The sequence below is a fragment of the Peromyscus eremicus genome, chromosome 1, assembly GCF_949786415.1.
Source record: "Peromyscus eremicus chromosome 1, PerEre_H2_v1, whole genome shotgun sequence".
Classification (NCBI taxonomy): Eukaryota; Metazoa; Chordata; class Mammalia; order Rodentia; family Cricetidae; genus Peromyscus; species Peromyscus eremicus.
The window spans coordinates 159,886,298-159,958,386 of NC_081416.1; the positions used below are offsets into that span (position 1 = coordinate 159,886,298).

The 72,089-nt window shown below is 40.9% G+C and overlaps 2 protein-coding genes across 11 annotated transcripts; one reads left to right on the top strand and one right to left on the bottom strand.

Moving 5' to 3' along the window:
- The first annotated feature begins 2,207 nt into the window (after positions 1-2,207).
- LOC131922405 (STAM-binding protein-like) lies at positions 2,208-48,219 on the top strand. 10 transcript variants are annotated; one of them, XR_009382270.1, is made up of 12 exons: positions 2,208-2,450; positions 15,998-16,201; positions 23,629-23,711; positions 24,669-24,877; positions 27,337-27,409; positions 27,666-27,755; positions 28,185-28,476; positions 30,809-30,933; positions 31,676-31,813; positions 34,836-34,948; positions 44,200-44,949; positions 47,192-48,219. XR_009382270.1 is itself a non-coding variant. In XM_059277225.1 (12 exons), exons 2-12 carry the CDS (start codon positions 16,180-16,182, stop codon positions 44,212-44,214), a joined length of 1,260 nt encoding a protein of 419 aa, XP_059133208.1. In that variant the 5' UTR covers positions 15,581-15,833; positions 15,998-16,179; the 3' UTR covers positions 44,215-44,325. The 10 variants fall into 10 exon arrangements, 2 of the variants coding, with proteins under 2 accessions (XP_059133208.1, XP_059133195.1); XR_009382275.1 differs by lacking the exon at positions 2,208-2,450 and adding an exon at positions 9,010-9,086; XR_009382274.1 differs by lacking the exon at positions 2,208-2,450 and adding an exon at positions 10,474-10,715.
- Positions 7,650-7,940, bottom strand: LOC131922730 (non-histone chromosomal protein HMG-17-like). The gene has a single exon (XM_059277573.1). It carries the CDS (start codon positions 7,920-7,922, stop codon positions 7,650-7,652), a length of 273 nt encoding a protein of 90 aa, XP_059133556.1. The 5' UTR covers positions 7,923-7,940.
- Positions 48,220-72,089: the final 23,870 nt, after the last annotated feature.

The following is a 72,089-nucleotide window of genomic DNA, read 5'->3' on the forward strand; positions in this document are numbered from 1 at the left end:
CTGTAGGAGTGTGCTTACAGCAAGAGGCACAGGAGCACTGAGCTGAGTGGCTGAAGAATAGTACCCTGTGAAAGAGGGGCTGCAAGCCTCTCCAAAGCCAGTCATTATGGAGCAGCCTTAGTTGTTGAGGCTGCCTTGTTTACTATACGAGGCTTGCTGGTGGGTAGTGGTGGAGACAATGTTTCCATCATAGAGATCTACTGAACTAAACTATCACTCTAGACTTTCACTGGAGTCCATGCTTTTTTAAAAAATCATTTTTTTTTTTATTTTTGAGACAGGGTTTCTCTGTGTAGCTTTGCGCCTTTCCTGGAACTCACTTGGCAGCCCAGGCTGGCCTCGAACTCACAGAGATCTGCCTGGCTCTACCTCCTGAGTTCTGCCCGGCTAAATCAATTTTTAAATGTAGTTGCAGTTGGGTGAATCCCTTGCCAACATCACTTAGATAATCGACAGTGATTCTATCTGAGCAGCAATTACACTGAATAATGTTTTATAGTGTTAGTCTAGTTATTACTTTCAAGTATTATTATTATGTAAGTATCCCATTAGATGTCTGTAATTCATGCAATTTTTGTAATATACATCATATGTACTCACCTATAGAAAGGTGCATGAATGCATGTGTGTGTGCATGTGTGTGTATAAGTTGTATCATATATAGTAAGTAGCTTTATATTGCCACTGTCGTTTTGATGTTGTCAAGTAGAATACGAGAAAAATGACATACCAGTTTACATGGACATAACCATACCGACTTTCTATATATTTATCTTCCTATATTGTTCTCTATGACTTTATAACAGATGTCCACACTCTTGGTGGCATCACACATCTTGTTTTCATCTTACATATCTGTAGGTCAGAAGTCAAAGTGGGCTTCACTGAGCTGCAACCAGGATATCTATTTCCTTTCCTGATCCAGTTTATAAAGGCCACTAATACATGTGCATATATACTAATGTACACATATATTAGTATATACATATTTGCTGTACTGATGATGTACTGATAGACCTCATATATCTCATGCGTTCTAAATACTCTACTGTTGAGCTATATTCCTCACCCCTAGGCTCTACTATTTTACTTCCTGAATGTGCCAACATCCATGCTAACTGTATATTTCTCTTGGATGTTCATGTCTGAGATATTTCTCTGAGTTCTACCCTCACTTTGTTCAGGTCTTCACTGTAATGACAACTGTGTTGATCACATTTCATGCATTACTTCTTACAATTATCACATTCTCTGTGTCAATCAGAAACATATTCAACTGGCATTAAGCATATTTTCCTTATATATTTTTAACCAGCTTGTTCCAGTTCATGTGTAAATATATTCCATTGGGCTAGAAACTTATTTTATCCATTTATTGATGTGATAGTTTGTATATGGGTTGAATGTGGCGATCCTGTGGAAACACTGAAGGGAGAAGATGTTTAAAAGGCAAAAGCAACCATAAACTCCTGCAGTCCTCAGGAGCTACAGTCAGAAGAGATGGTCAGAATGAGCTGTTGTTACAAGTCAACCCCTACCCTCAGCCACTTGCTGGCTTCCTATTTCTCATGAGATGTCTTCTTCTTATATGTTTCCCTGCTGTGTGATCTTAAACTTCACCAGAGGCCAAAACAAATAGGAATCCCCAGTCTTGGAACTTCAGCCTCCAAACTTTGGTGAAAAAATTACCCTCTTTACTATACAGAGTCAGGTTGCCTTAGGCATTTCGTTATTATAACAGTAAGAACAGCAGCAATCCCAAACAATCTGACTGCTATATCCAGTGCAAGTGTGTTAGACAGAGCCCCCATGTCCCCACAGTTTGTACTTGAAGATCCTTTAAAAAGGAGCAAGCTAGTCTTTAAAAAAGATTTATTTTATGTGTATTTGCCTGTAGGTGTGTATATGCTCTACATACTAGTGAATACTACATGTGTCCATGGAAGCCAGTGATATGGTGTCCTCTGGAGCTGGAGTTACAGGAGACTGTAAAATACCTCTGTGATTCCTGACTTCATAAAATCTTAGATACAATTTACTCAAAGAAGTCTGCCAATGCACTCGTGATAAATATTTATCATGTATTTTTTTTACAATTGAGTATCTTCACAAAATGTCTTCTGAGAATTAAATATGATAGTATTCAAGCACCTAATAGCAGGCCTAAAATATCACTAATTCTTCTCACCCTGTCTGGTACCTATTTGTAGTAGAAATACATTTTCTCAATATTTTGATATTTTTTCTTTATGTCTTTCTTATTCTTTTTGTTAGCATTTTGTTTCTTGAAAAATATTCTCCTGGGCCAGGGAGATGTCTGAATGGACAAGAGCATACACAGAAGACCTGAGTTCAGTTTCCTTCTTAGGAACTCACAGCTTCTTGCCACTCTAGCTCCAGGAGATCTGATGCCCTCTTCTGGCCTCTATGGGCACTGCACTCAAGGGCAGGTAACAACACAGACACATAAGCATACACATAATTAAAATTAAATAAATCTTTTAAAAATTTATGCATAAGCACTTGTGTGCTGTAACTATATGCTGAAGAAATAGATATATATAAATATATATAATAAATATATATAAATATATATATTTATATATACACATTATGTATAATACAGAAAATATGCACATATACAATGTATGGATACATGAAACAGAAGTTTTCTTGAAGTAAAACCTTCTAAATAAGTTAGGTGCTTGAAAACTATCACATTTAATTCTTAGAAGATATTTTATGAAGATACTCATTTGTAGATAAATACATGATAAATATTTATTACAAGTGCAATGGCAGACTTCTTTGAGTAAATTGTACCCAGGATTTTATGAAGTCAGGAATCACAGAAGTGTTCAGTTTTGAGTGATAAAGGAGTAAACTCAGTGATGCCTTCAGTACATCACAAAACTTGAAGGTAATCATTTCCTTAGTAATTTTGCTTATTTTCAAGGTCAGATAATTTTTTTAACTTGATGTACTAGTGTAATATCAAACAAGGTAATGCTAATTACTGTACAAATAACCACCTAAATACAATGTCCCAGATAAAACAGATGTTTGGCTTTTGCCGTGTGAGCCAAAGGATCACCATCCCCTTGGTTGTCTTCCCCAGGTCTTCCCATCTCCGTTTCTAACTGACCTGAACTTTGGTACAGATATTGTATTAATCAATGGTTAACAATAATGAGTACCAGAACTTGAAAAGTTTTGACAAATCAGGGCTGGAAGTGAAGCAGTCAATAAATATCCTCATGGTCTATTCATTGGGATGTAATACAGAGCCAAAATCAATAGGATACTGATATTGGATACATAGGATAAGTGTAATATAACTCTGTCCCAGGAATAAGAATGAAGTGTTCTTTAAAAAAAAAAAAAAAAGATTTATTTATTATATATAGAGTGTTCTGCTTGCATGTATGCCTGCATGCCAGAAGAGGGCACCAGATCTCATTATAGATGGTTGTGAGCCATCATGTGGTTGCTGGGAATTGAACTCTGGACCTCTGGAAGAGCAGCCTGTGCTCTTAACCTCTGAGCCATCTCTCCAGCCCAGAATAAAGTGTTTCATTGGTGGTGAAAGACATGAGACATCTCAGGATTTTTGAAAAGTTAATTAAATACTACCAAATGTAAATTATTATTAGTGAACTAGTAAATATTTTAAGATTTTGGGACCACATATGGGTTTTTATTAAAAAAAAAAGAATGACACTAAACATATTCATGAATTGTACATTGATTTCAAAATAATGACATTATAATTAATAGAAAAGAAGGTAATAGGAAAAGGTTACTGGTTAACTTGTTTGTCTAATTGGATGCACTGAGAAATACCCTGCAGGACAGTAAAGCACTCCTCTCAGTGTGTCTAGTTTGGATTATTCACCCCCCTCAAGGCAGAGATGGCAGACCCAGTGGGTTTATCTTGTTCCTTATACCAGTATGAGTGTCTCAGACAGCTGTATAACTGAGAATCCCCACCCCAGCTGGAGGGATGAACACTAGTTGTCTTGATTTTGCTTTTCCTAATAAATTTACATGTTTTTGATATAAAAGAAAAAACCACTCCCTCTTTATGTGTTCCCTTTCTTTTATATTTAGCAGTATACAACTATGAACATTTCCCAAATCTTTCAGTTTTCAAAATGTCATTCATATATTTTCATGTATTCCTTATTTCAGTTTGCTCAGAATATTTTCTATTCTTACATACAGTGTTACTGCTTTAGAGCATGCATCATAATATACACATCACACACACACATGCATTCACACACACACACACACACACACACACACGAACATACACGTGCACACACATGCACACACACAGACACACACGCACATACACACACATGCACATACACATACACACATATGCACACACACAGGCACACACACAGGCACACACACAGACACACACACATGCACACGCACATGCACACACACACACACACACACACACACGCACGCACACACACAGAGACACACACACACGCAGTAGCAAGAACTAACATTGTCCTGATCCAGTGCAGTTGAGCTGCCCATGATACGTTTGCTGCTTGTTTCAGAAGGCATTTTCCCGAGAACAATTAAGACTAAACTCATAAATAAAAACCATTGTTTGGCTAAAAAGAAAAATTCCTCCATATCTATTTATCCCGACAAACTGCTCACTTGTTAAACAACTTCCCAAGGTCCATTTTAAACACTCAGTTTCTTGTATTAATCTTTGAAACTCTTCCATTCCAAGCTTACAGCTTCAGTAACTGTGTTCATTTAAAAGACCCATCACAAGCCCCTGGGAACTTGACCTAAAGAATTCTGTGAAGCCAATGTTTCCCTGTAGGTCGTGAGTTTGAAGAATATAAATGATATTTTCTCGAGGGCTGTCTCATAGCATGTTGTGGGATTCAACAACACTATCTTAGATTTTCCAACTGTATCTGGAGAGAAGTGGATGAAATATACCTGCAGTGTTGTTTGTAATGCTCGCTTTATTATTTTCTATGTGATTGATGTATGTCACAACTGAAAATTATAAAACAATGTAGCGAGACAAGAGGAATGAAAAACTGCATGAGATTCTGTTCTTGATAGCTTTTATACAATAATATATATCATTATCATTAAACTGCTTATGTCATTGGAAAGGCTAATAAATGAATGAAGTAGCCAATATTATTAAGTTTATTTTACACTAAATTTACATCTCATATAGCTATAGGACAATGTATTCCTAATCAGATATTGTGGGATTCATTTAACTAAGTCTTTATAAGACTTATTTTCCAATTAATTTCATTTATGTACAGGAGTGTGTGTGTGTGTGTGTGTGTGTGTGTGTGTTTGCGTGTGTGTGTGTGTGTGTGTGTGTGTGCGCGTGTGTGTGCATGTGCGTGCGTGTGTGTGTGTGTGTGTGTGTGTGTGTGTGTATGTGCACTTGTGAGTACAGGTGGCTGCAGAAGGAGAAGCCAGACATGGGGTCAGGTTCCTTGAATCCAGAGTAAGTGGTCTGTCAGCCGTCCAATATGGGTGCTGGGAACTGAACTCAGGTCTTCTCCATAGACAGCAAGGGCTCATAAGTGCTGAAGCATCTTTCTAGCCCCCAATGAAGCCCTTAAATGCATCTCTGATCGTATTTATGATAACTTTCACTGGAGCGCACATGTAATTTATTGAATAAAGTACGCTTTTGTACTGATCTTAAATTAGCTTCTCAGTGTCTATGTGATGGTGATGTAACTTGGGAGTTGCTTGGGAATTAGCATAGTGCCCTCCTGGTCAACACTTGAGGATGGGGAGGAGACAGAGTGGAGATGAGTCTCAGGTATGTCCTGCGTTGGGAAACAAAACCAGAACATGTATTAGCATACCTTGGGTGCTTCCTCCCTGCTGAGATTTGTTCTTGGACAAGGCACTTCCCTTTCTCTGAGGCAGTGTTGTTTGCATATTTGTTTGCCCTTGAGACAGGGTTGCTCTGTGATAAACTGAAACTCACTTCATAAGAGCCATCAAGACTTTACTTGTTTTCTAAAACTTTAAGATTATCAAAGATCCTTAAGGGGCCCTAGCTTAGTGCTCTATATCACTAGGCTGATAATTTATAGGCAGTAGGACTTGCCTTTATCTATTAAATAAAACCCCAAAAGTTAATAATATTTGGTATAATCCATATAAAGGAAAGTGCTTTAAGCAGATAAAATGAAATTACACATTATTTTAAAATATAAAAAAATTTTCACTTTCAAAATTCAATTGCAAGTACGAAACTGGCAAGCTTTCTTTGAGCAATGTTAATATAAGTTGCCATTTCCAATAGAAATGTTTCTCAGCCTTCAGTAAAATCTATAAAGGTCTTTAGTGTTAAACGGATCTGTAGGTCATGTGGGAGGCTGTTTGTTTCAGTTTCATAGGTTGATAATTCTGAAGTCATAAAAGTTGCTATAGCTAATGTCAAATTGTTGCATAAATTAAGGATGGTAATTCAGGATTCTTTTTTATAACTTATATGTAGCACATTTTCCTCAAATCCATGGTGTGAAAAATAAAAGACAGATAAAGGTCAGATATGATTGTGGTTTAATTTTAGTTTTATTTAATTTCTCTTGAGTTCTTATGCCATATATTTGGCACTGTACATGAAACCATAGTAATGTACAAAGCATTTGTGCTTTAGAAGTTGTATTAGTTGTGTTAGTCAGGGTTGTCTACGTGAACAGAACTGATAGAATGGACATGTATGTGTATATGCATGCATGTTTGTTTGTATGGGACTTATTAGAGTGACTTCCAGGCTGTGGTCCAGCTAGTCCAACAATGGCCATCTTCTGATGGAAAGTCCAGAATGTAACAGTTGTTCAGCAAATAAGGCTGGGTGTCTCAGCTGGTTCTCAGTATATGTCAGAATCCTGAAGAAGTAGGCTCTAATGTCAGTGAAGGAATGCCTTGGCAGCAGGATATATGAATTTACAAGTGAGAATGAGGGCAAGCATGCAAAAAGCAAAATCTTATTTCTCCCATATCTTTTATATGTTCCACAAGATGTGGCCCAGTCTTAGGATGGGTCTTCCCACATCAAATAATCCAGTTAACTAAAAATCCCTCACAGTTGTACCAAGTTGCTTGGGTTTTTAGTGAGTTCCAGATGTAGTCAAATTGATAGCAAATGATAATTATCATAGAAATTTATTACCATTTGACAGGGAAAAAATCTTGTTTGATATTTCACTCCATTACTTCATTTCTTTGTTTTCTTACCTCTTTCCCTTTTTACCTCTATTTTTCTTCATCTTTTTCATATTTATGTTTAATAATTCTTGGAGGGTCAGAAAAGCTGTTTACAGTAAAGCAACACTTCTGCATTTTTATAAAATCTGATAAAAAATAGTATTTCAAACTGTACAGTCACCAGAAGTACACAGTTATCAAAAATGCACACATTTCACTTGGCACTTCTGCATTTTTATAAAATCTGATAAAAAATAGTATTTCAAACTGTACAGTCACCAGAAGTACACAGTTATCAAAAATGCACACATTTCACTTGGCACTTCTGCATTTTTATAAAATCTGATAAAAAATAGTATTTCAAACTGTACAGTCACCAGAAGTACACAGTTATCAGAAATGCACACATTTCACTTGGCATCTCCAGCACCTTCAGCTTTCTGTGCCTGGTCTGTTTTGGCATCTCCATTTTCTGCAGGATTATTCTCATCCTTACCAGCATCGACTTTCCCCTTCTTGTACTTGCGGACCTTCTCTTCCTTCTTTGCAGGGGCCTTGTTAGGCTTGGGCTCTGGCTTTGGAGGAGCAGGTTTAGCAGACAACCTTGCAGATCTTCTCTGTGGCTCGTCCTTCACCTTGGCTTTATCTCCTTTAGTATCCCCTTCAGCCTTTCTTTTGAGCATGGCGGCGGCCAGGGACGTCCGTGCTGAAGGTGGGGATGCAGTGGTGCTCGGGTTTGGTCCGTCCGGGGGTCGTTCTCTCTGCTTCTTCACACTCCTCAAGACTAAGTTACTCTTGACTAGTTCCTCCAATAAATTTCAAATATACAGTGTGGCCTAAGTTTTGTACAGTGTACCACACTGTAAGTAGATAATGCTGGCTTTGTCCAAGGTCTCCAAGTACGTAGAGGCATTGTCTACAGGTGGTACACTCCATATCTTGCAGTTCAATAAACTGATCTAGGCAAGGAAAATTTTTATTCCTTTAAGTTTTTAAAAATGCTATTGTAAAGGCAGGAAAAAAAGTACTTTTAAACCAATAATGTTGGGATAGCTAGATGACCCTGGGGGAGAAATCAAACTCAATTCCTACGTAGTGTTTACAAGATACTTTCAATTACATATATAAAAAAAATCATCCCAAGGTAAAAATTCAGTACTTCCAGATAAATACAGGAGATTTGCTTAAGACTTTGTAGTAAGAAATCAAAATAACCTGTAAGAGTGTCACAGACTTTCCCTAGAAATTTATATACAAAAACAGCCAGTGAGAAAAAATTAAAACTGATATACAATGGTTATACCCTTCATATTTTAAACATTATTTGTGTTTAGGGTACATAAAGAAAATTTACTTGTCAATGAATCAAAACAGGTAAACATATTCATCAGAAACTAAAGATGACAAGGAGGCTTGCTCAGATATTTTACAAAAGAATATATGAAAGTAAATAATTAGATTAGTAGCCATTAAGAGAATGCAAATAAAAGTTACAATTTAAGGAAACCATAATTCAAAAACATCCCAGAGCCATAGAGTAACTGGGATCCCACATCAATTCAGAGTGTGAAGTGGATACCGTGTTTGGGAATCATTGTGGAAGTTTTAACTTAGTGTACAATGGCCACGTGATGCAGTAATTGTCTAATAAATTCATAACTATATCACAAAAGCATAATGTTGAATTAAGTAATGCTCTGGGCAACATAAAGTGGACATGGCATGTGCACTGTGTGTATATTGTTTTTGTTTTTGTTTTGTTTCTACCAGGCTTTAGAACTAGGGAAACTGAAGATAAAAATCAAAATAAGAGCTTTCTGATGCAGCCTGTGGAATATGCAGCAGAGGTATGTGAGGAAACCGTTTGAAGTGTTTTAAGAATTATCAATCTTTGTTGAGACAGCAGTTCTTGGCTGTATGCAATTTTTAAAACTTAGTGAAAACACGTTTGAAATGTGTACATTTTATTGGATCTGAGGCACATTGGCAAATGTGATGCAGATGTTTATTAATGTGGCCACCTAGTTTTCTTAAATATATTACATGGTTTTTTTTGCCTACTATCTAAGTATTGCACTGTAGTCCCCACATTCATTGGATAATGCTGGGTCCAGTAGGCAAAGTAAGGAATAAGAATGGAGATTTTCTCACCAAAAATGTAAAGGACAACAAGCTTCAATTTAGTGCTTCATGATGTCATGATGTAGCTTTCCTTACCTAAGGGAGGAATATATTTTTGATGGGGAAAACACACACACACACACACACACACACACACACACACACACACGCATGCACACACACACACATTTTGAAGGATGGCTGTAGAAGAAAGATAATTCTACCTACTTAGTCATGAGTCTGTACCAGGAAACAAATGAATTTCTTGTGTCTATAAGAAGCAGGACTGGGAATTTCATTTACAGCTGCTGGGAATGGCTAAGCTTTATGAAGTGCTGAGGGAGCCAATTAATGACAGCATCTTGAGTAAAGAGTTTATGGATATGAATAGTTTTCAGGCTCCTTAACAATTGATGCTAGATGCAGCCAGATGGGGTGAATGGAGAAAATTCTCCACGTTCATTATTAATTCCACAAAAAGTATATAAAAGAAAAATAGATTGCATCAACATCTATATTTCTATGATTTCTAGAGAAAGGGTGAAACATGACATTTTAATTGCAATAATATTGAATGATTGATTATTCCATAGAGAAAGATGAAGCCAAGCACAAGTGTGTATTACCAAGTCTAGGTCACGATTGTACCAAGAAGATGCACATCAGTGTAAAGTATCCTTGGAAGAACGATTCATTATTAAAAATAAAACAAAACAAAAAACTTCAACATTATTAGTTTGAGATGGATACATGAAATCAGCAAAATATGTTTGTGTGTATCTGTATCTGTCTATCTGTGCATATGTGTAAAAGGGAAAAGGGTGAGTAAAGGAGAGGGAGGGCATGTGAGAGGGAGGAAGGCAGAGAAACAAGTAAAATTGCACTTAATATGTAGCTCCTCCTTCTCCATAACCCCACACTGTAGCTGCCTTCATTGGAGTTTCATTCATAGACCTTGTTGAGAACCAGGCTACCCTTCTCTCATTCTAATGGGGGTAATAGTACTCAATGTGTGTGGGAATTACAATTCTGCAGAAATGTGATGAGGTTGTATGCTTATGTACTGGGGGTGCTTCACGCTGGCTCATCTGGACAAAATGTGCAATTTTTAATCATTTTGATCCAATGTTTGAAAATTGTTGTTGTTAAACCTTCAATTACAGAGACCTCTCATGATGGTATTTTCATAGCTAAGAAGCGTATAACACATTTTGGGTATCTATTCTTCTGTTGATTGACATCAAAGCTGACTCTTGAATTTAACTGCTGCAGATGGTTTGACCATGAGCATAGAGATACAGTTGTCTCTGTGGCACACCGCCTTAGAGTTCTTCATGTATATATTCACACACTAGGTAAGCTCTCACTCTGTCTTATGGTAGATCTAACTTTAGGTTTTGGAGGAACCACCACACAGATTTTCAATAGCCATGAAATCAATACTACTCTGACACAGGGGCCACTTGGTCCTAACTCAAGTCCCGTTTGGACACTTTGCTTTGTGCTTTATCCCTTGCATTAGTTTAAGGGAATTTTCAATGTCCTGGTAACACAGCTGAAATAAATGCAGCCAGGAGTACTGATTTTTTTCTTTGACAGTAATTATCTATTTTGTCCATTACTATTCTCTTCTCATTGTGTACCCAAGTTTTTGAATTCTTTGGGTCCTAGTAGTAACTCATATGCAGGATTAGTATTTTTAAAATAAACCTGGATTACTCATCAACCGAGGCATGTAATGAAAAAAGAGATTAATGTGTAATAAAATAACTCAGAACACTGGAGGCAAGAACCGAGTCACATGCATGGGAATATAGCTTGTGTGAGATCTGTCACTGAGGTGATGAAAATGAGAGGAAGATGATTAGTAGAGAGTTCACCAAGTGATGGTATCTCAGCTGTCTCCTGAGAAATGACTTAGCTTTGCACAAACTTTCATGAAATTCCCAGATGCATTATGTAAGGAGGAGACCATACACAAGAACAAACTTTCTAACAGAGAGGCATGAAGCAGAGCTATGTTTAATAATTCCCATTTCCAATCAACATTACAATGGGAAAACCTAAACTTGAGGAAAATTCAGGGAAAGAAGTGGGACTCTGTCATTAAGTCAATGGTGTTCAGCTTCAGAGTACTCTAATGGGAAAGGTCCCAACCCTGAGAGCCTCAACTTGGCCTTCTTATCAGAATGCTGGTGAGAGGAGAGTTGGTCCTTATTTGTTCCTCTTCCTTGCCCACTTTTGGTTCTCTCCTACACTACAAAGAGGAGTATGTGTTGCTTATGCCTTTGACATCTTGGACAGTACAGCTTTTCCCCCACCAGAGAGGCATCAACATACAATTGGGTACCATGTTGTTCTCATCTTTGGGAAAGAAAATGGGCAGAAGAGAAGCAGAGTGATGCTCTTCAGTGTATGATGTCAGCCTTTCATGTTTACTATAAAAACCTAGAGAACTTCATGCAAAATACTGTCAGTTACTGAATATGTCAGTCATGAATTAGTGTAAGGCATAATAGGAATAATTTTCCTTGCCTGAGGATGCAACATAGTACTTACATGTCAACTTTCTTAAAAAACAAAAACAAAAACAAAAAAAACCCTTCATTTATGTCTTGTATAGTGTGGCACACACCTTTAATTCCAGTGCTTAGGAGGCAGAGGCAGGTCTATCTCCATGAGTTCAAAGCCAGATTGATCTATGTAGAAAATCTCTTGAGCAGCCAAGGGCTACATTGAGAGACATTATCTTAAAAATAAATAACCTTCATTTATTAAAGTACTGCTTGATAAATGTTGAAGAAAAAAAGAAAAAATGAAGTATGGCTTACAGCTACCATTACAGTCAGTAAACAGCTAAATAAAGTGTACAGAAGCATTGACCAGCTGTAAATTGCACCATGCAGTTCAGGAAGAGAAATTAACACAGGGCTTTATTGTGGGATTTATTAAGGCAACTCCACATAGTTAAAAGTAAGTTTATTTTGGGGTAATTTACAGCCAGTAAAGGGGTTGATTACAGGGTCCGGGAGAGGTGAAGTGCAGTCCAGCAGTGTTCTCTGGAGAACTCTGCTTGGTCTACCATCCAGCATCCAGGATCACAAGGAACCAAGAGAGCCTACATATCCAGATCTCAGGTCTTAAGCACTCCCTTCTCGGCCCTGCCTCAAGGGCAGGTCAGAGGTAGGCATGACAGTTGCCAGAAGCCTCGCTGGGGATGGTACTTTCAGGTCAAAGCTGGAACAGCTACCCACTACAGGGTTTCACAAATTCAGTCTTCTAAAGAGACTCCCCCAGGATTGGGAACAATCACCTTTGATGAAATAAGACTAACAGATCTCTGTGCTGAGCCTCAGGTCACACTGACCCTGAAATATTTGTTCATTTAGTTAAGAAAAGCAAGAGGCCAACATGAGAGGAACAGAACTGGCTTAAACTGGAAAGAGGATCTAAGATGCTCTGGTTCAAACAGATTTTCCAACTGTTCTTTCCAATGTGCAGTGAAAGGATAGCTCTTCCCCACACTAGCTCATACCAGGAGACCATGTGGCTTATAATGCCTCAATTGTTTACACTTTAATGAGGAAAAAGTACCAATTAACCAACTTTACTGTGTCTTTTATTTATTTATTTATTTAAAATTTGTTTTTCATTTATATACCAACCAGTCCCCCCTCTCAGCCCTCCCCCCATCTACTTCTCCAAAAAGTTAAGGCCTCCCATAGCGAGTCAACAAAGCTTGGTACATTCAATTGAGGCTGGACCAACCCCCTCCCCCCCATGTCAATCTCTGTACAAAGAAAATAGCAGAGAGGGGAGACTCAATGAATGAACTGAAACATGTGAAGATCAACCACATTTTCTGTTAACATTTCATGCACTAATTGTGTCTTGACCATTGAAAGCAAGGAAATCCCACTGTTTAGTTACTATCTGTAGAGAGTTTGGGATTTCCAAGTAAGGGGAAGTTAGACAGGAGCCTGTGCCCAACTTTTAGAATAACAGCATTTACAAGGACTTTGGGATACATTCCAAGAAAATAGAAAACAAAGCTCCACTCACATGAAATATGGCTTTTATCATTTATTTCAGATGGTTTTTACACAGCCTTTTTTTTGCCTATGCTGGTCAGCTTAAAGGGCCTGCTCCACAAATAATCTTCACCTGTTGCTTCCAGATGAGGGTTGACTGATCTTTAGTGTCACTGATCTTCTGACAGTGTAAGGAAGTTGTGAACTCTTCCCTTAGAAAAAGGCATTTTGACCCCAACACCTCGTTCAGACATTTTCATGGAGGGAATGCCCATGGTGCAGCCTATGTGTGGGAGATCTTCAGGACCGGGGGACTCTGTCCTTAGCAGTTGTGTGCAGCGGTTCCTGCTATAGCATTACTTGCATGCAGTAGGTACTTACTCAGTGCAGCTTTGGCAAATGCTACTTGATGGAGTCTATGCTTAATATACTTCATGAACTGTAATAGTTACCTTCTTATGAGAAATTGAATCTTCAATACAAAAGATCAAATTCAATTACTTTTTAGGGCTGTGTTTATAGTGAACATTTTCTATAGATTCTGTTATATATGTAGCAGTGTCAACTTTTTGACCAACCTGTGCAGATCTTGTCTTCTGGACCCATGATCTGAGGACCTGAAAGGATGGGGCAGACTACAGTCTAATGCTGTAGACAACTAAAGTGATAAATCCACGGGAGTCTGTTTAAGAAGTATTAGGGAAATTTATTAAGGTGAATTGAGAAAATACATCATGAATACAGACCACGGTAGACAGCTGAAGTCATCCTCTGATCTGACCAGGAGCGAATCCACCTCTCAGGCAGGAGCAGGGAAAAGGGGAATGGGACCCTTCTCCCTCTCCTTTTAAGAGGTCATGTACAGCAGCAGAAAGCATCACCTCCTTTGGGCCCTATAGCCAAAGGTCATTGGCGGAATAAGTACCACTACAGAGAGCCTTGCTTCAGTTTCAGTATACTTTATACATAGAAGTAACAAAAAAAGCAATGATCCAAGGACAGCTGTTTGAGTTCAGCAAAGCATGATCAGAAAATAAATGTAAATAAATGTCAATAACCTCATACTAAATATTAATAGAGTTACCCTTTCCCAGAACTTTCTCAGGTCAGATCAATTTAAACACAATTGCCTGGAATATACTATAGATTATATCTAGGAAAGCAGGAAAGCAAGGCAGAAGGCCATATCCAGATTCAGGTAAACTGAGGATGGCACTCCACACATCCTTTCACCAGATTGGGTTCAATAGCTATGCTCTGACATCCAGCAAGAATAGACATGTCTTGTAAATTGAATGTAAATGTTTAACACAGGAGACATGAAATCACACCCATGACCAATCCAGTGAACAAAATGCACCTGAGATAAAAGGCCCTCTGCCTCTTTTCCTGGAGACTCTCTCCCAGTTCCTCAAGGCATTGTTCACCATGGGTCATTCTTTTGACTGTTTTTGGACACAGTAGTAATGTTTAAGAACATATTCTAGCATCAAATGGTGAAACTAAATTCATTTAGCAAAGTGAGAAAAAATATTTAGCAAATATATTTTTTATGTTAATTAAACAAGTAAAAGCACAAAATTGTAGCTAAATATTTGGCACAGTGTGATTAACATTTAGTTGTAATTATTGTAAGAATGAATTTGTTACATAAGTTTTACTTTCTCATGTCCATGTTTAATAAAGCAACCATCTAGAAAATTATGGGAACTGACAATTTACTTTTCAGCTGAAAAATAAGTGTGTGTGTGTGTGTATGTGTGTGTGTGTGTGTGTGTGTGTGTCGTTCATAGAACTCCTATTGAGAAGACCAAACCTCCTTTGGATTAGGAACTGAGAGAAGTGGTAATTTAATCACTCAGATTAATTTGAAGTTGATGTGAAATAACTGAAAAACTATTGATTGTAGATTCAGAATGGCTGTCATTGATCTCCTGACGAATCAGTCTGCCTCGAATCTTTGGCATTAGCACTGCTAGTTCATTTCCTCAGAAAACTGTGACATTTTTCTTTTCTTTTTAATGACTAAGCATTGCTGGGCTTGGCAGGGTCACTGTTTCAGGGCCTCTTTCCTGGCCCTTCCTAGTTTCCTCCTAAAGCCATTCCATGCAAATGAGAGAATTGGGGGTGTCAGCTGTGGCAATGAAGCTTGGTGATAGATCTCCTCCATGTCTGCTTCTCCTAGTGATGCAAGAGAGGGCACTCAGAGTCTCATGGGCCGTGGACATGAGGATACTATGGCTGACCAGGAAGCGAACAGATGGGGCCACAGTGGCAAGGACCCCAATCACTACAGACCTGCAGGACTGCCTGACAAATACTGAGCATCCTCCTTACTGCCTCAGGAGGCTGTGCTGCGGGCTCTGGGGTCAGGACATGGGGTTCTTCACTTTTGTGTCTACTGTGGGTGTGGAGGACATACAGTGCACAAATAATAAATTTGTAAGAGATGAAGTTTCCTGTCATTGTGTTTTAGTGGGTGGAGCTGTTTGGTATAAAGGGTCAATACTAAACACAGTGGGGAATAGAATATTTAGGCTTAGGACTGATGTTCTCAGAAGTTACATAGAGAGATAGCTCTGATGCCTGCCCCATTCCCCATTTAGGCTCAGGTTCCTGCTTTGCAGAAGAAACTGCCAGATATTCTACAGGACACAGAGAGAAGCAACTAAGAAACTCTAGGCCTATAGGCTGAAGAAAGATGCCCAACATTTCAGAGGAACTTTGAATGACTATACAGGCAAGCAGCTGTCTCTGTCATTTCCAGAATTTTTAGAAGTTGCTTAAAATGGTACTTCCTATTTACTTAGGTAATATTATATCTTTCTGAGGTCTTTGATGTAGTTGAAGACTAGATAGTTATAATTTTCCTTGGCTATGATAAAAGATAAATTGGATATGGAACTTTAGACTCACAAATATAGGATAAATGATAGAATATTTTCTTTAATTTTGCCAAATACAAATAGACTAGATATTGTAACTGTAATTCTTGCTTGATAACAGTTCTATTATATGTAATTTTACTATGTTAACATTAAAATGTTTCTTTTTGATTACACAGAGAAGGGGAAATGCTGTGAGGTATTACTTTTGTACACAGGTTTAATAAAATGCTGATTGGTCAATAGCAAGGCAGAAAGTATAGGTGGGGCAAGCAGATGAGGAGAATTCTGGGAGAAGAAAGGGTTGAGTCAGGAGTCACCAGCCAGACACAGAGGAAGCAAGATGAGAAAGCAGAACTGAGAAAAGGTACCAAGCCACATGGCAAAACAAAACTAAAAGAATTATGGGTTAATTTAAGTGTAAGAGCTTGTCAGTAATAAGTCTGAGCTAATGGTCATAGAGTTGATAATTAATATGTCCCTGTGTATTTATTTCGGTCTGAGTGGCTGCAGACCAGGTGGGACACAGGGAAGCCCCCAACTACACTCGGAGAAAACTAAATTTTCACTTGCAAGTAGTTATCAACTGGAAATAGCTTCTGGGTTATGGATAGGGTTATGTGTCCAAATTTCTTTTCAGGTCTAGGACCCAATTTGGTGTAGACTCATGCAGGCCCTGTGCATGCTGCCACAGTCCTTGTGAAATTCAATTGTACGTCAATCTTCTTGATTTAGAGAACCTGTACTCTTGGTTTTCTCCATCTATTCTGGGTCCCACACTCTATCTGCCTCCTCTTTCAAAACACCCCCTGAGGCCTGAGGGGAAGGATTTGATAGAGACATCTGTTCTAAGCTAAGCAATCTAAATTCTTTCACTCTCTGCATAGTGTCTGACTGTAGGTCTCTGCACCTTAACCTATTATCCACTGGAGAAAGTCCTCTTGATGACTGAGCAGTTAACTATGAGTATGTCATAGATATGCCGTAGATATATTTGAGTATGCCATACTCTGAGTATGTGGAATATCATTAGGCGGTTTTTCTTCTTATGTTTTGTTTCATTTGGAAAGGTGTTATTTGGTTTCATACTAGATCCCCGACCTATCTAGTCACAGGTTCTTGCTTATCCAACCAGTGTCCAGTATATGTTCTATATCATGGTGTGGGCCTTAAGTCCAATAAGATATTGGTTGTTTACTCCCAAAAGATTTGTAGCACCATTGCACTAAGTATATTTTGTTGGCAGAACACCATTGTAGATCAAGGGGTTCATGGCTGTGTTACTGTTTATGTTTCCCCTTCGGTAGAGTACCTCCTTGTACCAAAGATGCTAGACTATAGGTGTGAAGGCTGTATGTAGGCACTAGTTTGACTTCTCTGTGTTCATGTTCAATGAGTTGTTGGTGTTCTATTCAACAGTTGATGTCTTGCTGTCATTTTGTAGATAACAACCTATAGTCCTGGCAATAACCTCAGTTATTTGGAGATTCACAAAAACCCCTTTGGCCAGCAGCTCAATTAGATGTAACCCAATCCTGCTAATGAATGCTTCATTTGGTGACAAGAGATGTCCTGTTGGAGCTCTGTCTCCCCAGTATTTGGTGATTTCATGTACATCATCTGCATATATGTATATATTTTAGGAATCTTTTTCTCTGTCAGATTTCTATACTACCCATTCAGATGGCTCTTAGTTTTAGCTGTCTCTCCATGTATTTCCTTCCTTGTCTTCTTCCCTTCTCCTCTCCATGATCCTCCACTTCCAGCTCCCCCTTATCTATCCATAATTGTTCTATTTTCCTTTCCTAGAGAGATCTACCTGTGCTCAGTTCTCTACTCTATAACAAACCTTGTGGTTATATGGATTTTTGCTTGGTTATGATTATGATTGCCTTAACAGCTAATATTTACATATAAGCTAGTATATACCTTATTTGTCTTTCTAGGTGTGGTATACTTCACTAAAGATGAGGTATTTTTTAATAAATATTTTTATTTTATAATTTAACTTTTTATCAGCCATGATTGCCCTGTCCTCCCTCCTCTCACGCCCCAACCTTACCCCCTCCAATCCACCTCCCATTCCCACCTCCTCCAAGGCAAGGTCTCCACTGGGGAGTCAGCTCAGCCTGGTAGATTCAGTTGAGGCAAGTCCAGTCTCCTCCTCCCTGCACCAAGGCTGAGCAAAATGTCTCAGCATAGGCCCTAGGTTCCAAAAAGCCAGCTCCTTCACTGAGGACAGGTCCTGGTCCCACTGCCTGGGGGCCTCCTAAACAGTTCAAGTTCATCAACTGTCTCACTTATCCAGAGGGCCTGGTCCAGTTTCATGGGGGCTCCTCAGCTATTGGTTCACAGTTTATGTGTTTCCACTAGTTTGGATATTTGTCCCTGTGCTTTATCCAATCATAGTCTTGATATCTCTTACTCATATAATCCCTCCTCTCTCTCACCAACTGGACTCCTGGAGCTCCACCTGGAGTAGTCTTGGCTGTGGTGACTCTTCACAGCAATAAAACAGTATCTAAGATGCTCACCAAGGACATCATCTGTGCATTTAAATACATTTTTATCTGTTGAAATGTGAAAATCATGTGTCAATAATAAATGACTTTATTAATGATCACTTGTGTGAAACACTTGACACTCTTCCTGAACTAAGGGTCTGGGACTAGAAATTGTCATATCTGGGTTATGTGCTTTCAGATTCCCAGATTGCAGCCATGTAAAGCTGCTCTAGTCTTCCTGCAGGTGTCCAACTGTCGCTTTTTTTTTTCAACTGTCCCTTTTTAAACATGGCTTCTGGGAATCCTATTGGCTTTCTTTCATCTGCTTTATGACATCATTCCTCCCTCAACCAATCAGCACCAGATAAAGTCTTGAGGTTGCCGTGTGTGACCAAATGTGCCTCAGTACTGAGCATCTTTGATCCTGCACAGACGTGATTTTTTTTTACTGCGAAACCTAACAACCCACTCTCTCATCCCTTTATCCAGATCCTACTCCTGTTTTGTCCCCATTCCTTTATCCAGATCCTACTCCTGTTTTGTCCCCATCCCTTTACCTAGATCCTACTCCTGTTTTGTCCCCATCCCTTTACCCAGATCCTACTCCTATTTTGTCCCCATCCCTCTATCCAGATCCTACTCCTGTTCTGTTCCTGACTTGAAGATGTCAGGTAGGAAAAGAAACTTTAATGTTTGTTTAATTGGACAGCTCACTAAATTGGGAAGCATCAAAACAATGTGGGATAGAGGGGAAAGTGGTGAACAAGAGGTTGGTGCCCTAACGTGGTCTCATCTTTGACATTCCCTAGGGTTGAGGTTTGGACAGAGTATTTCCTCATCCTCTCAGTGAATGTTCCTTCACCTTCCTTGGTGAGATAACAGGCTGGCAGGGCTCAGGGTTCTCTGAGGTATTGAGTGTTTAGGAGCAAGACATAGAGAAGAAAATCAAAGTTTCTGGGACTGTTTCAGCTGAAGCAGAGAGAGAGAGCTGGGTATGTAATGAGGAGAACTGAGGGCCAAGACACTCCACACAGTTTCCCACAATGATACTTCACAGTTGGTGCTGGTCAACATTAGTGGTGAAATACAAGGGAACTCGAGAGTGTGTCTGGCAGTGTTCCATTCGCAGCTGAGATGAGCTGACCTTTTCTGGCTAGGCAGATGTCCCTCCCTCTTCTGTGTCCTCACATGTATCCTAAAGCAGTGGGGGCGAGGAAAGTCTGCTGTCCCTGCTAAAGCAGGACTGTTTGATACAGTGAACGACAGGAGCAGCTGTGCTCTCTCTGGCACCTGCACACTGGGACAATGACAGGCACCTTCCTGATAATAAAGGTCCTCACCCATGTTTTGTGCAGTTTCAGATAGCTGTACAACCCTGGCTCAGACTCAACACAAACTCCTAATGTGATTAGTCAGAGCATGGTGCCATACCCCTGCAATCTTGGCCCTTGGGAGACAGAGGCAGAAGAATCAAGGAGACCATGCCAGTCTCTAGCTGCACAGTGACTTTGGTGATAGCCTGGGTGTTAAAGACCATTCCTGAAGAAATAAAATAAAACCAATGGAGTTTTAAAAATCAGCATTCCCAATATTTGGAGTCTTCTGTCTAGTTAAAAGAGAACTAGAGAGGAGGAAGAAACACAGGGCAGGGAGGCTGAAGCTATTGGAAGAGCACTTCGGGGCTTTTTACAAAAAGGAACAGGCCACCTGGACCTGGAGATAGTCAAGAAAACAGAAAAATGCAGTGGTGGGGGATAAAATAGAATGGAGGAAAGGGAGAACATGGAACTTGGAGGTGTTAACCATGGTAACATAGGATTTGTGGGACTGAATGCTGAAGGGAGCCAAAAGACTTCATTGAATAATAAATTTCTCTGGTGATTGAGTAATTTGCTCAGCACAGGGCAAACAGAGATGGATTTAGTGAACATGTAGGTTAGTAGACCAGGAAGTAAACTGAGGCTGGAAAAATGTGTAACTAGGACAGCAAACTTGTCAGGAAAGAAACCTTTTGTGTTTGTTTTTTCTCTGCTGTTTTCTTGAATACTGGTGATGCTTAACAATTATGAAAATGAACTGGGTGCTGGTGCATGCTTTTAACCCCAGCACTTGGGAGGTAGAGGCAGGTGGATCTCTGTGAGTTCGAGTCCAGCCTGCTCTACAGAGCGAGATTCAGTACAGGCACCAAAACTACACAGAGAAACCATGTCTCTAAAAAAAAAGAAAAAATATGAAAATAAGCATGCTATAGATATATCATAACAATTCTGATCTGAGTGTCTGGGCTCATAGGTGAAATCTCAGCACCCAGGAGGCTGAAGCTGGAGGACTGATGCTGGTTGTTGGCAAATGTAGGATAAATGGTGAATCTCAAGCCAGCTTCAGTCACAAAGACAAACTTATTCCTGAAAAAAATAAGAGAATAGAATTCTTTCTGCACACACTGCTAGCTCAGTTAGAAAGGACTGAGAGAAAGTGCTGGGTCCTTTATTTCTCTGACCTCTGGAGAACACATGAATTGTCGAATGTGTGGCAGAGCCTATGAGCCTTCAGGATCAGCTTTAAAACTGAAGCTGCTTCTTCATTTTCACAGTCATTGTCTTCACTAGAGTACAGACTTGCAGATCATAAGGAATCATAGAAGTACAAAGAAAAGATAGGAACCCAACAAAACTCAGGTCTGCATCTCTAATTTATTTGCTCTTTTTTTCAAGAAGTCTTTGACTAGGGTACCAGTGTAGTTTTATGACATCACTCTACCTCTTAGCCCACCAGTACCTGAATGGTCTTTTGGTCTTTATGATGCTGACAACCTTCATTTTCCTCAGTGTCCAGTATCTCTGACCCTGGACATGTGGGTTTTTTGTTTCAGAATCCAGACAGTGTTTTTGTCTCTTTATCTGATTCTTATAACTGTGTTTTTATTATCTTCCCAACAATGTCTGGTAAGTAAAGAAATTGAAACATTTCTTTCATTGAATTTTCCCACACACTTTGAGAAGTCCAGAAAGTGTGGAATCATGGGTAGAATACTGAACTAGAAGCTGTTGTCCTAACTAGAATCTTATCCCTGATCTATGTGGGGTTATGATTTTGGACAGAACATTTCCTCTCTCACTAAATGGATCTTTACATTCCACAGTGGAATATCTGACAGACTGGGCTCTGGGCTCACTGAAGTGTTAAGTGTTTATGAGCTCAGTGTAGACAAAATACTCAAGTAGTTCCTGAGAGCATTTCCACAGAAGTAGGGAAAGAGCCAGGTGTGTAGATAGGCACACTCAGAGCCAAGATGTTCCACTGCAGCAGCATCAACCCTCCACTCAGTTTTCCACGTTAGCATTTCCATGTTAGTGCTGTTGAGCAGTAGTGTTGGGATGTGAGAGGAACTGGTGGCCACATCTGCCACTCATCCATGAGTAGGGTTGCCTTGGAGGAGCTGGCTGGATAGGCAGCTGTGTCCTACCTAGAGATCAGTGAGCAACCCTCAGGACAGGACCTTCAGGGTAGAGAATTGGGACTGTCTAGGGCACATGAGCAACTGTGTCTCCTGCTGTGGTCCCCAAAGAAACTCTCTAAAAGTAGTTCAGGGACAGGACTGCTTATTCAGGAGTGTCCCCTGAGCACTTGGGAGCTGAGATAGCTGAGTAACCACTAATTCATGGCTAGCACCCTCTGTTGCATAACGAGTTCCTGGAGAGCATGCCCTAAAAATAAATCCCTGTAGAGTTTTAAGGGAATCTTTTCTATTCATTGTACATTTTTTCTAACATATTTTTACTGATTATTTGGCAATGTTATATAATGCACCTGATCAAAATAGCTTCCCATTCCTTCCAAAGGCATTCTCCCACCCTGTGCCTGCCCAAAAGAAGAAAAAAAAAACATAAATTCTAATTTGTGTTTTCCACGTAGTCATTGGAGCATGGTGAAAGTCTCATTGGCCAGCCCCTTTAAAATAACTGAGTCCTTCCCCACACTCAACAGCCACATCTCCTGCTGGAAGACATCAACTGAAAAGAGCTACATTTCAGCATCTTTATCACACTTTAAGGACTCTCTTCAGTGGCTTACTGTCTAGACTGCTTCCTTTTTTATTTGAAGGTGGGAAAAGGCTTCTGTGATAGGTTTCTCATTCTCAACTACGAGTCTACAGTCATTGTTACCACTGCAAAAGAAGCTTCCTTACCCGGAACAGCCAGTGGCAGCACAGCTCATTGACTTCCATATGGTTTCTGGTGGCAGCATGGTTTATGGACACCAACATGGCCTCCAGCTACAGCACAGTCTCCAGAGGCTTTTTGAGCTAACCCAATCCAGAAAATGAACCATTCTCCATCTCCATTAGTGTGAGCTTCAGCAGCTGTAGGTTCACTTATCTCTGGCCCATGTATGGAATCTGCTCTGCTATTCTTCTTCTTTTTTTTTCAATTTCATGAGACCACTTCTTAAAAGCATCTTCCCATATGACCTACCATATTTTAGTTGTTTTTGAGATTCTGTGCTCTCTCAGATTCATCCTCTGCTGCCCTATCTCCAATCTTACCCTCCTTGGGTCTCTCAGGCTCCTTAGAGCTGCTCCATGGGCCTGTGGATGCCAGCAGCCACTGCCATCTTGAATTGATCTCCTTTGTAAACTCTTGAAAAAATTTATTTAATCCCAGTTTTTAAATTAAAATAGAATTCAGGTTGTAACTACTATCTCAGCCATGAAATTGCAGGATTAAAGCCTGTATCTCCATGGCCATCGTGGTCAGTGAGTTAGCAATACGTAAATTAACATAAACTAATATTGATCATTGGAGAAGCAAAGTAGCTCCTTTCCTAACTACTTGTATCTGGTAACAGGTGATATTCTCACACCTTGGCTCACAGACCATCAGAGCTGTCCAGATATTAAAGGACCTTTCATTGCTGGAGCTCCAAAGAAGGTAAGTCTCATTGCTGCTGAAAAGAGAGGTCATTTGTATGTAATCCTATGGAGCAAATGTAAAAGCCTGGTGCCCTTTTCTATGTTTAAACTAGCGAACCTCACTTTTTTTTCTCCCTGGTGGACATGTCTTACTTTGTCTTTCATCAGAAGTGTGATCACAGAAAGCAGGTCAATAGTGTGAGCAGTTTGTCTTTAGAATTCATTACACTTCTGCTCTCAAAGACACTGACAGCCAAGAAAGGTTCAAGAAAGGCTTGTGCAATGCTGTGGTCCACGGAGCTCACAGTTCCCAAAGGTTTTTTTTGTTTTTCTGCTGCTTCTGAGCCTTAGTTCCTGGAATCTTTAAATAGCAGGAACTGAGTTTTCCTTGCTCATTGTCTCACAGAGGCTCTTGGAGACTTGAGTATCCTAAATACTAATTAAATCACTTTGGGCACCCCATCACAAATCCTTTTGCTTCCAGCTGGGATTGCATTGTGGAAGGCATGAATAGGGTTTCCTCCAAGCTTGGGTGCTCTCTGATTGCCTTGGTAACATCAGGAGAAGCCCGTGTGGTAACTGTTGGGTTTATGCTTAAGCACAATCCTCTGATGTGTGCACAACCACTCATAGCTACATATGTCTTCTAGTGCGAATCTCACTGAATGTGTGTAAGGTCTGTTCCTTAGGTTAAATGCTAATCAAGAGCTCCTTCATATTGTTTTCAAAGGACACAGACATCCCTATTCCCAACTCTACCTCTTTACTACTGTAGTAAGAGGATCCCAGGCTGGGTTTGTTCATACATTTATTGAGCTGAATCACCAATGTGGTGTTTTATTTACTCTAATTTCATTAGGGAGATGTATGTGTGCGTGTGCACGTGTGCGTGTGCATGTTTGTGTGTTCTAGACCGCTAGAATGGCAGGATGGCAGGAGATGCATTTTGATGTTCCCCATCTTCTCTTTTTCTTAGATCAGGAGCACCATTCGCAGACATAACAATGCCACTCTTCTGACCCAAGAGCAGTTCCAACTTTTAAGCTCTCTGGAGAATATTTACATCAATAATAACATTCCCTGGAAATCTTACCTTGAACTGAAGACCTATCAGATAAAAGCAGAAGTCCTGCTAAATCAAGGCCTCACAGAGGAAGCACTTGTGATGTATCACAAATTTTCAACGTGAGAACCTGCAGTTTTCCACCTCCTTTCCCATGACTGATCCCTCACTCATCCTATCCTCCTCTTCATGCTTCTTACCCTTGCTGACCATATGGAACTTGAAAAAGTCATCTTTTAATCAGATGACAGATTTCTCTGGCAGATCTGACACATGCTTTTCCTTACTGTTCAAAGACATGAGGACCAAAGTTGGTGGTATCCCATATAAGGGACTTCATGAGTAGGAGAGTTCTTGAGCTTGTGTCCACAGGGCCCAGCTTTTAGACAAAAGAGTTGACAGATGAACAGGATGTGTCTGCACTGGTGAGTGTTTTGAGTGCTCTATCTCTACCCAGGCAGCCAGTCGTAGGCTTATTGCTGTGTGTGGCAGAGCCAGATTCCTCTTCTCTACATCCTGTAGCCTATTGATTGGTATAGCAAAGAGGTTAGCCTTTCCTGTAGCTACACAGCCACCAGAGGACTGGGCTGTGGACCACCTAGTGTTGGAGTGGCTCAGCACAGTCCCTGAGCTGTTCACCATACTTGGGTAGGCAGAATAAGATTGCAGAGCTGTCCCCAGGGAATGACTCCTATAGTCTTAATGACAAGAACATTGTGTGTTTGAGGAAGGGAATGATGGTAAAGGTCTCACCAGTCATATTTAGCCCTGAGATCACCAGAGTAGGTCAGCTCAGGCACTCTCTCGACCATTTCCAGTAGTCTATAGTGGAGGCATCTTTGTGGATTTCTGGGAACTCTCTAGCACTCTGCTTCTTCCTATTCCCACGGGGTCTTTATTTATCATGGTATCTTTTTCCTTCTTCTCCCACTGTGTTTCTGATCCAGCTGGGACCTCCTGCTCCCTTAAGCTCTCTTTCCCCTGACCCTTGATCTCCATTACCGCCCCCCCCATCCCCAGTTTGCTCATGTAGATCTCATCCATTTCTCTGTCGTTGGGTGATCCCTGTGTCTTTCTTCGGGTCCTCTTTACTAGGTAGCCTCCCTGGAGTTGTCAGTTGCAGTCTGGTTATCCTTTGCTTTACATCTAGTATCCACTTATGAGTACATACCAGGTTTGTCTTTCTGAGTCTGGGTTACCTCACTCAGGATGATGTTTTCTAGTTCCATCCATTTGCCTGCAAGTCTCATGATGTCATTGTTTTTCTCTTCTGAGTAGTACTCCATTGTGTATATGTACCACATTTTATTTATCCATTCTTCAGTTGAAGGGCATCTAGGTTGTTTCCACATTCTGGCTATTACAAATCATGCTGCTTTGAACATAGATGAGCATGTGTCCTTGTGGTATGATGGAGCATTCCTTGGGTATATGCCCAGGAGTGCTATAGCTGGGTCTTGAGGGAGGTTGATTGCCAATTTTAAAGAAAGCGCCATAACGATTTCCAAAGTGGCTGTACCAGTTTGCATTCCCACCAACAGTGTAGGAGTGTTCCCTTTTCTCCACATCCTCTCCAACATAAGCTGTCTTTAGTGTTTTTGATCTTAGCATTCTGACGGGTGTAAGATGGATATCTCAGAGGCATTTTGATTTGCATTTCCCTGATGATTAAGAATGTTGAGCAATTCCTTAAATGTCTTTCAGCCATTTGAGCTTCTTCTATTGAGAATTCTCTGTTTAGCTCTATAGCCCATTTTTTAATTGGACTGTTGGTTATTTTGATATCTAATTTCTTGAGTTCTTTATATGTTCTGGATATCAGCCCTCTGTCAGATGTGGGGTTGGTGAAGACCTTTTCCCATTCTGTAGGCTGTTGTTTTGTCTTGTTGACCATGTCCTTTGCCCTACAAAAGCTTCTCAGTTTCAAGAGGTCCCATTGATTAATTGTTTCTCTCAGTGTCTGTGCTACTGGTGTTATATTTAGGAAGTGATCTCCAGTGCCAATGTGTTTGAGACTACCTACTTTCTTCTTTCAGGTTCAGAGTAACTGGATATATGTTGAGGTCTTTGATCCACTTGGACTTAAGTTTTGTGCACGTTGACAGATATGGATCTATTTGCAGTCTTCTACATGTTGACATCTAGTTATGCCAGCACGATTTGTTGAAGATGCTTTCTTTTTTTCCACTGTACTGTTTTGGCTTCTTTATTGAAAATCATATGTTCATAGGAGTGTGGATTAATGTCAGGGTCTTCAGTTCAGTTCCATGGTCCACATGTTTTTATGACAGTATCAAGCTGTTTTTATTATTTTAGCTGTATAGTAGAGCTTGAAGTGAGGGATTGTGATGCCTCTAGAGGTTGTTTTATACTTCTTGATAGCTGATGTTTGCTGAATGTACCAGTAGATAGAAGAGTGAAGACTTTTCTCTCTCCAGGCACTGGGGGATAAGGGGATGTGGGATTTCAGGGTGTGCCTTTACTCACTCCATGAACTTCTCAAACCCTGAATTTCTTCAGGGCCTCATTTTGATACTTGTAACTTTTTGTCCATCTTAGTCACTCTGCTCTATTCCTTTAGACTCTTTATGGAGAAACTCAGAAAAGGCCCGAATAAGTGTCTTTCAGCTCGAATAAGATCCAAAATCAACAAGGTGAGTCTTCATTGTCTATGTGACTGATCTAAAATCTCCAGAACAGCAGTGAACTACTTAGAAAAAAGCAACAGATCATGACCCTGGGTATGATGGGAGCTGATGCTGCCTCAGCATAGCAGTACAGAGGAGAGGGATGTCAGGAAATGGGGTTCAAGTCATGTATGAGATACTGACGCCTCTCCCCACTTGTTTTCTTATTCTCTTTTCTGACATTAGAACTGTTGTAATTCTTCATTTCTGTTTTGTATTGCAGACTATAAATAACATTTTTGAAAAATTTGAGAGCCTTAAATTCACACTCCGAAGAAATCATACTAAGGAGTATGAAGGCTACCTAGATAAGGTCAGTGTGTGAGCATGGAGGAAGGAGGATTGTGTGTCACCTGCTCAGCCTGTGTCCTGGGGTTGTGTTGTGTTGTTGTTTCAGTGAGTCTGTGATGCAATGGATAGGCTCCACACTCAATTGAACACACATGCACTTTATCCAGGTGAACCAACACACACACACACACACACACACACACACACACACACACACACACACAAAGTGCAGTAGGACTCTGAGAATATTGAGACTTGGTTGTTACTGAAGAAGGCTATACAGGAACTGACTAAGGTGGTGGTGGCTGTTCTCCATAGAACTGCTGCTCCATGAGCCCTAAGCTGAGATGTCAGACCTAAACAGACCTATACTTTGAAAATCTTTTTTGCTGGTAAGGCTTTTTCTTCTGGGATTTGAAGATGTAACCTAAATCTGTTTTTCTTTCTGTAGATGAAAAGAAAAGAGGAAGAGGCAAAAAACAAGGCGTTCCGGAAGCATAGAAAATATCATGGACAAAACTCCCGAGACTTCCCCAAATTCAGCTCTCTTCTACAAAGACTTATGAGTCGTGGAAAGGTGGGCCCCAGCCTGACACCAACATCTACAAAGTCTGAAGAGCCTTCAGGAGGAAGCACACCTGTGAAACAAACAGTGGTGTGTGGCCCACAGGAAGCCATCGAGGAGATAACCCCCACCCCTTCAGCAGACACTGCTGGGGAGACTAAGGTGGTGAAAAGCCCAGGTGAGTCACCACAGGTCCATGACTTGGAAATGACTTGTATATAAGTGTTTCCCATTGCATCTGGGTCAGCCACACAAAACTGAGACTGCAGATCTCCAGTAAAGTAAGGCGGTACTGGTGCACAGGTGTCCGAGGTCTAGAGCACTGAGCAACACAGAGAACGTCCCTTCCCCTTGTCCATGTCCTCAGCCATTTGCTTCCATGGATCCACTTTGCTGTGGTAACAGAACCTCCTGTGATGAGTGTTGTCTCGTTCCTTCCTGCCATCTAACTGTCTTGTCAAAATAACCTTTAACTTAGTTTACTCAGATAAGTTTCCTCAAAACTTGCTTGAGTTCAGATCCTCATCTTTTCTGAGCTCTGTAGAGATTTGAAGAAGCACATTAAGAAAATACTAAATCATTTTCCATCATAAGAAATGGTTACTTTATGAAACTTGGACTCTCGGATAATTTTAGGACATAATGGAGAGATGTGAGGGCAACAGAATTTCAGGTGCATGAGATTATGTTTTCAGCATTTGGTAGACTCTCACAAAAAATCCTCAAGTAGGGCCAGAGATGTTGACTCTGTGGGTGAAGCGCTAGCAGTGACAGTGTCCAAACCTGAGATGGAATCTCCAGAAAGCACGTGACAGTGAGGTGTGGTTGGCCACCTCTACATTCAAGGTTCTTTTCAGGTGAGATGGGACAGGGAGACAGGAGAAGACCTGGTTTCTTACAGCACAGCTAGCTGGGCAGACACAGAAGCACAGAAGAGATTCTGTTGGACCAAAGGGGCCAGGGAAGATCAGCACTCCAGGCAGTCAGTTCACATCTGCAGATATGCTGAAGCACCTGTGCATCCTTGCTCACACATCAGCATGGACATTCTGAAAAACAAACACAGATCACGGACATGTGCAAACACACTCACAGTTCATACATAAAGGATTTTAAAGGGAAAATACACATATTTCTGAAAAAAAGTTCTCAAGTATCTCATCTCATTTGGTTTATGTTGTTTGTTTCATTTGTAACATCTACTTTTACAGCCTGAATAGACTTGACTTGAGATCCTGCCACCTCAGCAGGCAAATGCTGAAATTCCAAGTGTGCATCACCAAAGCTGACTTTTCAGATGTTTCTAAAGTATTGGTTGATTCTTGTCTTAGCTTGCAAGAGTCAAAAATCTCTTCTTGAGTGAGGAGGAGCTGTAAGCCAATTTTTAGTGCTCTGTCTCAGTTAGGCACAGGTGAGAGAGTCGGCCTTTGCCAGAATTGAGCCTGTGCATTAAGCAATCCACACATTTCCAGATGTAAGAGTTAGCCTTTCCCAGCTGTGAGCCTGTGCACTCAGCAATCTACACATCTGTGTAATGTAATGAAAAAGCAAGAGTAAGCTGCTCAATAGGAACCTATTGGACTGGAGAATAATCAGGAAAGGGATGACTGGTTCCAGCTAAGTGGAGCCATCTGTCCTTGGAACTTTGCTGAGCTAAGTGCACCATTTTCACTCACATTTGGATTTGAGGCTGTGACTTCTCTAGGCGGTGTGTGCCATGGGTGACCCTGTAGTTCCAGGGTCTCAAGGGTTTCCTCCATCCCTACGACATACCCTATTAGGGACAGTCTGTGATAGTATGACCTTGAGAAAATCTTTGTATGCTTTCATGCAACTGCAACCTCTTGAAATCTGGTGGGGTTTATTGTGGCCTCAAAACTCTTGGGAAAAATGGTCTGCATGACTGAGCATGCTCACAACAGGCTTTCCTCAAGTGGAAGTTCTGGAATACTTGCAGTTTGGCTCAGTCTAAGTCTGAAAGGTACAGACAATGGAAGCCAATTTTGTGAAACTCAGTCTCAAAACCCATGAGGACCCAGGAAAAACTAAGTCCAGACCTGAGAGTCCAGTGGCCAGCAGACCTGGAGATCTGAACCACAGATAAAGAAGACATGTCTGTCCCAGGAGGGACTCAGCAGAAGTCTATATTTTCTCTGCCTGTTTGTCCTGTTTAGTCTTCATGTTACCCACCAGAGTTGAGAGGGCCCTTTGCTCACTGAGTCTGTGAACCCACACAGAAATTTCTTTGCAACCAACTCATGGTCACACCCAGAAATATGTTGTTCCATCCACTTAAGCTGACAGTAAAGACCATGCTCACAGCTACCACTCAGCTGTGGCCAGAGCTTGGAGAAAAAACTCCCTGCCTATTTTGTGGTTCCATCATGGGGAGAGGGGCTGCTGTAGAGAATACCAATGACTTTGTGTTTTTCCTCCAGGCTACCAGACTGAGTTCTGCTCAGGGACACCAGGCCCTGTAACCTCAGATTTCTTTCTCTTTTCCATTGCAGTTCCGAACTCCAAAGGCCTCCGCCCTGTGATCCTTCCAAAAGACTTATGGGATAGGTTCCTGCTTTCTGCCAAAAACAACACGGAAAAAGGAGTGGAAACATGCGGAGTCTTATGTGGTACCCTGGTAAAGATAGGAAAGCTCCTTGTTCTGAGACTGTTTCTTCCCCCTTGGCTTCCTATGACTCCCAGAAAACATATCCAGGGGCTGTGTCTATACTTATCACTCCACAGAAGGAACCATGGATGACAAGGCCTGGCCACCTTGAATTTGATGATTTTGCAATTGGTTGCTTTTCAGAGTCCCTTGAATTGAATAATTTGCTTCAGTGCTATAGTTAGAAATTTTCACTCTAGTGGTGCCTAGTGCCTGTAACCCCAGTCATTGGCAAACTGAGGCTGGAGGCTTCCTACAAGTTCAAACCTGGCTCACATACAGAGTGAGACATTGAAGTAAAAGCAGGCAGGTTGTCAGGCAGAATGTCAGGTATGAGACATGGAGACAGGCACATTGAGTACTTCTAAAAGGAGGAGGACTCAGTTCCTTTTGTAGCCTGGTCTGACCACCTACTCTGTGGTAAGCCTTGGAATATAAATTAAACACTTCAAGACCCTCAATCAGACCTATTGCCTGCTGCAGGGAAGACTCTAGTCTCAGGATGTGCTAGGAGGGACATGTCAGGTTCATCTTATCCTCTGTGCCTTCATACAGTTCCCAGCAAAGCACTGGAGCAGTTAAGGTGGAGAAACACTGAGGTGAGGGAGAAGGATGAGAGTCATTCACTGGGGTGGGGGCTTCACTTACTTGTATTATGAGAGAGTGGGTTGACAGTGCCAGGGAATTGTAACAAGTTGTTTTCTCTTGGCAGGAAAAGGAAGAATACCACATCAGTCATGTTATAATCCCTGTGCAGAAGGGAACGTCTAATTACTGTTGTATGGAGAACGAGGAGGAACTCCTTTTTGTTCAAGAAGAGCTGGGGCTTCTCACCTTAGGTTGGATTCATGTAAGCAAACTGACCTCCCTGTGGCAGCTCCTCTTCTAAACACACTGCCTATTTCTTTCTCATCACAAAGTCAATGCATTCCAGATCATCTGTCTCTGAGCACATGCAGTCACTAGTGTTTCAGCGTTGAGTCAAAGGCACGTTTCCTGGTGTATTTCCAGCTCTTCTAATTTTATCTCTTACTCAAAGTAATTCTTCAAAGTTCCAATACTTTGTGAATAGATGAATAATGGTAGCTTTCCTAGGATGTATGAGAACATGGTGTAGAGACCATGTCCCTAAAAGCTGTATGACTGGACGTATTTTAACGGCAAGATAATTCATTCTAATGATTGCATTTTGTCTTTATGGAGAAGCACTTGCTTTGTGCACACCAAAAGAGCACCTTCATGCAAGATTTTCAGGTAGTTGGCCATGCTGTGCAGGCTTGTGGTGATCTTGAAGGAAATAGAGTTCCTTCCCTAGAGAGTTCTTCTGAATGATTCTCTCATTTTCATGGCTTCAAACTCACAGAACATGCAGTTTCTCTTAGAATGGGACAGGTGTAAGCCACAATCAGTTGGTTATTTCTAGGTTTTGCGAGATCACAAGTACTTTTGTACTCACAGCTTGGGAATTGCTGATATGTGAGGCAGTTTCCTGTATCTTTATGCTCCAGTTACATAAATTCTTACTGCTTTGCCTAACAATAATATACCATGGCAGATGGAAATTTGTCCTTTTGTGCCTGGAGATCACACAGAAAATGAGCACCAGTTTTGATGAGGCAGAGTCCATTCTACTTTTCAGGAGATAAATATAGGGCACTGTGGGTTTCATGGAAAGAGGAGTCCCACTTGAGGTGACTTATAATGACTTACAAAGAAGCCCAAGGAGAGCTTCCTGGGGAAGTGGTCCTGCATCAGTGAGCAGTCTTGTCTGTTGGGATTTGTGGTTGATATTAGGAAAGGATGGCAGATTTGTGTTGACATGACCCTTCAGAGCCATGCTCTCCATTGTCGGGTGAGGGCAGAAAGAACAGACCTGTTTTTGAGTAAAGGGAGAACTCTTTGGGTGTTCTGGGCAGAACAATGATGTGATCAAAGCCAGATACAGAAGGTAAAATGAAGGAATTGCAAGGCTGGTAACAGTGGGGAGGTCAGTTAACGTTTGGGAGCTGGTGACTTCCAATGACAATGAGAGGGTGATGGCCATGTGCACAGGAATGTGGGATTTCAGGGATCCAGGGGCTGAGGAATAGAGGTTGTCCAGTCTGTGACAGGGCAGGCTTGGAGTGGGACCCATGGGGATGGCAGTTATCATAAGCATTAGTAGGGCATCTAGAGGAAGATGGCCTTTGGAAGTGGGGTTCAGTCCTACCTTGTGGAATTTAAGGCACTTGTGAGATATCACATCTATGGAGCCTTTGCTGGCAGTTGGATGGAGGTTTGGGGAAGCCCAGTGAAGGTAGGAGAGGAATCTGTGTGGCTTCTGAATGGAGGTGGTCCAGAAAACCTGGTAAATAAGGAGTGTTGACAGCAAGAGAAGTGATTGGCTGACAGCTGAGGAGGAGATCTAATGAGGAGAGCGGGAACACAGTGGGGGATGACAGAGACACAGGCTGCAGGAGAAATGGTTATGGGGCTCACAGAAGATGCACAGCAGGGACAGTGGGGGAATGAGTTCAGTATGTGACCCAGGGACAGGCTCCAACAGAAGAGGATCAGCTCATTGAGAATGGTGGCTAATGACTTTTACGCCTTGGTTGGTAGAGACTGCAAGGTTTAAAGAAGCCATGGAAAGCTTGGTGTACGGCACAGTCCTGGAAGCCTAGCCTTCAGGAAGGTGGGCCTGCTGGATGGTGACTTTGGCACCAACCTGTGCTACACAGGCAGACCGTGGCTTGAAAACAAAGTCATCTGATGAAATTACTGCTATTGTGGAGCTTGTCAGGACTGCCATATTGAGGATCACATCTATCTAGGCCAAGATTCTAAGCGAAAGGGAGAGAGATGAGGCTGCTTTTTGTAGAGTTGGGTTAACAGAGTACGGACATGTACAAGAATTGGGAAATGGTTTCATCATGATTTTGTCTAGTTATTTTTTGTTTCCTTCACTTTAGTTTTTTCTTTGACTTTTAGTTTTACAAGTGCTTGATATTTTAAAATATAGCTTACTTGTAGTGTACATATATGAACAGCAGAGTTTAATGACTCCTTGAGGAAAGAGGAATTTGCTGAGAGCCTGGTCCATCTTTCCAAATTCCTTCCTCTGAGACTGATCCCCCTCTTGCTCTAACTGTCTCTACTTTGATCTCTATAGAGTTAATCTCCTAAGTGTGCCCCCTCCCTGCTATCAGTACTTCATATTTGCTTATGTCCTGAAATGCAATGGATAGATACATGACTTTCACATCTGGCTTTCTTGGCTTAACATCTGCAAGGTTCCTCCCCATTCTGGCATGCAGTTGTTTGATGTGTGTTTACACCTGGTGAGCAAGTGAAGGAGGGGAGGGAAGGGAAGGAAAGAGGGGTAAGATAATGTGGCAGTAGTGTTTACAGCACCACACCCGAAGGGCAGAAGGGTCTCCTCTTAACAGGGAGAAATCACATAGGGAGGTCTCAGAGGCAGGTTTGAAGGCTTGCAGCTGAAGACCCTGAGAGTCTGTTGAACTGATGTTTGAAGTAGTCATGGGAACTCTGAGGGAGATGGAATCAGAGTCTGCTGTTAGCAGGAGGGAAGCAGAGGTAAGTTAGATGCTGAAGGACAAAACTTGGTTACTCTTTAGGCAGTTAGTATACCTAGGCTTGGATGAATAAAGGGATCTTGTCCTCAGTGAATGACCAGCTTAGGACCTTTATGGATCAGGAAGACAAAAGAGATAATTCCTTCTTCCTTCTCCACCTAGTAGACCAGAGTGTTTTCCTGGCGTGATTTCGGGATTCATGGTGGGAACCAGTTGTTGAAGCTCCTCGGGACTGCTTTCCTTTGTGGATCAGGCATGGGGCTCACTGGGAATTCTTGGCTTCTTTTGTCTTCTCAGACCCATCCAACCCAGACAGCCTTCTTGTCGAGTGTGGATTTACACACTCATTTTTGCTACCAGAAGATGCTCCCAGAATCCATTGCAGTGGTGTGTGCACCCAAATATAAACAGTGAGTATGTAGGATTCAGGTCTGGATGGTACAAGAGCAAAATGCTCCATGGCTCAGAACACTGTGAAAATGAATATCCAGAGTGTCTTAAGTGATTGCTATGAAAGCCTCCCTTTAAGGTGCATATTCTAATTAAAACCAGCTGCTCTTAAAAGACGTGCTGACACCATTGCTGGGCTCCATCTTCAAGAAGTGACTTCAAGAGCCAGAGGTTAAAGAAATTCCACACTGGACACTGCATACGAGTGTCATCTCTTATCATTCCCAATGTCATGTTAATCTGAGTTTCTCGGCAGAGCTAATGTTGAGAAAGCAATGAATCATCTTGTTTTGTTTTGTAATAAATTTTTGTACACTGGATATTGTCTCACAGGGGCTATTGGACCCTGGTTTCAGCACACCCCCAACTTGCTACTCAAAATGATTGTCCTAACAGACCTAACTTTTTGTTTGATTCTTCTTCCTTCTCATTTCTACTGTTGAGTTCCTTTGCATCATTAGGCCAAGAAAGGGATCCAGAGAGAGTGAGACAGAGAGGGCGGTACACGTACAGGGGTAAAAAGAAGGGGAGGAAGGAGGAGGAGGACAAGAAAAGGATGAGGAGGAGAAGAAAGAGAGGGGGAGGGAGGGTGGTTGAGACTATGACAAAGAAGACAAGGTCTAACAGGACAATGACAATGATGACTAGGAATAGGAGAAGGAGTTCCACATGGTCTATGAGGGAGGAAGAGTTGTGCAGAGAAGAGGAGAGACAGGAAGAGAGGAGGGGAGAAGGGTAGAAAGGTGAAGAGAAAGGGGAGGAGGGAGAGGAGGAAAAGAAAGGAAAAGAAGGGGGACAAGAGGAAAGATGGAGAGGAGAGAGAAGAAAGAGACGGGGGATATCTGCTCTACTGTAATTTTATTTTTTCTCATTTCAGAGTTGGAATTTTTACATTAACATCTTATGGATTAAAAGTAATAGAATTCTGTCCCAAGAGAGGATTTCATTCTCATAATCAGGACTCAGCTCTCTTCTGTGTATGTATCTGTGTACAAGAAATCAAGGCCATATTCCCAGCCAGGACATAGAGCTGATATGATTGAACATCTTTTTGATCCTCATGGAAGATCAACCTCATCACCCACCTTCCTAGAAATCCATAATAACCATGTATCTAGGAAGCAGTGGGCTGTGGATATCAGTTTCTTATATTTGCAACCTGGTCATTTACTGTCTTTGAGGGTGCTGGCCATCTGGACCATTTTTCCTGATAACTGGGGATACTAATACTATGTACTTTACAGGCTGCTGAGAGGATAAAGGAAGAGGGACTGGGGTGGACTTAGGGGCAGAGTGTGTACTCAGCATGCTTGATACCTTGGATTCCATCCCCAGTAACATGGGGAAAAGAAATAACCCACAAAGTATGGAATCCATTAGCTTATTCAAGGCTTATTACTTATTAATTTGTTCTTCATCAATGTCAGTTACTAGGTTTCAGAGGGTGATCAGAATGCCAAAGAAAAAGCCATGTAAGATAGATAAATTAAGCATATTTCATTCTGAAGTTTTGTGCTCACCTGCCTAGGGAGGTGTTTTTTTTCTCCCAGTTTGTATCTGTGATAACAACACACTTAGTGTGATCAGGCCTCAGGGCCTCAGATCAGCCTCAGATCAATGAGATTCTGGCACTTTACTTCACATTAACCTGGACTTTTTCATCCACTTTGATTCAGAAGGAATGCAACAACATAGTGAAAAGACCAGAACCCAGTCCTATAAAATATATAAGATTGAGGGATACAGCACAGAGATTGAAGGAAGGCTAAGATACTGAGATCAGAGTGCTAATTCCAAGGGGTAGAACTCTGTATGTGTTTTCTATGTATCATACTGAACGTGTGTGTGTATTTATATATAGTTTGCATCATACTCCTGATCCTAACAGTAAAATAAGACCTAATGAAACTTCAGCTTTCTTTAAAAAGTATATATATATATATATATATATATATATATATATATATATATATACTTTTATTTCATTATTTTTATTTCTTTAACTTCATTGTGTAGTCTTTTAAAAGTAGACCCTGTTTTGACTTTAATTCTCTTTCTATTTGGATTTTCACATGAGTTTAGTGCCTGTGTGGTTAGAAGAAGTTGGCAGATGCCCTAGATCTGGAGTCAAGCCATTGCTCACTGCCCACTTCCCTGCAAGAGCAGTGGGTGTTGTTAAACACTGTACCATATACTCCAGTCCCTGTTTTCTAGTCTCATGGATCAAACCAGGTTTTCAGTTGAATGTGGGGAAGATCTTTGTAAAATGATCTGTTAAAAAATAGATAGCTCTATCTTGGAATAAAAAATGATTAGGTGCTAGAATTTTGAAAGATGTTGCACAAGTAAAAAAAAAATGTCTAAAACACCAGTTCTCAAGTTCCCAATTGGCAAGACCTCCTCCAAACCCGACCATGGTGAAGCACACCTGTAGCGCCAGCACTTAGACAGCTGCCGCAGGAGATCACAAGTTTGAGGCCAGCTGAGGCTACATAGCCAGGCTTTCAGATTGGTAAATCCTTATGACTTTGTATGCCAAGTGTGAGTATCTCCTCAAGGACTATTAGGTCCCCTTTACCATCTGATTGACATCATGATTCCAATACTGCACTGAACTTCCTGGTCCCTTTTAATAAAGGAATGTTTCACAAGTGACTCTGGAAAATAGATGCAAAGATACATGGGGAGACACTGAATCTGACCATGTGGAGAACTTGGTAGGAGTGTTGGGTGCCAGATCTTTTGACATTGCTTCTATTGACATCAGGATTTCAGTGCTAGGATGAGAACTATGTAACTTCAGTGAGCTTCTCCAATCAGAGGCTTATTGCTTGGGATGTGGCTGAGTTGGGAGAGTGCTCCTGTTTCAAGCACCAGGCCCTGGACTCATTTCCCAGAACTACTGAAATCTGCCATGGTGGTGTTTGCCTATAATCCAGCACTTTGGAGCTAGTGGCAAGAGAGTAATTTCAGGATCCCTCTGGCATACCTAGGTTACATGTTCTAGACTGGGTCACATGAAGCTCTCTTTTGGTATAATATAAAAGGTATAAGCTGTTTCAAAACAGGAGTTGTCCATGCCTTAACCACATTTCCTTTTCTCCAATTGCAGGACTGCAGTCACGTCACCATCCAAAACAGCCTGGTGACTGTCACAGATTTGCGATGAGTTAGATCCCACACACCTACATCAGTGGGAGCGTGTGTGTGTGTGTGTGTGTGTGTGTGTGTGTGTGTGTGTGTGTGTGTATTGTGCATGTGTATTTTGTGTATATGTGAGTGAATGTAGGATGGTGTATGTGTATATGTATATGTGTTCAACCTATGTTGTGTATGTTACAGCTGTTTCATGTATGTTACATCTTTGTCATTTATGTTCACTGGTGTGTATGAATGGCACAATGTACTCATTCACAGAGCCCAGAGGAAGACACTGATGTGTGCTCTATTAATGAATTAGAATAGTATATCAGTAATTCATAATGACTAGAAATTGATTTTATTATATAGTTTACTTGTTATTAGTTTTAGATGATATTTTCTGGCCCAGATCCAGTATAGGAATAAGGGCCCAATGCACGCACTTGCTGGCTTGCCTCACCTGCCACAGGGAGCCTAGAGGACAGGTTGTAATACCAATGCTCACTAACCAACTGAAGAAAAATGAAGGTCTCTGTGGTGGTATTTTACTTGTACTGAAATGTGATTTTAATTGTATGTTAATAAATAAAGTTGCCTGGGGTCAGAGTTTTAGAGCCATAGCAAGTGCGTGGCGGTGGTGGCGTACGCCTTTAAGGACCTGGAGGGTGGTACATACAGGCAGTGACAAGGCAGTCACGTGTTTAGTTTACAACCAATGAGAAGGCAGAACATCTAGACTATTTAAAGACATACACACAGGAAGTAGGCCCCTTTTTTTGGAGAGCTCTCTTGGCTGAAGCAGGATAGCTGAAGCAGGAAGGGTAAGGCTCTTAGTTCTGACCTCTTGGCTTTCTTCTCTGAATCGGCTCTGTGTTTCTTATTTAATAAGACGGTTGGTTACATCTACATTTGGCGCCCAACGTGACAAGAATCCATTAAAACTGCTTAACTTGGCTTGGCTGCAGGTCCGGGTTCCCGCCAGGGCGGCCGGCAGGTCTGGTTTCCCGCCAGGGCGGCCGGCTCCCTAGCCCGGGCCCAGGTCGGCTTGGCCTCAGGCCGGACTAACCTTGAGCTACTTGCTTAAAGCCAGTGCTACAAACAACTCAGGCCTGCCCTGCCGAACAGGGCCCCTGCCTGTAAAACCAACGCACGTGGTTGGAGCTTAAGGTAGCCAGAGCCAAGGCTTGACTAGGCTCAAGCGGGAACACGTGGCTGGATTCAAGCTCTTAGGCAGAACTTGTGGCTACGCTTGCTTGCTCTCTCTCTCTCTCTCTCTCTCTCTCTCTCTCTCTCTCTCTCTCTCCTTGGACTCACACCTCGGACACTAGGTGGCTGTTTGAAATTCCCTCGGATTGGTACTGTTCTACAAGGACTTGGTAAGTCACTTAACATATCAGATATTTTAAAGGAAACTATTTAAAAGAAAAAATTTTTTTCCACATTAAAAAAAAATGGGTTTTCTGTGTACATTGGAAGAAAATTGGGCTTTGTTTGCAATTTTAGACAGTCTGACAATGGAACAGCTATATGAGAAGATTAATGTTGATCGAATTATGCATTTTATTACTATGTTTATCCTCATTTTACTATTTAAAAAGATAGTCAATTTAAGTGCCAGGATGACAGATTTGCGATGAGTTAGATCCCACACACCTACATCAGTGGGAGCGCGTGTGTGTGTGTGTGTGTGTGTGTGTGTGTGTGTGTGTGTGTATTGTGCATGTGTACTATTAAACCTGTAAAAACTCAGACAGAAGAAACTAACAGTGAAGCTGCTTCAAGATTGGATCATAGGGTTACAGAAAGAAAGCCTGTTTTCACACAGTCACCCTTAGTTTGTCCAGTAACCGTACAGCAGTCGCCTGATCAAATGACTACACAAAATATTTGGGCTCCAATTGAAATGATAGATTTACGAAGGTTTAAGGAGGCAATAGTATCTTATGGTATGCATTCCCCATATGTAAATCAAATGTTAAACTCTTGGTCAACATATAATAGGATTGTACCACAGGACTGGCGGGAGCTGGCACAAGCTGTTCTTGAACCCAGTCAAAGGCTTCAGTGGCTAACTTGGTTCAAGGACGAAGCTAAAAATAGAAAAGCAGTGGAGGGATAAAGGAATACAAGTCTGCCAGGATCAGCTTATTGGAGAAGGTCAATATGCTTCAGCACAAACACAATGTTTATATGATGTCCAAACCCTAATTTTATGTCGAACAGCAGCCTTGAATGCATGGGACAGAGTTGAGGAACCAGGAAAAAAAACTGAGTCATTTACAAAGGTTGTACAAGGCCCAAAAGAATCTTTCACAGATTTTTTACAAAGACTGGCTTCAGCAGTAAAGAGAATGGTCCCGGATTCAGAAGCTAGTAAGATAATAATTGAATCTTTGGCCTTTGAGAATGCGAATGCAGCATGCAAAACAATAATCAGGCTGTTAAAGGCAAGATCTGCACCTTTGGAAGATTCGATTAGAGATACGGTTAATGTTGAAGCTCATGAGCATGATGATACGTGGGTAGGAGAAGCAATTTCAAAAGGTTTGAGGAATGTTAGATGTTTTGGATGTGGAAAACAAGGACATTTGAAAAGGGACTGTAAACAGGTCATTCCTAGAAACAATGTTTCTTCAAGGAACAATGGCAACAGAATGCCCCTTCCTTCTGGAGTATGCAGAAGGTGTGGTAAGGGAAAACACTGGACCAACGAATGTAGATCAACAAGGGACAGACAGGGTAATCCTTTGCCTCAGTCTTCGGGAAACTCCCAGAGGGGCCTCAGGCAGGCCCCAATAGCAAATCCAGTTCAAACCTTTCCTGCAGTCGTAGAGGAAACCCCTACCCAGAGCAATTAAATAACCAAATGCCTATTGGAATAAGTCATGCTGGTCAGGATGATGAAACAGAGAGAATAGAAAATTCAGGAGCAAATATAAAGAAAATTTTTTGGCAAACTTTTATTAATGAACAAAGACCAAAATTATCGATAAAAATAAATGGTGTTTTGTTGTCTGGTCTGGTAGACACAGGTGCAGACATTACCATAATTGCACCAGAATTTTGGCATCCAACTTGGCCTCTTCAGGAGGTAAATGTTCAACTGTTAGGAATTGGGACATTATCTCAGGTGAAACAGAGTGCAAGATGGCTCGAGTGTATAGGTCCAGAAGGACAGAGAGGAAAATTGAAACCATATGTAGCTAACATAGCTATGAACTTGTGGGGTCGAGACTTGTTGCAACAATGGAATATTCAGATTAACATCCCTCCAATCTCAGAAACAAATCATAAATTAGCACATGTTTCTGAGAGAAATATTAGAAGGCATTATTCTGAGTGGTCACCAGCCATCCATATTATACAAGAACAGGGCACAACAACTGATGATCTTCCAAAGACACCAACACCTCTACCTTTAAAATGGTGAACAGACAAGCCTGTATGGGTCCAGCAATGGCCTTTAACAACAGAGAAACTCCAGGCTTTAGAAGAGCTGGTAGAAGAACAGTTAAATGCTCAGCATATTGAGGAATCAACCAGCCCTTGGAATTCTCCTGTATTTGTTATTAAAAAGAAATCTGGTAAATGGAGAATGGTAACAGACCTTAGAGCAATTAACAAAGTAATTCAGCCAATGGGCTCTCTACAATCTGGAATTCCTCTGCCTACTCTGTTACCAAAAGGATGGCCTCTCATAGTTATTGATTTAAAAGACTGTTTCTTTTCAATACCGTTACAAGAAAAAGACAGAGAAAGATTTGCTTTCACAGTGCCTACTTATAATAATTCTCAACCAGTTAAAAGATTTCAATGGAGGGTCCTCCCACAGGGAATGTTGAATAGCCCAACTCTGTGCCAATATTTTGTACAACAGCCATTGGAAGTGATACGTAAAAAATTTCCTAAATCTATAATTTATCATTATATGGATGATATTTTACTAGCTGACTCAAATGCAGATACTTTAGAAAGAATGTTTGAAGACGTAAAGAAAATTTTGCCTTGCTGGGGATTACAAATTGCTCCTGAAAAGATACAAAGAGGAGATTCTATTAATTATTTAGGATATAAAATAGAGCTACAAAAAGTTAGACCCCAAAAGGTGCAAATTAGGAGAGATAGACTACAAACTCTTAATGACTTTCAAAGATTATTTGGAAATATTTCTCATCTACGAACTATTGTTGGGGTAAAAAATGATGAACTGCATAATTTGTTCAAAACCTTAGAAGGTGACAAGGACCTAAATAGTCCAAGAGAGTTATCACCTGAAGCTGAGAAAGAATTGGCCTTGGTAGAAAAGGAAGTACATGAAGGGCACATGGATCGTATTGATCCAAAGCTGGATTGCATTTTGGTTATTTTACCTTCTAGGCATTCTCCTACAGGAATATTAATGCAGAGGGAAGATATTATATTAGAATGGATATTTTTACCAAATAAACCAAACAAAAAATTAAAAACTTATGTGGAAAAAATCTCTGACTTGATTTGGAAAGGAAAATTGAGACTTCGTCAATTAGCAGGAATAGACCCAGCAGAAATTGTCGTACCTTTAACTAAGGAGGACATTGAAAAATTATGGACAGAAAGTGAACCTTGGCAAAGAGCTTGCAGTAATTTTTTGGGAGAAATTAACAGCAAATATCCCAAAAGCGATAGAATTGATCTTATAAAGAGAGCTGATTGGATCTTGCCTCGAATTGTACGGGAAAAGCCCATATCTGGAGTTCGTACATTTTATACAGATGCCAACAAACAAGGAAAGGCAGGTTACAAATCAGAAAATTTAAGTAAAGTGGTTCAAAGTCCTTATAATTCAGTTCAAAAATCAGAATTATATGCTATTCTGTTGGTATTAATGGATTTTTCAGAACCTCTCAACATAGTAACTGACTCTCAGTATGCTGAAAGAGTAGTATTACATATTGAGACTGCAGAATTTATCCCTGATGCTTCAGAATTAACTTCACTATTTATTCAATTACAAGATACAATCAGGAAAAGGAGTCATCCTTTATATATAACTCACATTCGATCCCATACTGGTCTGCCAGGCCCTCTAGCACAAGGCAATGATGAGATTGATAAGTTATTAATAGGAAATGTGCTGGAGGCCTCAGAATATCATAAAAAACATCATGTCAATAGTAAAGGTTTAAAAAAGGATTTTTCCATAACCTGGCAACAAGCCAAAGAAATAGTAAAGAAATGTCCTACTTGTTCCTTCTACAATCAAACGCCATTACCAGCAGGATGTAACCCAAAGGGTACTCAAAGGAATGAAATCTGGCAGATGGACGTGTTTCACTTTGCAGAATTTGGAAAACTGAAATATGTACACCACACTATCGATACTTATTCAGGATTTCAGTGGGCAACTGCTTTGAGTTCTGAAAAAGCTGATTCTGTAATCACTCATTTGCTAGAAGTTATGGCCATCATAGGTATACCTGCACAAATCAAAACTGACAATGCTCCATCATATGTCTCTGTTAAAATGAAACAGTTTTTTGCTTATTACAATATAAAGCATATTACAGGCATACCACATAATCCTACAGGTCAAGCAGTTATAGAAAGATCAAACAGAACTCTAAAGGATATGCTAAATAAACAGAAAGGGGCAACAAAAACCCCCAGAAATAGACTGCATAATGCTCTATTAACTTTGAATTTTCTTAATGCCAATGAGAAAGGAACAACAGCTGCAGAGAGACATTGGATAATAGAAAAAACTACAGAATTAAATCAGCCTATATATTTTAAGGATGTGCTGACCTCAGAATGGAAACCAGGGTATGTGTTACATTGGGGACGAGGTTTTGCTTTTGTTTCTACAGGAGAAGATAAGTTGTGGGTACCATCAAAATTGATAAAGGTTCGATTTGAACAAGAGAAACCTCTTAATTAGAGGAGGTGATAGCTCATCAACCAACATGAACATCCAATTTAAACTAACTTATACCAGTAACACATGTCTTTTCATTTAATCAGATAATAACTTGCCAAAAAGGAACATCCCCAAAATTAGTCTTGGGGAAAGGTTTTTGTTTTTGTCTTTTAGGAGAATGAAGGTTAAGGAATCTGAAGAACACTGGACAAATAAGACAACTGAAGAAAAGGGACAAATCATCTATCCCAGGAAGCAGAGTGAAATGGCGTATGGGTATATATTATCTAAAAAATTTTATGTCTTCCTAAATGTTTGTTTCTGCTTTTCTCTAAAGATTTAACACTATTGGTCTTCTAATAAATAGTCCCAGTCCAATTAAAATTTAAAGCTGACTTTGGAGTTGGAGAATGGCTCTCTCCTTCTTTAAACTCAAACATGTTGTTAAAAGGAAAATGCAAATTCCCTGTATCATGCCAGAATAAAAGAGCCATCTTCTGCTATGAGACAGGAGAAAAGCCAAATTAATTAAGGGACTATTCTATTACTAATCTCAACTCTTTGATTCTATTCTGATTCTTTAAACTTTTCTTAAAGTATAAATTTTATATCAAAACTTACAAGATTAATATATATATATATATATATATATATATATATATATACATTTTAAACTTTGCTAAGATATGAATGGTCATATAGAGTACTAATTAATTCTAAAAAAAAGGCTTCAATTAGCTGCATATATATGTCTTTGTGTTCGAGTCTCTTATCAGTTTTCTGCAGGAATTCACGGCCAGGCCTAACATCAACTGAAGTCTCCAGGAAGAAGTTGGGGCCCCACAACAACAACAATTCCACATGGACAATAATAACATCACTAAGCTGACAAACATCATCTACAGATCAGCTTTGAACTACAAGGTGCTCAGAGCAATTTTGAGATGACTAGCTGAGATGATCCAGTCTCAAAGACTACTTGAATAAGGACTTGAGATAAACCCTGAACTTTGGCATTATACACAGAATGGATAATGAAGGATATAGTTACCTTTCCTAGAATTTGACAATTAACCTAAAATTTTTCTTTCAGGATAAAGATAACTTCGCCCATACCCAGCAGGAAGCAATTTTAAGAATACGACGCCCACATTCCCAAAGAGGTGGTGTGGGGTGGGTGGTTTTTTGGTCTTTTTAATGGGTTTTGGGTCTGGGATAATTTTCATTGTTTAGGGTGGTTGGTTACAAGTTGTTGTCAAGGGTTAGGAAAAAGACTAAGCAGATTAGATTTAAGGTTCTTATTTTAAAAAAAAAAGAGAGAGAAAGAAAGAAGAAGAAAAAGACAATTACTAGTTTTAAATACTTTACATTGGATTGGATTGTTTTATATTGTATACAAATTATATATATTGAAATTGATATTGTTAGAAAATGCTATATGTATATTTCTAATTGTACTTATATCGTTCATTTAACAATGCAATTTTCTGATCCTTGAATGTTATTATTACCATTAGGATATAAAGAAATGATAGTTAGTAGTTAGACATTACAATAGAACTTGTAGTCATATTAGATATGTTTTAAAAATTGAGCAGATATATTTTAGATAGGTCATCTTCAAACCCTTCAGCGATCTATAGAATATGGCATTTAAAATGTTTTAATAACTTAGAAAATTTTTCTTTTTTGTTATGACTATGAGACATGTCGGCTCCTGGTAGTACCAATCTACTTCAGAGAAAATATGGGCATTGAAGAAACTGCGTATGGAGTTAGCTTTCATTGTGGCAAAAGTTAGCCACTGGACAACTAAGTATCCTCGAATCAACTGATGACAAAATGGACAGACAGGACATGAAACAAAGGACTACTGATTCTTGCCTAAACAAGCGTGGTTATGGCTTTATCAAAAGGCATCTTCTGAGGCCAGGATAATATGGCACCATCCCTGACGTGGCCTTCGCAAAGGTACAGTGCCCTTTTCTTCGAAGGCAGCTGAACAGGCAGTGGGCCGATGGCTTCTGATGTGCTATGGAACAGCAGCTGAAACAGTTATTCTTGAAGAGTAACTAAGCTCACGCCTCTCAATAGTAGACTGGCATTTGATAGAGAGATGTGGAGAAGAACGGGATGCTGAGATGAAGCCATATGTACACAGCCAAGAAGAATGGAGAGCTGAACTAAAAAACCATCAACATTTTCCAGAATTTAAAATCCTGAATCATGACATGACATTAGTGGAATTCAGGTGTTTCTGGTGCATGGACTGCTCTCACCCAATGTGAGGTTGAACTGTTGACCTTGTGTACATCCTACTTCACAAATGAGTCTGTCAGATATGCTAAGCCTATGTAGACTGAAGATGATGCCCCAGCATTGCGGAGAAACCTCAGGTGAATGTCCAGGCAGCTGGCTGTTTCTGTCAACTCACAAATTTTTTGGAAGTTGCTTGCATGCACTTTCTGTTTTTATTTTTGTTAGCTAATATTATTTCCTTCTTGGGTCTCTGAGGGAGTTGAAGATTAGTTAGTTATAGTTGAAGGTTAGTTAGTTATAGTTGAAGATTAATTAGGATAGAAAGTGAATTAGATACATTTTGGACTTAACAAAATAGGATAATGAAATTATTATCTCTGAATTTGTCAAATACAAATGGACTAGACGTTGTTTAGACATTTATTATTTGTATATACTGTATATAGTTACTGTACTTTTGTATATAGTTTTTCTTTTGTTAGTTATAACCTTTTTCTTTTTTTCCTTTTTATTAAAATAGAAAAGGGGAAATGTGGTGGTATTTTACTTGTACTGAAATGTGATTTTAATTGTATGTTAATAAATAAAGTTGCCTGGGGGTCAGAGTTTTAGAGCCATAGCAAGTGTGTGGCGGTGGTGGCGTACGCCTTTAAGGACCTGGAGGGCGGTACATACAGGCAGTGACAAGGCAGTCACGTGTTTAGTTTACAACCAATGAGAAGGCAGAACATCTAGACTATTTAAAGACATACACACAGGAAGTAGGCCCTCTTTTTCAGAGAGCTCTCTTGGCTGAAGCAGGATAGCTGAAGCAGGAAGGGTAAGGCTCTTAGTTCTGACCTCTTGGCTTTCTTCTCTGAATCGGCTCTGTGTTTCTTATTTAATAAGACGGTTGTTACATCTACAGGTCTCCATTGATCCCAGACATCAGCCTACATGTCTCATTTTGCTTGGAGGCTTCTTTGACAGACAAATGACTTTTTGAAGAGATTAGGCACAGAACTTGAAACTAACTGATAATGACATAATTTAAAGAGAAATTTCTGACTCAGATGAGTCTTATTGCTTTTTGAGTGGCTGTATGCCCTGATGAGGCTTACCAACAATGTACAATTTCACATAGAATTTGGAGTTCCTGATGCAGACTACATGGTGTCTCCCTGGGTGAGATGTTGCACTATAGTCTGGCACATGGAAACTGGGGAAAAATGCCAGAGTTTAAAAGAGAATATTCTATTAATGGGGATTCTCTGCTGGGTTACAAGAAGAACCTTTGGGCATCACATGTGAGGCTTAAACTCTTTATTCATTGATCTTTTGGCTTTTGATGAGTGATTTTGAAGCTCCAGGGCATCTCGTATAGAATAAGGAGCTCTGGAACAAAGTGGACCACCTCACAAGCCTAGAAAGGCAAGAGAAGATGAGTGCAGCTCTGTGGACTGTGTCATAGTTGTTTAATGTATCACAGCACGAGGTAGCCTTCCTCTCCTCCTCATAGATGATCCAGTCTGACGACCATGTTGTCCTGAAGACAGTCCTCCTGAGTGACCACTCTGGCTACAACACAACTCTAAAGGATGTTTGGCCAAGAGAGAGAAGTCTACTTACCTAAAAAGCTTGTTTTGAAGTATGTAAAGTTCCCTAGCTGTGATGAACTCACCACTGAGGCTAATGCTTACAGCAAACTGCAAATAAAAATGCTGTCCTGCGCAAGGGATGCTGGGACAAATTCACTGCCAGTGATAGTCTGGCCAAAGCGGCTCACTATGAACTGTGCTCGGGCACACACTCTCTCCTCATGTTGGCCCTGTCTAGAAATTTTCCATAAATTTCACAGAAACTTGTATTTTCTTTATATAAGTGTGTTTTGAAACAGATTTGTAGTTTCTTAAAAATTCTATTTAGTTCTATAATTAAAGTTGAGTTTTGTGTCAAGCTCTTGAGTCTTCCTTCTGATCAGGAGTCACATGACCATGTTAAGTGAGAGGTGTGATTGCCAGCTAATAGGATTAGTAGGTACTGGTGGGCAACCTTGTCCTAGTTGCCTATTTCTCCTTTATTTCCTTTTTCATTTTTCTGTCTTTCTTATTTATTGTGACTGGATCTCAGTGTGAAGCAATGTCTAGTCTGAAATTCACCTGGACCTTACAAAAACTCACCTACTTCTGCTTCCCAAGGGTTGGGATTAAACATTTCATTGCTGTGGTTTTAAATTTTAAGCATCTGACATTGTTCTGTATGTCTATAATTGATCTTGATCATACTTAGTCCTCACCTCCCTCACCCACGCTCCTCCAACCCCATCTGAAACCCCTATTCTAAACTTGTCAGGCTTGGTGTCAAGGGTCTTGTTGTATGAAGCCAAGTTGCCTGCCCCGTTTTCTATTTTGAACAACCCACTGAGTTTAATCAGGGTTTCTTGCATGTGCATGCTTGTGGGGTTCTACTGAATCATGGGCAACTTCCCATTTTTTACACCCCTAAAGAAAAATGACTCCTCCTTCCCCCTAAAGAAGTATGAATCACTCCTTAGCTAGGGTTAGAGCACTAACCCCTACACCATGCATTCTGGAATACTGAAGCGCTCCCCCTTGAGAAGCTTTAGTGGAGATAAACACAGCTGTTGGGTTTTCCTGAGTGCAAAGCCCTTGTCCTGTCCAGAAAAGAGGTTTTCACAGCACTCCTCTCCAGCTTCCACCTCTTAAATTGTTTCAGCGTCATTTTACACCATGCCTCTGAATGGTGACGGTGTGTGTGTGTGTGTGTGTGTGTGTGTGTGTGTGTGTGTGTGTGTGTGTATGTGTGATGTCTCATTTGGAATCAAACACTCAACACTTTTTCTCAACCGTTTGACAAGTAAATGATTCAATGTATTAACCACTCTCCATGCCAAGAAGCTTCTCTGACCAATGGGAAAGCAGTACTAATCTTTGGACACATAAGTATTTGGGAGGCATTTTGACATGTCCATTTAGAAAAATGACAGTAGCATGTTTCCCCATTGTCCTCTTTATGCCCCAGTGTGTGGGCTTAGCACTAGAAGTATGGCACCCACATGAATTACATCCTGGGAAGAGGCCAAATACCCAACTAGAACATGCTTGGTTACTGTCATAGCAATAGTGCCGTGATCATATCTGTGGGCACATCATCTGCAGCAGGTCAGCAGTAAAGTATGTAGAATGCTTAATTAATTGGAACACTGATGCCTACTTTCTCCCAGCACTATGCATAGCACCACCCTGCACAAAGAAAGCTAGGCAGCATTAGAGGAAGTTTGCTCATCAGTTTCAGCTGATTTCTCTGTGTGCTAAGAACTAAAGGTGGTGTCTTCAACAGTAGGGTCTTACCATCTACTTCTGGTGTGTAACCAAGAGAAATAGTACTAGCCTGTGTTGTTTTAGAAGCCTGGGGCCTCCCTGACTATAGATGCTTAGGAAGTATCTCACAGCAGGGACTTGAATGTTTCTATGATAACCCATGAATGTGGAAGCAGCATGAGAAGAACATACAGGTGTTCCTGTTTGCTTTCTTCTTAAGGCTCAGGATCTTCATCTTGGGCATTGAAACCTTTCCAGAATTCCAGACTACATTCAACTTAATGGTTCAGTTACCTAGACACCCACCCTGCTGCATTTGCTTGTTGACTCCTCCAGGACCAGACCTAGGATGGTCTGTAATCCTGCAGCCAATACTGAACATTTCTTTATGAAGTCTAGAAATTAGTGAAACATGACAGGAGTGAATACCTTGTGTAGAGAATGATTCCTGCTGGGATCCTCAAGTGCAGCCAGGGGTGGTAAGTATTGCCCTAGCCATTCCTGCATGAGAGTAGTGAGTCCTCACCCATTTCCATAAGTCAACACTCAACAAATGGATCTTACATGGAAGCCATACTGATGACCATTCCATCACTACAGTGCATGGCTTTTTTACCACTGGTCCCACGGATATCTGTGGCTAGATCAGTGCAGGAAATTGTCTGTAGGTGTCCTCTTTGTATATGCTCCCATTCCATCCCACCCCTGCTCCAGAAACCGTTTCTTTAAACTTCTCCATTTCTGTCCTTCCCTATTGTGTTCTCCCCCACTGCTTGCTGGTCTGGCCTAAGTGAAGACAGGGGTTATATCTTTTCACATCAGAGCTGGCCCTGGAGACACAGACACCCCACATCCAAGACCCCACCTATCCCCCACAGTCAACATGCTGCAGGCCAGTGCATAGTTTTAAGAGAGGTTGCTCTATTTGTACAGGACTGGCCTGAGTGTCCCAGGCCATCCCTTGTACATGCTCCTAGATAAACAGACCAGGAGGAAAGAAAGCATTCTGATTTCCAGCGCTTCCTAGAGCACCACTCACTTTAATGAGTGTACACAGGGTTTGATAAGGCTCAGTGCTGAAGAGAATTGAGCTCAATCATGAGATTCACAGTTTACATCTCAAGCACCCACACGGTAGGTCACAATACTCTGTACCCTAGTTCTAGGGGATCTAACTCCCTCTGGTGACCTCAGCTGTCACTAGAAATGCGCATACCTAAATGAAGGACAAACACTCACACTCATAAAAAAAAGCAAAAAAAAAAAAAAAAGAAACCTGTAAGCACAGGACTCTTGAAACTTGTACTGGTGCTCACGGGTCTTGCTAATTGTGCTCAGTCTTGAGGCAGGTCCATCATTCTGCATTTTCCAGCACGGGGGGGACTGGCAGAGCAAGTCCAGGATGACAAGCTGTAGAGTTACAGTTCTAGTTGAAGCTTAAGGCAATTGCTGACCACAAGGCAGCAAGAGAGTGAGGAACGGAACATGGAATTTTTTAACCAAGTGCATATGGACTTTCTCCTCAGCCATCAGCTCTCCCCGATTTTCACCAGACAAACCACAGTGACACTCTTTTTGCATGAGGCTTCCAGGTAGACCCTGGGGTGGCAAACAGAGGGTCTGATGAAGAAAATGGGAGACAGGAAGTCACTGCCATTCCTGCTATAGTTTATTGTCCTGAAGCACAGCCCTCTCAGGCTTAGCACTGGGAGCTTATTAGGCTAAGGAGGAACTGTATTTATAAACACATGACCTTGGCCTAGGTAAATGAAGAATTTAAGCAGTATTTGAAGGCTCTAAGCTCATCATGGGATGAGGAAATTTAGCGATGAGGGAGGGACAAATGTCCTGGGTTTCCTGAAGTTTTAGGACTGGATGGTGGCTAATGTCTTCTCCTTTGTTTTCACTGAGGTCCAATGCAATTTAGGTAATTCATCCAGAAGACAAAAAGAAAAAGCTTGCTGGGTTTGCTGGTTCACACCCGAGTTCCCTGTACTGGAGAAGAAAGGCAGTAATGTACTATGACTTTTAGCCTGTTTGGAATCCATAGTGGGAACTTATCTCAAATAAGGTCATTATAGAGAGAAGGGGGGACACCTCCTGAGATGCTGTTGCTTGTCCATCAAAAAGTGCAAAGAACTGCTCAGGTGCTGTCCTTAACACAGGTGACCATGGAGCTGTTTCTCCTCCCTGCTGCTGCTGACATTTTCTTGTTAGCATGGTAAGTGACATTAGTAGTCTCTGAGAGGTGGAAGGTACTGATATTTCTAAATAGACACTTAGTCAAGCTTATGTTTTGAGGTAGAATCTCTATATAAGGCAGTCTAGCCACAGATACTTGATGATTCTCCTGCCTCAGCTTCCCTTAGCTTTGAATAGCAGTGATATTGATGATCTGTTTAGGTCAGAGCTAGAGATTTAGGTTGCTGACATTCTGGAGTAGCAAGGAGCCACAAACATCACTGTGGCTACCAAAAGCCAAAGACACTGGGTAAGTGGGGGAAGGTGCAGGTGACTGTGAACAACTCATTGCAGCTTGCAACCCAGGGTCAGTGCTCTTGTCTCTCTGGCCACTTCTCCTTTAATGGTTGACAGAGCCTTAGAGGGAACAATGGTATGAAGTTCTCCACAGACTGACTGGACCCACCTGAGGAGACAGAGGTCCTCAGGTAGCTGGGAGAAGTAACATGCCTATCATTAATTCTTGAATGCCTGGTCCCCATCTACCCTGAGGTAACTTCATGCATCTGCCTCAATCTGTGATATGGATACCTAAGCAGCAGTAGCAGGCTGTAACACTGGCCACCACAGGGTATGAGCTGTTGGCATTCCAGGGCCCCTAAGCCATCTCATCAAGAGATTTCTGAGAGTGAGAACATGACTGAATAAGTGTTGGGGTCCCACACATTGTGATGGGAGCCTGAAACAAGGAAGAAGCCATAGATCTCACAGTTTTCATGAAGTGACAACCGGGCCTGTTTTTTTCTGGGGACAAGGGACAGTTTCTCAGGCAAAAGAGAACACAGTGGAGGAATAGCTCATACCCATTACAAAAAAGCCTGTTTAAATGTGTGTATATCTATATGTATCTTCACCCCCATGGGCGGTTTTTACATTTGTTTGTGACACGTGAATGTGTATCTTCATAAGTGTGAGGATATACGTCAAGTTGTGAGCATTATTCATGTGTGCTTGGGCATGTGTGTCTGCATGTTCACATTCATGTGTACTTTTGTGTATGGATGACTATGGGCTTGGGAGTGTGTGTGTGTGTGTGTGTGTGTGTGTGTGTGTGTGTGTGTGCCTTATAGGTGCCTCTTTTCAGGTCAGAGGACATGTTTGGAGTTGGTTCTCTTCATCCATCTTTACATGGGCTCAGGAGTTGATCTCATGTCCTCAGGCTGGGAAAGCAAGTGCCTCTATACTTAACAAATTCCCTGGACCTGAACACCAATGTAGGGACGGGGAGGATTGGCTGATTAGAGGAAAGTGTAAAATATTCCGTCCTCTGACCAGTTTTCTCATCAATTCTCGATACTCTAATTCAGTGCTACATTTCTTTACCAATTCTTGTATTCATTTCCAGGACCGTTAGTCTGCGCCCCTGTACCCTCACCACACCCAATAGATGGACACTCCTATGGAGTCTGCCCAAGAGCCAGTTATCAATGGCTCTACTGCTGCCCTGGGAAACTAACCACAGCTCAAAAGGCACGAATGCCAGAGAGAGGAGAGAAGAGTGCAGGGTGCACTCGGGAGATGGGAAGGCCCATGAGCTTTAGAAGAGGGATGCTTCTGTGGATTCCTTCTGCAGGACAAGGCTGTGAGCTGCAGGGTCTATTTCCCAACTGCTTCTTACCTCACTCCTCTGAATGCTATGGGATAATGCTTTTGTACACTGGTTTAATAAAACACTAATTGGCCAGTAGCCAGGCAGGAAGTACAGGTGGGGTGAGCAGATGAAAAGGATTCTGGGAGGAGGAAGGACAGAGTCAGAAGTAGCCAGCCAGACACAGAGGAGGCAAGATGACAAGGCAGAACTGAGAAAATGTACCAAGCCACATGGCTAAACATAGATAAGAATTATGGGTTAATTTTAGTGTAAGAGCCAATCAGTGACAAGCCTGAGCTAATGGCTCAGCAGTTATAATTAATATAAGCTTCCGAGTGATTATTTTGTAAGTGGGCCGCTGGACTGCAGGGGCTTGGTGGGACTGGCGAAACCTTCCAACTGCATCTGCATGCCTAAAGGCGCTGGACCCCATTACCATTTTGCAGGTGTGCATTGTTGTCGGCGTGTGTGTGTGTGTGTGTGTGTGTGTGTGTGTATGTGTGTGTGTGTGTGTAGCATTAGGTGTAGAGGTCAAGAGACAAACTTGGATTCTGCTTTTCAGGTACCTTCCACATTCTGTGACAAGTTCTCTCAATGGCCACCTGAGATTCAAATTCATGTTTTCCAGCTCCTGAGGCTGAGCACTTTACTGACTGAGCTTTCTCTCCAAACCCCTAGAGCCTTCTGAGCCTCCCCAAAGTCCTGCCTTTCTCACAGTCTTCTCCCTTAGATCCCTTACAGATTCTAGGACTGGGAGTCTAGGATCTCCTCAGGTTGGCCCTTATACACCTTTCATCACACCTCTGAAAAAGTCACCAGAAAGGAGTCATGACTCCCAGCAATTCCTCCACATGTTCTGAAAGCCTCCTCCGCTGGCCACCTTTACTTTGGCCCCTCTCCATCTGTCTAGACAATAGCAGAGCTCCTATATTCTCTAGTACAGAAACTGTCCTTGCTATCAGAGCCCCAGTTTACCTCAAGGGCTGTGCCAGACAAGGTGGATGGGTGCAGCCACATCTTAGGCTCTGCTTCTGGAGGAGCCAGCTTCCCGTGTCTGTGAAATGGCAGTAGCTAGAAAAGACCCTCTTGGGGCTGATGTGGGGATTGGAGCCACTGCATAGACTCTGCCTGGAGGTACATGCATGGGATTCCCCACTTGGGAGGTAGAGGCACAAGGATCAGGAGTTCAGAATCATCCTCCATGGTAGCAAGTTAAAGGACAGTCTGGACTTTCTGAGACCCTGTGTAGTCAAGTAACTATAGAGGGTGAATTTAGAATCAAGTTTGACTCATAAATCCTGTCATCCACCTGTGCAGTGCTCACTGTGTTTTCCACATAGATCCTATCACCTTCGTGTGCAGTGCCCACTGAGGTGAAGACAGGATTTCTGACTCCCTCCTTGCTCCATGGAGTCTTCTCTCTAAGCTGGCCCTCAGCAGATAGAGAGACAATGCTTCAGAACTTCAGAACGTACACAAAATTTCGTCGAGACTCCTCTGGCCCTGTCTGCTCTGGCTTCCAGTCATGCCCAACTTCTCTGTGTCCAAAGCACACGCAGGGCTCTGCACTGGCATTGCCTTGTGAACAGTGGCTCTGAAGGCCCAAGTGGAGAACAAGAAGGGTTTGTCCTGAGGGTCCTTGTGAGGAATGATCTTTGGATTTTCCCTAGGGAGAAAGTGAGCCTAGCGTCTGCATTCTGCTCCACTACTCTGTTTTGATTGGACAAGCACTTTTGACCACTGTGAAGCCTGCTGGTGGCCAAGACAGTTACCCCAGCTTGCATCTGGGGAAATGTAGGAAGAGGAAGAGGTTGATTCTTTACTGCATTCCTTCTCACTCCCTCTGAGTGAACAAATACCTTCCTTAATTTTATCTTACGTTATATTTCTTTACCTGTAAGGTGTGGCTGGACCTGCCTGAGACTCTAGTATTCTGGAATCTCAGGCAGGAGGATGACTTGTGCCCAGAAATTCAGACCTATTTTGGGCAGTGCAGGTAGAAGTCATAAATGCAAGAAAACAAAATTTGACATATAGTTAAATTAGTTTGGGAAAATAGTGAAGATGGTAAGTTAGGAAGAGAAAGAAGTTTCAGAAAGTATCAAGTGTGTGGCCTGAAAAGGGTGAATTTCTCCTTGGGGCTCAGGGCTCTTTGCTAATGTTCAGGCAACTTTATCTGCAGCCTGGTAGTTTGGGCTCGGGATGAAACCCAGGACTTCACCAGTGCTGGCCAAGCATTCTATGTCTGAGCTACCTTTTTTCAGCTTCCTTTTAAATGTGTACATAGAATGTAAACTTGTATTTGTACAAATGTGTGTCTATATATTTGCACACATCCAGGAACTCAGGCCCATGAAATCAGAACCTTGAGCACAAGCACCTCAGTACGCATGTGTTAAAGAAAACCAGACTCCCCAGTGATTCCAATCTGAGATCTGGTGCTGTGATCCAGTGTTCACAATCAGCACTTGGCCAGTATTAGAGGCTGTCTTCTGGTGAGGTCCACAGTAGGTGATGAGGTGTTATTTCTCCTCCTACTCCTTCAGGAAATGGGTCCATGTTAATGTCTCTTGACCACGGCTTCCACTCATTTCTACCATCTCCTGTCTTGCAGGAGTTGTGAGGTGAGCTAGGCAAAAGGATCTTCTACTGTGTTCCTCCCTGTAGCCCTCTAATCCTTCCCTTTCATCCTGCCTGTGGAGGAGGGGAAGAAAATGTAGGACCTGTCAATCAAAACCCTTTGAAGGACCAACATGGTCCCACCCTTCTGCTCTCCCTGTCCTGGAGTCCAGTGCCCCAGGTATTAAAGTGGTAAGAATCTCAGATGGTAGAGTTCTGTGTGAGTGTTCCACCTATCATGTCCTTGCCTGGCCCTTGTTCAACCCAAGTGAGGAATGTTATGGTCCTTCACCACTCTCTGCAGGAATGATGACACCCCTTCACCTGGTGCCAGATGCCCCATCCTGCCTCCACAAAGGTGTAAGGCCTAGAGACCAGAAACCTCTGCAGGATCCACCCAGGGCACCCTTTACAGGCCCAGACCTCCAGGTGTCCCCTCATGAACCCTCTTTTCCCTGAGCCCTGCCTCCTGCTCCTGAGTGAACCAGGCATAAGCCCATAGACCATGGCCCTCCGTGTGCTCTGTCACCTTTGCTCTTCCACACACTCACCCAGAGCTCAAGGGATGGCGAGTACAAGGCCTTTTGCTTTCATTTGTTTATTTTGCCTATGGGTGTGAGTGCATGTGCCAAGGCACATGAGTGGAGGGCAGAGAATGCTTTGGAGTCAATTCTCTCCTACTACCAATTAGGCTCCAAGGAGGGAGTTTGGAGTCATCTTCCCAGACTCAGGTGTATAAGGCCCTTTGTTTGATTGCAGACTTCCACATGCCAGATCCACCCTTTCCTGCCTTCAATCGGGCCTTGTGGACCAGGGTGCAACACCTCTTCACCACCGCCTCTCAAGGGTCTCTTCTTCATCTGCTTTGTCCCTGAAGGTCCACCCTGGCCATTTTTCTGTAGCTTAAGGAGATGTGACAGGTGTAAAACCTCTTGACCATAACCTGAGCTTGCCACTCCTCTCTCTACCTTGTGCTCTTCCTAGGGCCCAGGCCCTCTACAAGCCCCACCCATCAAAGGCTCTGCTTCAACCAAGACACACTTTACACACCCAGGTGTGAAGTGTACTGGGAGAAGCCCTTGCCATGGGTCTCTGTGTGCCAGCCCCACCATCACCTCACACCCTCTTCATGTCCTGCCCTCCAAGGCTTGGGGAACCTGGGACACAGCAGATGCAAGGCTTTGGTTTGCCCGAGGCCTTTACATGCCACCACGGCCATATCACTTGCATCCTCAGAGCCCTTTCTGGCCTCCCAGAAAGCTGTGGTGCTGAATGATCTGCTGCAGGAACAGCTGGGTCCCTGCCCTGGCTGGCAACAATCTGTAGGATCAAGCTCTGAGCTCAGGGAGCTACTCTACAAGGGACTCTTAGCATCTGATGCTGGACCACATGAGCATGGGCAAAGCCAAAGAGCAGGAGTAGGTGAGGGTCCAGGGCCACCTTGTTTCCAGTGCCATGATAGGGATTACTCAACACCCAACACTTGTGCATTCCCTGGGTGCCTTCCTAGGTGACTTTGTCTTAGCAAGATTTGGCCCAATTACACTCCACCTGCAAGTTAAGGGCCATGGGAGTGGTTGCCTCACGTGCTCACCTTCCTAGAAGGTGTCGGTTCAGCAGGGTTAGAGGGAAGGGAGCTCTGCCGACTTCAGCAACAGGACAGGTGCATTACAAACAGTGCACCAGAGCTGCTCCTTGGCCTCACATCTGTAGGTACAACTTAGATGCTAAAGAGGTTCGCTGAGGCCTTTTCCCTGCATGGTGCACCCTGATCTCAAATAAAGGGTAGGGGTGGGGGCTCTTGTGGAAGCTATAGTTACTTATTAATTAAAATTTTTAAAAAATTTATCTGCTTATATTGTAAATGATCATTTTGCCTGCATACAAGTATGTGCATCATGTGTGTACCTTGTCCCCAAGGAGTCAGAAAGGGGGAGGGGGTCAGAATCTCTGGAACTGGAACTATAGCCAGTTGTGAGCTGTCATGTGGGTGTTGGGAATTGAACTCATGTCTTCTGCAAGCAAAGTACTTTAAATTATGTGTATGTGTGTGTCATGTGGATGTGTGCACCCAAATGTAGAGCTCAGAGAGGGCCTTGGAGCTGGAGTTACAAACAGTTGAGAGCCTACTGATACTGGTGCTGGAAACTGAACTGTCACATGCAAGAGCAACACATGCTCTTAATCACTGAACCATCTTTCCATCCCTCATGGAAGTTACTTAAAGGTTTTGTGATTGTTTTTTGTTATGGGGGAGTACACCTGTGAAATGTGGTGGTCATAGGACAACTTCATGAAGTAGGTTCTCTCCTTCAATCTTTATATTGGATTTGAGATCAAACGCAGGCTGCCAAACAAAAGTCATCACATTGAAGGTGAGTTGGAGAAGCAAATCATAGAAGGAAAAGAGGCCAAGAGAAATCACAAGAATCAGAGACACACTTGTTCACAGACTCAGGCGTCCCATAAAAAATGCTAAACTAAAAGCTAGAATAAGTTCACAGAGGACCTGCTGCAGACTTGTGTGTGCTCTGTGCTTGCTCCTTCAGTCTCTGTGAGTTCCTATCAGCTTTCCTCAGTTGATTGAGAGGGCCTCATTCTTCTGGTGTCCTCCATCCCCTCTGGCACTTAAACTCTGCCTTCTCTTCTTCAGAGTTCCCTGAGCAATGAGGGGAGTGAGCTGATGGAGACATCCCTGTCTGTCTCTTCTTCATATTGTCTCTCTTTGTTTCTCTCTCTCCCTCCTCCATCTAAAATATTTGTTCTTTCAGAAATTATTAGTTCTATTGACAGCATGAAATCAGATATGTCAAGAGTTGGAAGATAATAATTTAGCCAGGGTATGTCCCTGGTATTAGGCAAGTGAAGGCACACACACACACACACACACACACACACACACACACACACACACACCTAGTGCGATAAAATAAAGCCAATGATTGTGTGCGAAAGCACAGCATTTATGCAGTATTACTGCTGGAGATCTTATCCCAAATCTCCTCAGGACACCCAAGAGGGCCATGGTAAATATGCAACTGGTGGTTCTCATCTCAGGTGGCTGGTTCCAGGTGGTTGGCTTTTTATTCAAGGAACTAAAGGCTCACACAGATGTGAAAAGAAGCAAGAAAACTTTATTCAAAAGCAAAGCAGTAGTAGGGATCAGAATGGAACACTATCAAGAATGACAATGTCCCATTAGTGAAGACACCCAAGCACCCAGAATATTGTTAACAGCTCTCAAGAGAAAGAAGAGCTTGGTTCATAAGGACATACCTTGTGTGGATCTCTATTTTGGCTGACATATATAAATTGTGTAATCTTTTTATATTTTCAATGTGGTTATGGGTTTCCCTTTTAATCTTTTGCACACCCAATTATGCATAGACTTACAGTGGTAAATAATTGATTCTCTTTAAAAGTTCAATTACATACAACACACCGTTTGCTTTATATAAATGTACCCAAAGCAAATTTAGGATAGATTTCCCTCTCTACTCTTTTACTCAGACATAGCTAGACTAGCATTCAATTGAAACTGTTTGATGACTGTCAGTGGTTGGAGAATTTTGTTCCATTGTTCAGAGTGGTGGTGTGTCCATGCAGTTCCATGAAGATGGCATCCTCGACTGCCAACAGATTGCTAGGAGATCTGGTAGAAGAGTGGTATTTGTGCAAAGTACATGAAGGTAAAGGATCCTAGATTGGCGAGCGCATCATTAGAAGATGGGTATGTACATAGCCCAAGTCAAGTGGAGTCCAAGATTGCTGAGCTATCCTCCATGCTTTTCTTCCTCAAAGAGACTATGTCAGTTCATTATCAGTATTGTACTTAAGGAAATTTAATATTTAAAGTAGAATAACGTAATTTTAATCACTTATTTTTCAACATCAAAATTTCAAAGAGCCCATTTAGTAAACTCAAGTGCAAATATAGTTCAGCTTGGTGTGTATTTCACTGGGTGCTTCTATCCTATCAATAGGCAAAGTATGAAAACTAGTTCTAGCTTCTGTTTTGAACAAACCACTAGCTCTTCTCTTTACTTAACTGTCATAAAATAATTTCAATATTAAAGCAGAAAATAAATTAAATAGAAACAATTACTTTCTGACATGTTTCATTTACACCTAAGGGATTGGTTCTAAGCTAACTTTCCATTTACTAAGATCAAAATATCTCAAAGTGAACAGTGTATTTGCATTTGCAAGTGCAGTTTTCCATTTAGATTTGTAGGTAATAAAAAGAAAGATGACCAACAGATGAACTGATACACAGATTCACATATAGATTGATGATCAATGGCATATAATAATAGACAAACAAGTTGATTGATGATCAGTAGATAATTGCCAGATAGTAGATGACAGATAGACAAACCCACTGTTGTACAGAAGAGAAAAAAATGTATGAAAGAGCATACAAAAAGGAAAAGAGGATGAAGAGAAACAGAGGCTAGAAAAGACAAAGTGCAGGAGGATAACAGTGCAAACTTAAAGAAGAGCATAGAATAGAGAGTGTTAGGTTTTTTCTAACAAGATTGCCTGTAATTTGCATCTGTGAGTAACAGATGAAATTTTGGATGTCTAGACAACCCATCCATTACCAGTGAAGTAGAACCAGAATACAAGAAGAAACCTTTCTTAATTTTAGGTGACTGCACTCCATTTTTGGAAAACAAACCAAGGATAACTATGTCTTTCATACTCTATCTACCCCATTAGTTTTATCTTCTTTTAGTTATTCAAATACTATATTTCTGTTCTTACCCAATTCTTTGAGCCAAACTCTCTCTGATATTTTCAGTCACCAAAAATGTGTATGGTTGTATTTTTGGTCAACAACCACATAATTCCTCATCATATGTGCAGCATCTAGAGATCTGACCTGTAGAATATAATCAGAGTCACTGTTGCTATTTACATTGAAACCTCTTGTCTCATAGATAGGTTTTATTAAGTGTTCAATACGACAGGTCAATAGGAAGGAATATGCCAGGTGTATTTCATAGTGATCAACACAGTCATTTCTTCTACCTATAAAAAAATAAAGCACAAGGCAGTACTTTATAGGAAAGAAAAACAATGGATAGAACCATGAAACCTATTTGAAACTGAATTCTATTCTTCACTAGAAGGGATTTCTAGCTTGACTTTCAAACTGAGACTTACATAGGGTTAGAAAGTCAGACAGCCTTTGAAATTGTGTATGTAAAAGCCCACAGGCTAGTGTTGTTGTAGTGCGTATATGACTAACATGGTAGCCATGTTTCATAAAGTGCTGTATCCAATATGGTGACAAGTGTACTGTACAAAGCATACAGAGAAAGGTTCTTAGTGAGGCCAAAGACTCACAAAATATAAACCCAATACCTAGAATTTTAAGTCTGATGTAAAGGAAGCCTGTGTGTAGCTAAACTGTACATCTACAACTAAAGTTGCTAGTTTTTTTGCTCATGGGAGTTCCTTCCCTGTGGAGCTGATGGAGCGGGAGGAGTAGCAGGCCGAGTGAATTAATGGAGTCAGATCTTGAAGAATGGTTCTGTGAAGTTTGTTAAGTGACAAAATTAACTTGGGTTTCTCAGTTGCCCAAGTTCTCTGTGTTGTTCTAAACCCACTGCTTGTTTCTAAAGAAGAATTGCAAAAGTTATCCACTACAATGTCTGAAAACATGAATATGAGAAAAGCAATTGGATTTCTCTTATATTACAGGTGTAGTCACTAACAGATCTATGCCTCGGAACATTTCCCCTTTGTCTGTGATTAGGTTTTGTTCTTAATATGGATATGAAATTCCAGAACTTTTAAATTTTTAGGATCTCACTTTATCATATGTTAGAAGTTCATTCATCATACGTATTTGTGAATATGTTGTTTCTATTATTGAGAACAAAACACATGAAAAATATAAACTAGGAATATAGCTTAGTGGTAAAGTGTGTGTCTAGGCCCTGAGAGTTATCCTTGACACTCCAAAGCAAATACACAAAAGAAAGAAAAGAAAAACACCATCTTGAGGCTAGAAATTTATCTCTATAGGCAAAGATGATTGCCCCAAAGCCTGATAACCAGAGTTGTATCCTAACAACATTCATGGTAGAAGCAGATGTGAGAGATGGATCTCTGGGTTCAGAAAAATGACCATACATTCTGAAGTATTTTGGCAGAGAAAAAAGTTTTACTTCTGCAAAAGGAAGCATAAACAAGGTGAATAAGAATATCCAGTGGAGGTACTGTTGAGGTTTTCATTCCTAATCCAACTTCAGTGATCAACATTCAGATTCACATATAGTAGGTGCCTAGTTATAGCTTCTAGAAGATTCTGACCATTCTGATTCCCTTAAAGGGCAGTGATATTCATTATATTTCTTCCAATTTGCTGTGTATATAACACCTTTTCTTTGGTTGGGAATATGGGAGGCTTAGCAGTCAGAGAGAATACATGACTTAGAAGAATAATCCATGATACTGATAATGATAGAGATAAAAGGAATGAATATAACAGACTAAAATAATGACTGAATCTCTGTCTCAGCCCAGCTAAAGTGACCCAGCGATTTCCAGGTGAAGCTGCCTGTAACTCCACTCTCAGGTCCTCTGTGCACAGAGCTGTGGTTGCACAAGGAATTCATGGTGGATGTGATCTTCTAGGTACTTGGTATCATCATCACTCATACACAGAAAAGAAACTACAGCACTGCCTAGCTTCACACTACAATTCAATACGGCAACTATGAACACCTGCTTCTCACAGTGCAATTTAGGATAAATTGGAGAAGTTGCTGCTTGAGTAAGAAAACTGAAACACTGTCATTTCCCATAAGGAGTCACCCATTTCCTTTTGTGGTAGCTGCATATGTATCAAAGAATAAAAACTAGAGTTTGCAAAATCATGGTATGCATTGAAGATATACTTTCTATTTTAATTTATAATCTCATGGTGACCCACATTTATGTATCTTGTGTTTCTTGAAGGAGCAAATTACACACACTGAGTTCCCTGTTTTCTATATGCCTTTGAGTCTTATGAAATTATAATTCTTACTGTGAAGCATTATTTCCTGAGAGTTAGCAATCAGTGATTTACTTTATTTTTCATTATTCAGCAATTGACTTGCTTCATAATTTTGGAATTTAACTTTACACCCTGTATGTACCCATCCCTGTCTATAATTCAATGGTTTCCAGGCACATCTTGACTTCTGTCTTAAGATACAGGCTCTAAGAAGTCCATGTGTTAATTTTATAATTCATGAGATAGTGTTTAATAAAGGTAAGATGGTGACATGAATAGAAAATCACACACCAGTGTCAAACACTGTTTTTCCAAGTATTCTCTGAACAAAATACATGTTGTGATGTCAGGTTTGGGGCATTAGGTAAAGTCACCACCTGGATGCGCAGTTCAGAGAAGGTGAGGCCAATTTGATCCAATTCATTCCCAACACCAGGATAAAGGGATACAGTTCCATCTCATGCATCTTTCTGATTGCTTAATTTAATGTAGTGTGATTCTAAAATTCATCTTTCCATCTGAGAATGTCTTCACAATTATTTTATTTTGTGGATTCTTCTCACTCTTCAGGGCTAAGATGATATCCAGGGAAAACACCCTGATATCGTTCACAAATACCTGCTTTTCTTCAGTACTCTGCTGTTCCGAGTCTCCACCTCTACCACACACTTAAGGTGCCCACCTGTGCAGTGCTCAGTTTGGATACATCTGCCTTAATTCTTGAGGTCACCCACCCTGCACCAGCAGGTCCTCTGTAGATAGAGATCAGGAGCTGAAGTTTTTCAAAGACTCCTCACATGTCTACCTTCTGTTTTTTTCTCTCATTTCTCATTTCTTTTTGACACACTATTACTGAGAGCACTTGAAATTCTTTTGAAAAAAAGTCTGCTACAATGGAAGGTGAAAGTAGCATTTACACAACTATATCAAGTATGTAATAAGCATCATTATTTTGGAGTCCTTTTTATATAGAAGATAAAAGCAAGTAGAAAGTGATATCAGTGATTTTCACTGTCAGTCATTCCCTTTGCTAGAGAGGGTATCCTCCTTGTTAAAGAAATTAAAGCTCGACCAGGTGGTGGTCGCATGCACCTTTCGTCCCAGCACTTGGGAGACAGGGACAGGTTGATCTCTGTGAGTTCTGATCAGGCTAGTCTACAAAAGGAGTTCCGGGATAGCCACAACTGTTACACAAAGAAACCTTGTCTCAAAATCAAACAAACAAACAAACAAACAAGCCAACCAACCAAAGAAATTGAAGCTAAAATCTATTAGTATTAAAATTGAATTAGAATGTTCACTTGAACTCAGCAATTTAAATATGTACTTTCAGGAGTTCTTTCTACTGAAATGGCTCAGAATTGACATCATTCCAGTAGGCATCAATACTTCAACTCAGCAGCATTCTTTCTTAGTGTCTCCTAAAGCAAAGAATAACATGGAGAAGGGGCCAATTTTAGGTCTACTTCTTCCAGCCATTCTATGTCAAAGGATCCCAGGTCTGTATGTTCACTTCTGCTGTCCATTGCTAACTCTTAAGAAGAGAATTTTCCTCATTAACGACTTTTATGCTTTCCACACCCATATTTTCATGTTTCCTCTATTAAGAACTGCTAAAGGTGTTGAATTTTTACTTTATCAGATACTGTGTTACTCAGCTACCAAAGGGAACTTCTCTGATTCAGTTTCCTAGTTCACAGCATAGAGTGGAGAGTATTGCACTACAGCAATCTCACAGGACTGTTACCTAAGCATGTGTGAGGTAGAAGACTGGGGCATTTCTCCAGAGACCACACTTGGGTATGGAATCACAGAGTTTATCAGGAAACAAACAAACAAACAGAATGCTTGCAGGGATTTGAAAAATATTGGAGGTTGAACAGAGGATTTGAGGTCTGAAGAAAGCAAATTCACACATTGTTGGTGAAATACACATGCACTGTAGTCCCAGTTTTCAGGACAAACTTCTTGAGCCCAGAAGTTCAAGGCCATCCTAGGAAACAGAGAGCTGCTTGCTCATATATCAAGGAAAGGAGAGGACAAGATTGGGTGAGTAAGGCTGTGGCGGTTTGGAGAGAGGAGAGAAGAAAGAGAGGAAATAGGAGGATGATGACAAGAAAGGAAAGAAGAAGAAAACAAAGGAATGTCTCCCCTCTGCTGACGTAGGTGTAGACCACAGATTTCCTCAGTCCTGAAATGTGCTTTTTCGTATTTATTCTCATTTCACTCCCATGGCCACCTAAGAGGAACTTCATATCTTCAATAAACTTTTAAGTTGTTCAACAATTGCACCTATCCATATACTGTCTGTCCCCATTCTCTTTCAAAATGAAAGAGAGAGAAGGGGGAGGGAAAGAAAATTTAATATGGGGTTTAAAAGAGTTTTCTAGATACACTCCTATAAAATCTTTTTTCTTTATTATAGGAATTCAAGACTGATTTCTGTGTTTTATAAAGGCTGTCTTTCAAAACACAGGGCATTCCCACACAGGCCTGTGCAAAGGCTTGTAGATTTGCCTAGAAAGATCATTCTGGAGAACAGAAAACAAGTTGCTGTAGATGTTGAACTTAACTTCATTTTCCTCCCTTTGGTGCCTGGCAGGTAATTACATGGACCACCAAAGACTCAAACAGATAAATCAGTCATGACAAAAGAAATAATCTTAGTTAAAACTAATGAGAAAGCTAATTATAGTCATTTATCTTCATATCAGATCCATTATTACAGCAAAGATCTTCTGTGAATGAAAATGGTCAAGGTGTGCATGTGAATAAAGAGTTCATGACCCACAGCATTGCTGAGGTAAGGATATAGAAACGGACCTTATATTTGCTAAAAAGATTCTGAAGAAAATATCAGATGAAATATACCACTCTCCTTGTTTGCTATAGTAAAACTATATGTATATATATGCTCCATTATATATTTAGCTGAGCTCCATGAGTTATTTGTCCTTTTGGGGACCATTTCTCTTTATGTATTATTTTTAATATTTAAGTCAAAGATGGTATTTGGTAGGATTTAGTGGATATTGCAAAAAATAAGACTAAGCAACATTTCATAGGCTTTGTTTAATGACACTTTCATATAAAAATAAAATTTTTTCAATAATTTTTCTTTTTAAAGAATATTTCTTTAAAGATCAAATCACTATACTTTGCCAAATAAAATATTTCTCTCCAATTTTTGCCTTGGTTTATTGAATAATAAATAATAAGTGACACCAGAGATTACAGTGTCTGCCACGTCTCATAACTGATACATTACAAAGGTGAGATTTAAAGGAGCCTAGTGATGCCCAATGCCAGGACCTGGTCTCTATATATGTCAGGAACACAGCGCATCCAGGTGTTTTGCAGAGGGCTGAGGCTATATTGGACAAGCATGTGGGAAAGGGTGTTTAAAGAGAAAACTAATGAAAAATCTAATGATGAAACAATGATAAAGAATAATGAATAGTAGAGGGAAGTTGTTCTGGGTCATGGATTGTGAACATGTAATGATTATCACAGCATCCCAGAGATTTTAGCACTGAATTTAACTGATTTAGTCTCTTCTATTTGCTATGCTTTCTACAAAGTAATATCTAATCTCCATTGGAATTGAAGGCCCTGGAAAATGGTCCACTTTAACTTTGATTTTACCCTGAGGTGTTTACCAATAATTGATCTTTGTTTCACTATGCTAGCTTTGGATAAGGAAAAGGCCTTTCTCCATTACAAAGGAAAAACTAATCTTATTATTTAAGGATCCTTTGAGTTTCATGTTGAGCACTCAAGAGTGACTCATTTCTAATTCAAGGTAATACTGTACTTGTCTAGAGGCTAAAAAGCTAAGCTAGAGATACTTCCTCTCTGTGGACTGTGTGACAGATATCTCCACATGTTAATTAAAGTAGAACAGAGTCATTAACATATCACCAACCATTTGAGAGTTGGTTCTACTGCTGAAGATCAAGCCTACTCTAGTAGACTGTCAACATTGACACCCTGCCAGTTTGGCAACCAAACTCATTTCTTTTATCCATATGATTTAACTACTGGCCTTTATATGATCACGACCATGGCAAAATACAAAATGCATCCAAATGGAACTAATGAGTCCTACACATAACAACACTTGAAAATGTAGCTGAACGTTTTCCTATGTCCTCTTGGTCCACAGCCACTCAGGTGCAAGTAAACACAGAGGCTTATATTAATTAAAACTGCATGGCCATTAGCTCAGGCTTACCATTGACTAGCTCTTACACTTAACTCAGACCATTTTTGTTAATCTATATGTTGCCATGTGTTCCATAGCTTTACCTGTGTGACATTACATGCTGCACCCTGGACAGCAGGCTGGCATCTCCCCATCAGCCTTCCTCTTCCCAGAATTCTCCTTGTGTGCTTATCCTGCCTATAATTCCTGCCTGGCTACTGGCCAATCAGCATTTTATTTATCAATCAATCAGAGCAACACATTCACAGCATACAGAGCAATATCACTCATCATGAAAATTCCATTCTCCTCTAAGACTCAAGGTTGTCTGTTATCCATGGGCCTTGCAAAAGCAAGAAGTTTGAGCCATAGGCCATGGTCATGCAATTTTTAATTGATATAAGCCTCTATATATTTACTTGGGTCTGAGCAGTTGCAGGACCATGCAGGACACAGGAATTTTATAAGTGGCTGTGGGACCTTGATGCTGGGCAAGACCAGGAAAACTTGCAACTATAGCCCGGGAACTCAGCATGTGTATTAGATAAAGTTAAAAGAAAAGGTGGGAATTGGGCGCTGGCGCAATCCTTTAATCCTAGCACTTGGGAGGCAGAGGCAGGTGGATCTCTGTGAGTTTTAGGCCAGCCTGGGATACAGAGTGAGTTCCAGGAAAGTTGCAAAGCTACACAGAGAAACCCTGACTCGAAAAACCAAAAAAAAAAAAAAAAGAAGGTGGGTTTATTAAATACAGCTGAACAAGGAGGTTGGTCATCTCATCTCTGTAGGGGAACAGTCTCAGGATGCAGTCAGTAAGAAGAGGAAGCTACAGTTGGTATTTTGTGCACATTCTATTAGCCTCTATACTTGGATCACTGGAAGATCATGCCATTTTACTTAGCCTGACCTGGGGAAGGCTTTCCCATTTCCATGAGTCTGAGACTCTGATGTCCTAGACATCCCATGCTCATGCCAACAACAGAAATTTACTCAGGATCTCATCTACTCTCCTGTTGACTATAAGCAGCATTGACCAGGAGGGATGAACATCAGAAAAAATCTGCCTGGGTTTGCATACCTTGGGAAATTTTGAAAAATCACAAGTCTAGAAGCCTAAGAAAGACTCCCAGTCCTGTCTAGTCTTTTGACATTGCAACACCATGTTATCACTCATACTTGCAAGCCATACAATTGAGTTACAAAGCAGAATCACAAATACAAAATCATAATGTTTTAAGTTTGTAATTTTGTGTTGTGTCATGTTCAGTGCCGTCTTGGGGTAAATGGATGCTGCTGTCTGCCAGGAGGATTCACTTTTAATGTCCTTCCAATTTTCAATATTCCTGCAAGACTTTAATATTTTGTAAGTTATAAGCATATGTTGTGCAAGACATAGCAACTCTGCCAGAAAACCAAGTAAAAAAATGGTTGCTTTATGACTAAGAGATAATGAATTGATACCTGCTAGAAAAAAAATCCCTGAATATTTATGAACTCAAATTATGTATATTACTCATCTATGTTACTTTAAATAAAAGAATACTATAAAATTAATGACATTTAACAATATTTAGGATTCCCCTAATGCCTAGGGAATAGGTTGGTACCTTTTTACTAACGCTTGTACACACGTCATGTATCATTTTAGGCAAATGTGTGTACATGACATAATCACATACCATGTAATTTGTATTGGACAGTGGGATGAGAGAAAGATTTCTGCCATTTCAGAGTGTGGAATATAATCAATGAATGCAATCCTCATAAAAATATTCCCATTCAATTCTTTAAAATTGATCTCTGGGAATGACTGCGGGGGAGGGATTAAGACTTTACTCTTTTTTTGCAGAAGATGCATATTTGATAGCCAACACTCGTTATTGGTTGTAGTATTAAGGAAACTCCACATAGTAAATAGGGAGGTTTATTTGTGGGGTAACTTACAAGTAAAGGGATAGGTTACAGGGTCTGGAAAAGGTGTAGTGCCGTCCAGCTGTGTTCTTTGGAAAACTGCTCAGTCTACCTCCAGCGTCCAGGATCTAGGAACCAAGAGAGCTGGCACAACCGGATCTCAGGTCTTAAGGGCTCCTGTCTCGGCTCCGCCTTGTATGCGTGACAGTTACCAAAGCCTCAATGGGTGTAGTACTTCCAGGTCAAAGCTGGAACAGCTACCTACTACAACCCAGGTCTGGCTGCTCACAATAGCCTATAACTCCAGCCTTTGACATTTGCCCTGTCTTCCCTTGGTGTTTTGTGTATTAATTCTTTAGTTTAAAATCTCAAATGTATTTCAGCACTTTGGAACAACATGCTTTAGTTGAGGCTGCACTTTTTTTTGTATGAAATCTATCACTAATCCAGTCACTTCCACAGACATTGTTTAAGTATAGAGTTTTAGAAAATGTTGTGTCGTTCGGAAAAACACAAATAGACCAACTTCATGTCTTATTCCTTTATTGTTTTCACTATCATGCTTTCCTTGTTGCAGTATCTTGTTATTTTATATAATTTTTAAATTTTTATTCTTTTATTTTCTGCATAGGTTTTATTCACATCCTCTTTCTGGATTCTTCTCATTCCTTCTATATTTTACTAATAATCTAAGTGAAATGGCACATAGGAAGTAGAAAATGTCCCTATTGAGGATTCTCCTGCAGCCAGGGCTTCCTTGCAGGACACACTCTCCTCCTGCACCTTGTTAGGACTTTCTTTTTAACACAGGGATTGAGAGCTGTGGTGGAGGCGCAACTGCCCAGGGTGTTGATGACCTGATTCATGAGATGACAGCGAAGGGGTACATGCAGCTGGAAAGGTGTGGGAACTTCTCCCTAGAGTTCAGAGAGTCATGAGAGTTTCCACAATGAGTTTGTGAAGAAAGCAAAAGGATTTCTTTCCTCTACCAAGAAGTTTGTACTGCTGAGTGATGAGAGAAATCGTTGGTGGCCAGAGGTTCATATAAGAGAGCTGACCAGGGAACCTACAGGCTACAGAAAGCCTTTCTGAGCTCTGTGGTAACTAGTCTGGCTCTTTGGTCCTGACAATGCTTATGCACATGGACTTGCTTTGTATTGTGTCCTCTTGAAGGATTTGGTCCTTTGCTTCACTTCCACGTCAATCTGCAAACTTTTTGACATTAGAACTTTTTTCTTAAAAATTTAAAACTATATTATTTATATGTGCTGGGTGGTTTTTATGTCAATTTGATACAAGCTATAGTCATCTGACAGGAGGGAACCGTGACTGGAAAACTTCCTTCATAAGATCAGGCTGTAGACAAGCCTTTAGAGCATTTTCCTAATCAGTGATTGATGCCTATTGCGGGTGGTACCTTCTTTGTTCTGGTGGTCCTGGGTTAAGAAAGCATGCTGAGCAAGCCGTGTGAGCTAGCTAGTAAGCACTGTTCCTCCCTGGATTCTGTATCAGCTCCTGCCTTCAGGTTCCTGCCCCGTTTGAGTTCCTGCCCTGACTTCCTTCAGTGATGAACAGAGATGTGGAAGCATAAGCCAAATAAAGCTTTTCCTCTCCTTGTTGCTTTGGTCATAGCATTTCATCACTGCAATATTAAACATAACTACAACAATATGTTTATTTTGTATTCATATGTGTGTGCACATAAGCATGTGTGTTGTCCCATGATATGAGGGTACAAGTCACAGGACAAATGTGGTTCTTTTCATCCACCACGAGGGGCTTGAGGATGGAATTCAGGTAATCAGACTTGGTGGCAGGCACCTTTACTCAGCAAGCCATCACATCAGGTCCAGACAATTTTTAAACTATGTTTTTTTTTGTACTTGGAAGACTTTATTCCCATCTTCACCTTTTCATCACAGACTTTTTATTTGTCTTAGAGTTAATGTTGTTAGGATGGAACACTATTGCCAAAAACAAATGGAGTAGGAAAGGACTTATGTGGATTATACTTCTGCATCACTGTTCATCATCAAAAGAAGTCAGGATAGATGGGAGTGCAGAGATCATGCAGTCTCAACCCCTCACTAGCACATAAGGAGACTGATACACATTTGCTGATTATGGTGTAAATGAAGAGGCCAAAGTAAAATTTTACTCATCAGCATGATCAAGGTACTCTTCAGCTTAGTGTGAGTGCCCCACTACCATGCATCCTCAATTCTCTAAGAATGGTATTGATACAGGTCTGTGAGCTTGCTGCCTAGTAGGCCAAAGCAGAAGAACCATGAGTTCAAAGACACAGGGGATTTGGTGAAATCCCATCTCAAAAGTGAAAAGAGGTGGGGCATGTGGCTCAGTGTCAGAGCATTTATTTATCATGCATGAAGCCCTGAATTCAATATCCAGTTTGAAACACAAAGCAAAACTATTTACTGAAATATTACACACACACACACACACACACACACACACACACACACACACACACACTTATTTTACTCAAGTTTTTCTTTTTCTATTTGTGGTAAAATAGATGTTGTAGAAAAAAAACAAAACAAAACAACAATAACAACAAACCATAGGCAAGTGTGATGGCACACACCTGTAATCTCAGCTCTGGGGAGGCTGAGACAGGAGGATCAGCAGTTCAAGGCCAGCCTGGACTGTATAGCATTAACTACCTGTCTTAAAAAAAAAAAAGGAAAAGAAAAGAAAAAGAAAGCAAATGCATGTGAAATTTGCTGTCTAGAGCATTTAGTGATTCAGTGTGTGCAGGTTGCTGTGTAGCCAGTTTCTAGTCTATTTTCCTCTGAATTGATGGGCCAGAGCTATTAAACAGGCCTTCATTACCATACCCCTGACAACCATCATTCGACTTTCTGTGGAGTTGGAGCATCCCACATGCCT

Bases quoted from the DNA above. Each gene is read 5' to 3' on its own strand.
- LOC131922730 (XM_059277573.1), bottom strand. From the start codon at position 7,922: ATGCTCAAAAGAAAGGCTGAAGGGGATACTAAAGGAGATAAAGCCAAG.
- LOC131922405 (XM_059277212.1), top strand. From the start codon at position 16,180: ATGGTACTTCCTATTTACTTAG. The intron at 16,202-23,628 runs GTAATATTATAT...ATCTGGTAACAG, and splicing joins GGTACTTCCTATTTACTTAG to GTGATATTCTCACACCTTGG. The intron at 31,814-34,835 runs GTAAGCAAACTG...TTGTCTTCTCAG, and splicing joins TCACCTTAGGTTGGATTCAT to ACCCATCCAACCCAGACAGC.